Below are 72,089 nucleotides of genomic sequence, written 5' to 3'. Positions count from 1 at the left end.
CGTTTCCAAAGTAAGAATGGTTATTGTAAAAAGCCCGGTTCATTCGTAGACTCTGCGCAGTGACCTCTGCAGAACATACACTCGATAGCAGCACGCAGAGGAGGAGCACTGCAAACCGGGGCTCTCACTCTGCAGAGCTCTGGAGCCTCCGCTCCCCTTCAGAACGAGGACAGTCGCCTTACAGCCGGTGAGATAACTCATGTGCTTAACATTTAATGCATGCTTTCACGCTGCAGGGAATCAGACTTGGCATAAAAATTTGCCCACAGCAACTGTTAAAGAATTCCTTAACCAAACTTCCAAAAGAACACTTTTTTTTTTTTTTTGTATTGCATATTGTCTTTTTTTGCTTTTAAATTCTATAAGAAATATTCCCTTTTAATTTGTAAATGCTAATAGTTCTTTTCTTGGCTTCGGCAATTGAAAAAGTGTCACCAAACCCACATATATTTAGTTCTTATTAATTACAAGGAGGGAAAACGTAATTTCCTGCCTGCGTTCCCCAAGCAAACGGGAGCCCCAGGGGCAGGCGGCAGCTGGGCAGCGGCAGTGGGACGGCTGTTGGAGGAACACAGGACTCTGGCCCTTCTCTGTTGCCGAGGGAGCAGTGTTTGGTGCTGACAGGGACAAGGCAAGTTTAATAGCAAAAATCTTAGGGCTCAGATCAAAGGGATTTATTTAATTGGTTGCTCAGGAAGTTAGGATGGGGTAAATTTCCAGAAATCAAGGGAGGACCAGTTGGGAAACTTGCAGCTCTGTCAAGGAAGGAAACCCTCCGGCCCCAGAAGCTTCAGCTGTGTTTGAGTGGCTCCCCAGTTCTCTGCTGATGCTCTCCATGCTCACAAGGAGCACAGCCGCCATGACCTGCTGCAAAGGGTGGGAGGGGATGGCAGACACCGTGCAGATTTCCTTCCTTCTTTTGTTTAGAAGGCAGTTTGTGTACTTTTCGAACAGTGGGCTTCAAGACTGAAAAATAAATAAAAAATAGTTTGTTACCTATATTCCTGTTTAATCTCTTTTTCTTTCTCAGTAATGTGTGGTGTACAGTGTGAAGACTGTCTCTGAGATTAATGGTAGCCAGTATGTAACTCACTTCTGCTCACCTTGCTTCTTGCAAATGCTTACACTCACTTACATTACAAAAGCTGCAGCACTGTCAACTAAAATGATTTTGAATCCATCTGGTGGTAGCAGTGCAAATCCCTCACGTAAGCATATGTATACTGGCTTAAATATTTCTTAAACTAGTTTATCTTGATTTGGTAATATACCATTTTTAGATAAATCTATAGAAACCCTATTTTGAGGCCTTAATTCCTTTGGCATCTCTTCACCCACCACAACTGGGGCTTTCAGTCCTCTGAACTCCACAAATTCACAAATTCCCCATATGAAATTACTCTCCTTAATATTTCATCCCTTTATTACTCAAACAGTCTGTGGTACTTGGCTTCCCCAATGGGCAGGTTTTAGAATGAATCCATGTCCCTACAATGCTGACAATGAATCCCCGATGAGAATTTTAAATGCTACATTACAAAATGTATATAGATGTAAAAGCTTATAAAAGTTTCTTAAGGGTTTGGTGTAGGACTTCAGCTTGGTAATGCGGTATGGAAAGGAAGGAGGGAGGGAGGCAGGAAGGCAGGAAGGCAGGGAGGGAGGTAGGGAGGGAGACAGGGAGGGAGGGAGGGAGGGAAGCAAGGAAGGAAAGGAAGGGTGGGAGGCAGAAAGGGAGGGAGGGAGGGAGGGAGGGAGGGAGGAAGGAAGGAAGGAAGGAAGGAAGGAAGAAGGAAGGAAGGAAGGAGGAAGGAAGGAAGGAAGGAAGGAAGGAAGGAAGGGAACTCAATCTGCCTATTATAAAATACCAGTAAATTAAAAAACCTACCCAAGAGAATATTTGAAAAACATATTGTTCATTCATTGTTTTTTTGAGAATGTCACTCAGAATCACAGTTGTTTTTCTATCGGGATTTCTTCTAAATGTGATCTATTTCTTACATTATTATAACTATCCCTTTCTACAGATTTTACAGTGTTTGTTTCAGTTCGCAAAGCATTGACTATCAGGCTTCTTCACTTAAAAAGCTGTTCATACCAAGGAAATGAAAATTATCTCCATATTTTTACTGGAAATAGACATGTCTTGGGAGTGATATTCACACAAATTTGTATGGTTGAATGAAACTGCAGCACATAAAGGAAATTAACTGGCTCATTTAAAAGGAAAAATGTCCTTGTTCATTGCAGAATCAATTCATCCTATGATCTAAGAAGGGGAAATCCTTTAAAAATTATTCCAAGAAGTGGGAATATATGAAGTTAAAAGCATGCATATCTTTTCAACAAGAGCAATAAACTAGTCCACAGAAACAATCTGAGTCCTCCAAAACTGTTGAAGTTAATATAATCTAGAATGATCAGAGGGATACATGTTAGCTTTTTTATTTTTAAATTTTAAATGAGTAACAGTGTCCTGTAAAAACACAGATTCCTTTAGAATTCAGACTTGGGTACTAGGAAATCTGTGCACCTGCTTCTGATCTTCACCTCTGCTCATCTTGCACTGTGTATCAACATCTTCAGAAAGGAGCAGGCTCTATGCCTCACTTGTCCTGGACATGTTGAGATGCTCAACAGAGAGTGGGGAAGCCAGAATTCCTATGTAGGGATATATTGACAAGAAATCAAGGGCTCAGAACCCCACCACATTTAAACTGGTCCCGGAACAACTTGCTGCTTTCAACCTCTGCATGTGTGGTGGCAAGAGGGGTTGTTCAGTTGAAAGCATATTTCCACACCTGCCAGATCCATGTCTGACTGTGGCATTGGAGGACAGGCCGCCCAGGTATCCTGCAGGAGAAGGGAGCTAGAAATGACATCCCCTTGTCTCCTTTCCCCTTGGCCACAGATGGGCCCATGGAGATGCTCCAAAATGGCCACAAGGCTTTAGCTGAGCAGACAGGCCCTGGGGCAGAGCGAGGCCAGGCCAGATGGGGGCACAAGGAAGGGGCACACGTCCTCCAGTGGGGCAGCCTCCGTCAGCCAGGATTTACAAGAGCCAGCCTATGCTTGACTTTTTTTCCCATGGAGTTGCTGAAGTCCCTTTGGAATATTAAGAGCCACATCGTGGTGCTATACATATTAATGTGCAAGGTTTTTTTTTCTATTGTCTGTACCTTTCAGTCTAAGTCTGAATGACAGCCTTATCTTGATATCCAAACCTTAGGATGGTCTGATTTTAAATAGTCCACTCTTCTTCATTATTATTATTATTATTATTTTTAATGCATTACAAAATATCCAGTTTTAGTGAGTTTCACATTAGACCATGTATAGTCGATGAATTCTACCTGTTATATTGGCTATTTATATTTCATAGATGCAAAAGTCAGAATGTATTTGATTGGTGCAAAAGCCAGAAAATGTATTTCAGATAGATCGATTTGTCAAAAGATCTAAGGCTTTTAATTTGAGTTTTTACTATCTCTCATTTTAACCTGAAGTCAACAAGCTAGTTAACATTTTTTTTGCATAATATATTAAGCCACTGAACTGTATAAAAACAGTCTATTTTTGTGCATGATTTGTTTTTGTTTTCATATAACCCTACTGTGCAAACCATTCATCTATAGAGGGTCTATTGCCAAAGTAGTTTTCTTACTTGATAGTCAAATCAAATAAATAAGACCAAACCCATATGTAAGAGAAAAAAAATCCTGCCAGTTTTTTCCTCTTCCCTAGTAGCCATATTTGTAGCCATATTTACTTTAAGTAGCCTTGGGCAAAAAGTTATGTGCCTCATTAATCTAAATCAACCTTGCAGGATTTTATGGCAATTGTTGTTGCTGTTGCCACATTATGTATGCTTTTTCCTTTTGTTCTTCAATATAGTGCTTATGAAGCTAAGGAACAATTGTCACTTCCTATTATGTGAACTAAATGTACAAGAATTGATGGGGCTTTCTACCTAATGTTGTTAGCCTGAACCTGGTTTGTTTATTTAATGAACAAAATGTCACAGTGTATCTGCATCCTCCTGACATCTGAAACAGTGGCAGCTGCTGGTGGCAGATTTCCTGAAACTGGGGTGCAGAATTAACCAATTCAATTTGCATGTTATCCAAAAAAGGAGGGAGGAGGGAAAAAAGAGGGAGCGGGAGAGACAAGACTCTCTTTTGAAAACATTCTTTAAAAAAGCTCGTATTTTGTGCACAGATGTCTCGAGTACCATTGTGTTGCAGGGGGCAGGGAGGAGCCAGCCTAATCCTGACACATAACCTGCTCCAGCACCAGTAGATTTAGAGGAGTTCATTGAGATTCAGGGTTTAAGCATGATTCCATTACCAGATAGGTGCTGGAGTGGTAAATAAAAACTAGTGGCTTCCGGAGCATTTTAAAAACTGGGAGTCGGTCTCACGTCCCTCCTTACAAAGGGCTCTTTTGAAGAAGAAATACTGATTCTGTGTTGATGATTCCCTTATTTTGCAGCCGTGCCACCTAAAGAAGAGGTGCACTCTCTCCCTTCTCTAAGTTAGACTTTCTAGGCGTAAACAAATGGTGTTAATGAACTCTTTTAGAAAGCGACAAAATCAGTAGGATTTACTGAAGACATTCACACACCACGATTGCTAATCCCAATAATAATTGCTAGATCACAACGCCCAGAAGCTGCAGTTGCATTTGTAGTTGCGGATCGTTGGCCACGGGTGATGTGTACCAGGCACAGGGCGTCCTCGAACAAAGGTGAACCCTCCTTGAGATCCATCCAGCTTTAGTGCTCAGCGGGAACATGATGCCGAGGCCCCGCGGGCTGCAGCTGAATGACAAGCACAGGCTGGTGCTGGTTCCTCGCACAGGGTGCTGCGTGCAGACCCCAGTGCGGCCGATGCCGCAACCACGCTTCATATGCAAAGAGAGGAAAACACAATCTTTGTGTATATTACATGACAGTGCAGGGATCTGAACTACGCGGTAAAAGGCCCGGTTATGAGTATGTCTGGCAATTAAAAATAATTGGGAAGCAGGTTTGCCACTAACTCTTCCAAGAATGCCAGTTATGATATAATGATGTTTCATTAGACATGCTGAAAGCTGTGAGCTCCGTATGGCAATGGCAATTAGGAAGGATCATAAAGAAAAAAAAAAAAAGAAGAAGAAGAAGAAACATTAAAAATATCCCAGCTAAGATTAGCATAGCATTTAATGGCCACTTCATTAGCTAATTGATTTCTTATTAGTTACAGGGAAAAGCCCAGTTAGGGGCTCTGCACAGCTAATTAACAGCATTTACACAATTAGTCAGTTGCTCATTTTGTAACCAAACATTCTTGGAATCAACTGCGGCTGTGATGCTCTGGGCCATTTGATTAATTTTATTTTATTTTTTGCTAATATTGGCTTAACCTTCAAATAAAAAATTCGCTCCCCAGGGCCCCACCATATTTAATCACAACATTATACAAACAGAAAAAGGCTACGTCACACCATCTCAGGACATGAATCGGTTCCTCTCTTTTATTTGCAAGTTGTTTTATTGGCCCCATGAAGTCAATAGCATTCAATAAGCAGAATCGTCTGTCTTCTCCCCTGACAGCTGAGTTTTTGCCCATCAAACATTATTATTATTTTGCAATTGGCAAATGGAACAATGAAGGTTTGACCACAACATATTTTTTTGCTTATGTATTGGGAGAAATATGCAGGAGTTCTGGCTAAGATATTTATTTCTAATGCAGTCGCTTCCTACTGCAAAAGAAATGCCCTCAGTAGAAAACTTGCCATTCAACAAAACGCATGTTTTCACATTGGTTTATATCTGGAATTAAGGGTGAATGGGGAAAATTGCATGATGTTATAAAGGTCAGGAAGGGACAGACTGGATTCATGTGGCACTTTGTTAGCAACTCTAAGAAAATTGATGACCAAGAACGTAATAAATAACAATAACAGCATTTAATAAAACAAACAAAAAGAAACTTGTCTGTTCATTTCCAGTTGATGGCGGCACTCCATAATCGCATAGCACCCAATTATTATTCTGGCAAGAAATGATGTCCCTTTTGCTCTCCAGACTCTCATGCGCCAAAAAGAGCCAAACTCTGATCTCACTGCGGGCAGTAATGATTTCCCCCCAATGCAGCGGCTCTCATGTCAGACGGGAGCCGCTTAGCATTGATGCAGATAGGCTGTTAGCGCTGAGAGGCAGCGCTGCATATGTGAGCAGAAGGTCAACGTTTTCACTTGCCAGTTTTCATTGGCACACTGGGATTCTGTATGAAATTATCATAAGCTAATTAAATAAAACCACAATCTCGTGATGATCGATCAGGTCAGAGATTATGCCAAGTTGTCAATATATTAATTACTGTGCTTTGTTTTTCTTTCATTTTGCTCCTCCTATTTTTTTTTTTTTTTCCCTCCTTAATGTTTCCTCGCAATAAGTGCAAAATGGGAAATTATTTTAATTTACCATTGCTGTTTTAATTGTGGCTAATGGAAAAATACTGTCTCAGACAAACATAATGGTAATTATTCCACTTCTACCTTTTTTTTTTCTTTTTTAATTGAGAATTTATTCCATAAGTGTATTTGCAAACAGTGAACCATAATGTATAATAATTTCAGTGCTTTATTATTTTTTTACTGTATTCATAGACAATATGTTTTCCCTCCTCCTACACTTTTTTCTTCTATTGATAATGCATGTCTGGCTTAGTTGATTCAAAGGATTATGAATATCAAGAAAACCTCCAAATTACCTCAGTTTAAAGTGACATATTGGCAATTTGGGACTTTATTTTATTTCTTCTGTCAAGAAAACCTAACATATCTGGAAGCACTTTCTAAATTCTGAGCAACAGCTACAATGTTCACACTGGGCTTCTTTCTGCCTCTATTAAGAGCAGCAGAAAAACAAAGCAAAAAAAAAAAAAACAACAAAGGACACTGCACTCAGATTTATGAGGTTTCACCAGATTGCAGATTACTGAATCAGAGGAAAAGAGGCACTTAGGTGTCTGTGAGGGTTTGATCCCAAACTATAAACAGTGTTGAGGGGAAAGGAAGAACAGGGCACTGAGTGTCCAGACTCCAGCTCTTACTCTCCATTCTCTGCTGGAGATGGGTTTCTACTGGGTTCATTCGGTTGATGCACAGTGCCAGTTTCCCAGCTGACATCAACTTTTTCTTGCTTTTCCTTTGCAGGCATAAACGCAACCTACTTTACTCCTCATTTCTACTTCAGTCTGTGAATGGTCCAAGGTATTGTCTCAAAGTCTACCTGTTAGAAAAAAAAGACAAAACAAGAACAATTTCTGACATCCTTTTCCGCCACCAGTATATACACCCTACAGAGAGCTTCCTGCTCTCTTCCAGCTGCAATGCAACACCTGAATGATGAGACTATTTTGTAAATACATGGGAAATTCACTGCTCCTATTCTAGACGTCTCCTGAAAGTGACGAATATATTTTCTCTACATGTGATTGTTTACAAACCAGACTGTTCCATGATGTCTGCCAGGCTTTGTTCTTTCAGCCACCAGCCCTCCCCTGGCACTGTCAGTGCAGTGTAATCAGCTTTTCAGAATTTTAGTCTCATGCAGGAAGTTGTGAGCTATGTCATCCAACTGTTTCTTGGTTTGTTGCTTTCCTAGCTTTGAAATTCTCAGCCCCTTGGGAATAAACCTAATTTTTTCAGCCAATTTCAAAAAAAAAAAAATCTGTAAAATCCTTGTATCTCCACCTGATTTCTCCCCACCCTTTATTATCCAAATGTTTGCCTCATTTTCCAGGTGCATTTCTGTTACCTGGGCTGATTCTTTCATCCTGAGGGGCCATGACTATGGGAAAACACAGAAGCAGACAATGAACAGAGGTCTCTTGGCTGGTGCTCCTCAAGTAACATGTGCAGCTCAGCCCCACTGCCCATGTGTAGAGCTGGCAGTGGGCTTTGGTGTTTGAATAGCACAAACAGTAAGGAATATGGCAATCTTAGGGCACAATAGAGAATCTGGAAAATTGAAATTATATTTTGCCTATGTTCTATAAAGTTTTAAAAAGACCCACTGCCTCATTTTCTCTATCTTTAAAATGATTATGTTTAAACCCTGAGTAAATCACCTTGAAAAAAGAGACAGGTGTTACAGCATCGCTGTGGGTTTCCATGTGAGGGGCTTTGAGCCCTGTTAGCTATAGGTGCTCTGCCTTTAATGCTGGGGACTGGGGGTTGGTTCTGCAACTGTGCTGAGTAAGAGTGGCATGGAGAATGGTCCTGTTGGAAGAAAGAATGAGCCACGCTGCAGACCCCACTGCAACTATCAGACCAGGGGAACTGGTACTCATCCCAAGAATTAATGAAAGGACAGCACTAATAAAGAACATGAAATCTCAATTGCGGGATAAAAGAGTAGATGGACAAGAAATGCAGAAACTATTTCTGGACCACATAAAATATACAGATTCAACAAATGATGCATTAAAACTGACAGCACAAATATATGCTGACTTCTCTTCCAATGCCTCTCTTACCAAACTGTCTCTCCCTGTAACACTTTCCTTCACTCTACTGATATAATCAATGTATAAAAAAAATAACAAAACAGAAAGGGAAAAAAGAATAGGGGATTAAACTCTTCTTAGCAGAAAAGTCAGTGGTGACCAGCAATGCCAAGCAATTCTCAGAGCGATGCAAAATTGGTGGTATGGGAGGATGCTGAGCAGATAAATAGCAGAAAGAAAACAAATAAAACAGGAACAATGATCTTAAGGTATGGACTGACTGTCATGTAGGTGAACAGATAGGCAGGAAAACACTACGATAAGGAAGGTCTTGGACTTGCTTTGCTCCATATATATCTACCAAAAAAAAGCCTGCAAAAGCAGTGGAATTTCAACAATTTCTCTTTAACATGATGAATCGCAAAGCTTATGGGACACACACAAACCCTCCCATAAATTTTAGGGGAGCTTGAGCTAGAGGGCAGTCTCATAGATTTGGCAGCACCTGGTTTGGGATTCCTGCACATCATGCTACCACAGATCCCTGCTGAGGAGCCAGGGACCTTGCAAGTGAACAAACACATAAAGAGCATGCTTAGGAAGGGATAAACCTCTGTATTTGAACAGTACAAACGTTAGGGAATGCTCTCTCTTCTGCTTTCTGGGGTCTACAATAAGAAGACTTGTTCCCAGAGGTCCTAGCTGAGCCCTGACTACCCTCCACACTTTCATCTTAATGACATTCCTTTTCAGTGGTTAGGACATTAAGTCCTGGCCTTATGCTCTTATGAAAATGGAGGTTGCAAAACAGCACTTTTTTTTTCAAAAAAGAGCCAGATTTCAAGAAAGGCCCAAACTGGATTGGTTGGATGTCACTGGGGGAGAGTCTGCAGCTCTCACCTTTCAGCCCTACTGCCTGTGCCATGCCTGCCACTATTGATCCAGGGCTCTGTGGTGTCCCACCAGCTGGCAACAGTTCCATAGGTCATGAGTGGATGAAAGATGCACCCAAGGCTAGCTGTTGGGGAGGCAAACAGAACTGCCAGAGCTTCAAGGGAATATTTGCCTCTCTTGTGGTAAGGAGAGGAAAGGCAGGCTACCCAGTCTCAGAAGTAATTGCAGTACATAAAAACTAGTTTTCTGATGTACAGGCTGCTCAAAGTACTCTGAGAAGTATTAAACTAAACAACAGCAAGCTTATTGGTGAAGGAGAGAGAAAACAGAAAAATCAAGATACCCAAAACAAAATTAATTAAGGTGCCAGGGACCTGAAGAAAAATCTTTTTGTCTTCAAGGACTGCAAGGAGCCCAGTAATAAGCAAAAAGAAATGGATTTGATCAGTGATGAGCACACACACACTTCCACTGGGTATTATAAGACACTGGATGGAAAATTGGCTGATCTGATCTCAGAACTAGATGTTAGAGATTGTTTTGACTCAGATCGACTGCATTGGTTCATAGAAAGCGTATAAATTTCACAACAGTACTATTACTATTACTATTAAAGTATCACAATGGTACTAAACTACTTAAAGTTTCTAGGAGTCCAATTTTACTATGTTGGAACAATGAAGACATAATTCAGCTTAGAAGAGCTGAAGTGGCAAAATATGAAAGACTGAATTATTTTATAATATCTCTAAGTTATCCAAGAGCGACAAACTTTAAGTCAAGAAAGAAAGCTTAAAAACAACTAGTTTTTTTATGGGAAGAGAAATATGCATAATAATTAAAAACTGGTATATAATACATGGAAAAAAGAAATGTGGATAATAGTGTGGATAAATTATGAAATGTAGAAAACTGCTGAGGGTAGAAAAAGGATAGAAAGGAAAAGATATAGCCAAAAAGGAATCCCTGTAAAAGTGCTACTTCTGCAATTAGACACGTTAGAACTGCCATTAAGAATTTGAAATATTCAATAAACCTTTCTGCACCATGGCTGGAGGAAACGGGGAAGAAAAGCCGATAGGGTATTAAAGTTATGTAATAATGATAAAATACAAGGACTGTTCCAAAGGTAATGTCTCCTATTTTATGATGTTTGCCCACAACATGTGAGGCAGACTGTGGTGATATGGCTCTTGAGTTGAACATTCCCACCAATATTCCATTACATGTTATTGCTGTGTGACAGATGGCAGCAGAGGAGAAATCTGACAATGTGGTGTCTGACGAGGAAGTGTAGATGAAGCAAAGATGTGTCACTGAATTCCTCCGTGCAGAAAAAATGGCACCTATTGACATTCATTCACACTTGCTGAACGATTATGGAGATCAAACAATGGATATGAACACAGTGAAGCAGTGGATGGTCTGTTTCAGCAGTGGTGACAGTGATGTGAAAAACAAGTTCCATTCTGGACAGCCGTGCAGATTTTTACAAGCGTGGTATGTAGTGCCTTGTTCATCACTGGAGAATATACATAGCTAATGGTGGTCAGTATGTAGAAAAATAGTGTTTTATTGCTGAGAATTTCTTCTATCCAATAGTGCTGTTGTGCTCTTTGTATCAGTTGTGATTTCCATGGAAATAGATAGGAAACATTACTACTGTAGCAACCTACATATATCCCCATTCCACATTAACTGAAGACTGTCTTAAATTGCAGATACTGAAACAAGGCCTTTTCAAATTATCCTGTCTGAGAGTTTCAGCTTCTGAACTAAAAAGCTTGCTGGTTCATTAATGTTGCTTCAGTAAATCCTGAGAAACAAAAAGATTTCCTCAAAAAGCAGATACACCCATATTTAGAAAAAGTTGAAGAGATGCCCAAGTCAACGGATAGCATTCTCCAAAAAACAGCAGAAGAGTGGAGATAGGAAGAGATTAATAGCAATTTAAAGGAGGGAAATATCACTAATAATTATTTGTATAAGACAATCTAGTTGGACTAGCTCAGTATAAATTTTAATGTGATTACAGCTTTGGTTGATGGAAGTAAGAGTATTTGCAATGTAATAAATATCAATATTATTGTATATGGGACTACACATCTTGAATAACAAAGCAGAATGTTATAAAATCAATGTCACATATTAAAAAGACTGAGACTGTATTCAACGGTATGTTCAAATCTAGTTATAGATAGGAAGACTCCATCAAGAAGGCCAAACAATGACTTTTTCTCCTGTTTGTATTGTAGTAATAACTTAAGAGGCCAGGATGGAGTTCCTCACAGCTGAGGAGATTTGGAGATAGTCACTGATACAGAGAGAAAACATTTGTCAAATAAGGTTTTAGTGTGGCTGAATGCAAAATGCCCTGTTTGCAGGTCAGACTTCCACAGGGTGGTTCTTTTTGTGAAAGGAGAAAATTTGGGAAACAAGTCTTGTTGTCAGGATGAAAATCTGACAACAACCTGAGCATGAGAATGGTCAGAGTTCAGTCCCTGTCATTATTTTAAAAAATAAAAAATAAAAAAAAAAATAGAGGGAGTTGGAATATTTCCATGGTGGTTTGTGGCTTCGTCTCTTTGGTCCCGTGCTGAGATCTGGTGCCCAAACTTCAGGAAGGTTATAAAAAAAATTGTGTGAGTTCAGAGAGGAGCTCTGAGAATAATTAAAGGATAACTAATAGGAAAAGATTTAAGTAACTTCTAAGAGAGAAGGTTAACAGTGAACTGATTATAGCCCGTAAGTACCTCCACAAGGAAAAGATTTAGGTAATTCAGGGTTTTTCAGTCTGCCAGACAAAGGTGCAGTGACTAATAAGACCAATGGCTAGAAAAGGCACTGAGGCAAATTCAGACCAAAAAAGAAGGTGCGTGTTCTTAACAGCAAGGATAATTAATCATTTGGAATGATTTACACGGAATTGGGCTGGATTCTCCATTACTGGAAATTTTTAAATCAAAATGAAATTCTTTTTTTTACATAGCTATTCTGGTTCAAGCATGACTTTTAATCTTAAGACATGAATTAATATAGGGAACTTGTAGGGGTTCCGTTGTACAGAAAGTTGCAATAAAATTGCAACAATCCTTTCTGGCTCTAAAATTGGCCAGTTCAGGAATCTACATCAATAAGGGGTTTATATGTTTCTTTGTTAACACTTTGAGGTTTTCATTTTGTTTTTGTGATGAAATCTGGCTTCTTACATATTCATGGAATTTCAGGTGTCAGGACTTTAAGATCCACAGTGCAACAAAGGCAAATAGATGCATTTTCAAAAGCAGAAAAAGTCAAGATCAGTCACTGGATGAAATTCAGTTTTAAAGATGCAGCTATCCAGAGATGAAGCACTTGTTACAGCCTTTCATTTTACAATTTTATTAGTTCAAGCCCCTTAGGAATGAATATTCCTCATTGGCCTAATAAAAATTCATAGCAACAAAGTTAATAAAATGTCTCATCACCTGACAAATCTGGTGAAGAGTATTTTAAAAAATCTATTTTACAAAATAATTCCCCAAGGCTTTACAGCATAGTCAAAGAGTTAACTTTAAATACTAAGAGGTGGTGACCTGTCCCTTGGTCACCCTGTATGCCAAAGAAGACCCATCAGCCTTCAAAAGGAAGTCAGGAAAAAGCTGGGAAAATGATTGTTGATAAATGAAATGACAAGAGGAACAGTGCTCTGTGATTCAGATTCTCTGACTCCATGAACTTTCATTTCCTAAAAATCCTTTGGCTTTCAACAGCATTTACTAGTCAAAGTATTTTCTAAAAGCCCTCTCCTTTTGCACCCAAGTGCCATTATCACCAGTGGGATGCAACACTATGTTGCAGCGCAGTCATTGTTCCCTGCGTTCTCCAAGGGACACTTAGAGACCCCCGTGACTGAGGCCTTATGGAAGAGCCTCAGTCGTGATACAACCAAAAAGTTAGAGTTTGGGGCATTACAACACGCTGCCCAGGGAGGTAGTAGAGTCACTGTCCCTGCAGGTTTTCAAGAAACATGTGGATGTGGCACTGAGGGACATGGTCAGTGGGCATGGATGGAGATGAGTTGATGGGTTGATAGTTAAACTAGATGATCTTAGCGGTCTTTACCAACCTTAATGATTCTATGATTCTCTCTGATTGCCTTTCAGTTGACACTGGTTTCTTTTTGGGTGTTTTTGAAAAAGTTTTCAACTAATACTAAAGTATTTCAACTAATGTTTTGAAGCTAGAAATTATTTTTAATGCAGCCCACTTTTGAAAAATGGAGCAACATCCACATTTTTTGAACATTACTGTGGTGCTTCATACCTATATTTATGTGTACAGATACTATAGAATTGCAGGCACATTGGATCACCTAGCATATTTCCAGGCCAAATGAGCAACTGTGTGCTCCAGGGGTGGGTTATATGTGTACCAAGGATACATAAATGAGTGTGTTGCCCAGTACAAGTGGCCGCTTACATCCCGTCTTGCATGTGGGACAGTGAGGCACAGTGGACAGAAGGTTTATGACACACAGGTCTGCAAAAGACTTTCCCCCACATGTGCTTGCATTTGCTTCACATTTTGCCGGCAAGCATACTTTACTAGGGCTGTCCTGATTTTGTAGCTTGCATACAGAGAATGATCCCAGCAAATCTCAGCCTGAAGTGAAAATTTCTGCCTTGAAAAAAGCAGGGTCTGATTGAAGAATATTGACGGATTTTAGCTGTGGGATTATGAACAATTCTTCTTTTTCAGAAGATCTAGAGGATCATTTTCCTTCATTCTGTGCTGCACTGTAGTGACTCATGTATCCAGTATTCTTCATTCTTTTTTTTAATATGAAAATGATTGTGTAATTAACTTTACAACATCTGGGAGTAAAGAAAAGAAAGCCTATATCAAGAAAAAAAGATCACAAATGGGAAATAATAACGAACATGAGATCATCTTTATATCAGTGAAGACATATTATTAATGACTCAAAGAGATCATTTTCTCTAGACTTTTTGCTATCCTGTTCCTGATTTTCAAAGACATTCTGGCAATATATTAAGCATTTTCATGCACTTGATTCTAAAATAAGCTATTTTTCTCCTCAATCTCTGAGTCTTTCTTAATGTAAAAGAACAGACTTCTTCAGTTTACCTCTGTACAGAGCATCTCAGATGTAACCCCTGGATGTACTAACTGGCTTGACATAATTCTCTGGTGGTGCAGAACAAGGCCTGCTGGCTCCCCCCCACCCCGCCTTTCCAGCTCTTGCTAGGGTGGAAAGCAGGAGGATAGGAAGAGGCATTCTGGGACAGGGTGGGGCACACCTGTTCTTGGCTAGCCCTCAGCTGACACATGGTTTCTTATAGTCTGAAACCATCTGGTAAAAATTAAAACTGTCCCTCCTTGGGTGCAAGGGGGGGGGGGGATCTATGTCAAAAGGTCCAGAATTTGTGTTATTTTAAATTATACGATCTGATGGTTGACAAAGATCATCACAAGAAGAGGGAGGAATGTAGTATGTCCCAGAGTAGCATAAAGTTTTGATTTGCATCAGTCTTGGATTGCTACTTAACTCTTGAGTGGTGAAATCATGTTAAAGTTATGAAGCTCATCTCACCAAGAGTTTATACCATATGAGGACAAGTTTTGCCCATGCTACAGTCTCAGAAATGGCAATAATTTATTTTTCCAAGGAGGTGTTGAAACTTTCTCCTTATATCTCTGCAGATAGGGCCCTGCAATACTCATCAGCATGGCTTTTTCAACATATTAAAATCTAATTTGCCACAGAATTAAATACATTTGTCTGCCATGAAGAGTCCAGATCTCTGCTGACTCATGAGTCTGCTGAGTTTTGTATTATTCAGACCCTCAGTGAGCAGTCAGTGGCATTTCTGGCTACCTCTGGAAGTTCCTGGACCTCTCCAGTACTGCACACTCTGCTGCCATCCTTGCTCCCCTTGGGAGGGGTAAGGCCATGAGGGGCCATCAGAGAGCTGCAAAGAGAATGGAAGCACCTTGGTTTAGACTCCATCAGAACCCTCCATTTTGGCACCAAAATCTGTTGCTGTCTTTGCTCTGAGATATCTATGTTTTTGTCTGTCAGCAGATGTTTGTAATAAAAGCCATGGTTGCTCTTCTATCCTCTTAGAGTAACCAAAGGATGTTTTGTTTTTTCTTCCTGACTCCATTCCGTTAGAGGCAGTCCGAAAAATGAAATAGACGCTGAGATACTGCAAAAAGACTGAAAACAAGATTTTTTTTTTTTTTTTTTTTTTTTGCTTAACTGCAACGTTGTTGGGGTAACTGAGATTTGGGGGAGCAGCTTGCACCCCAGAGTAGCTGTACTGACTCTTGAGGAGAAGACAAGAGGAGAAGTTGAAGAGGCAAAACACTTGCTGCATGTGAAAAGAAGAATCTTGGGTATAAGGAGCTCCTCAGTGGAGCAGATGATGGGCTGGAGGAGAGTTTGTAGATCAAGAAAAAGGCCAGTGAAGGGTACATTATAGTGGGTGTGTGTTAGAGGCATTCCATCACAGTAAGAAAGTAGAAGTATCCTTTTTTAGAGCACAGGAGGAATCTGTGCTGAATCATTAGCCTTGGTTCTTATGAAGGAATTTCACCTTCCTTGACATCAGCGCGGTGAGATATGAGCAGTCCATGTGGTTTCTAGAGACTGCCATGAATAAATTCATGAAACGGGTACTGGGTTGGCCAACCAGGGGTGATCTGTTTGAGAGCTGTATATGATCTTCATTGACATGGAAGAACAGGTTTGGGACGTGGAAGTGAGCAGCAGCCTTGGCTGTAGTGACCATGAAATAGCAAAGCGTGAGATTTTGAACACAGTGAGGAAGGAGAATAGCAGAGGGCAGACGCTGGTCTTCAGGAGATCAGGTCAGAAACAGATAGGTGGGATCCCAGGGGAGACAGCTCTGAAGGACAAGGTTGCTCAGGAATGCTGGCAGGCCCCAAGCACAAGAGTGGTCCATTCTAGTTCTTATGAAGATAAATAAGACACTCAAGAGAGTGCTTTGATTCAGCAAATAGTTCATGAGGAGCTCCAATGGAGCATCCAAGAAGACATCATACAGTGTGGAAACAGACATGTTATGAAGGAGGCAGTTAGAGGTATTGCCCACGCGTGTAAGGATGGTGTCAGGGAAGTGAAATGTTCTAGACCTACCACTTCCAAGTGACATCAAGGATTATAGTACAGGCTTCTGCGGCTCCATTAGTAGTAAAACACTGAACAAGGGAAATGTGGATCACTGATGAATGGGAAGGGTGGATTAGTGACAGTGGACACAAACAAGGTTGACGTAAGTGCCTTCTTTGCTTCGTGCTGAATGCCACCCTTGTTCTACTATCTGTATGCCATAAAATCAAATTTTTGTGTAGTAATCTGTCAGATTCATAAATTGTGTTACTGTGAAAATGTTTATGTTTACCATTTTAAAAGACCTTGCTTATTCACAACTGTGACATCTGAAAGCAGGAGAAGAAGAGGAAAAAATATTACTAGTTTTATTTTACTCTAGTTCTCACTCTCTTGAAACAGTTAATAAGAGTGGACTCAAGTTCAAGCTGCATTTCGATATTGGCAGGAAAAAAAAGCACAAGCATGCAGAGTCTTCCCAGTGATGGCTGTGAAACTCTTCTGCTTGTGGAGATCTATTATGCACTGAAATATTTTATTGAGGGCAGAACCCTTTACACAACAACACCTCATTGTTTCTCTACTGAGATCCAACCCTGCAACCATAAGCAACTGCAAACCCACTGAATTCCTTCTGCAGAATTCTACAGGCTTTGGAGTAGACCCTAGAGCTTTAAGTAATTAAAGTTGGCTTTCCTGAAAGGTTAGATGCTCTCCTTCCCCTCTCTGAGCCTCCCACATCTCCTACGCAGATGCTGGAGGATCCTGGTTCAAGCACTCTCGGCTGGTCCTGAGGGTAGGCGTGCTCCCGGATAATGCGTGATACTCCTGCTCTGGCTGCAGTGAGTCATCTGCTCAGCATCCACATCTACACACATCTTATGGGCTTTGCGGAATGGCTGCAGAACATTCGTGCTGGCTACCCCACTGTGTCCCCCATGCACAGGAGCTTTGCAGAGGGAGAAGGAGAATCCTTCAGGTTAAGAATTCAGGAGAAAGTCAAGTAGGGGGTTGAGAAGGATTTTGCAATGGAGCAGGGAAAGTGTTCGGCAGATAAGAAAAGGCAAAAAACATTCTCAGTGCGTGAGATGGGATTAGATGCAAAAATAAGCAGGAAAGTACAAAGAGTGAGAAGGCAGCAGCCTTGCAAGCTGCTTACACTGATGTCTCAGTAATGTGTTTGCTTTTAGATCTTCCTAACGCTTCCTGAGATGTGAGGATTGAGATCACTTTCTTAGAAAATTTCCTAGGACTACAGCCCTGCGCATGAAAGTCCTATTAAAATATACAAGCTTGCTGCTCTAAGCCCATAATTTTAACAGGTTGGTTGGTTTAACAAGACCTATTTTGGAGTGCAGACCTATGCTCTGAGATATGTTTTGGATTAGTGTGATGGAAATGCGTTGGTTTTATAGGTCAATTTTCCACTGTAAATTGCTTCTCACTTTTAATGGATTTTTATCCTCCAGCAGGTTTGGTCTTTTAACAGGAATTCATTGGACATACACACAAGTGGATCAGTCTCAAAATAAAAGCTGATTCATGACGTTAGCAGTAGTAGTAGACATTATACTAAGGACTGGATCCTCTACATCAGTGAAGTGGTTATTTATGCTGTATGGCTACCTTCCCACCGATCAAGATTCCAGCCACTGTCTGGTAAAACCTTGTGGTAGTTCTGTATTATGGTCATCAAGAGAAGCCCTCGGAGGAAGAGATCTGCATCAGGAGATGGCAGTACTGCCTTTGACTGTGGCCTTTTCTTGCCTATATAACAGTAATAAGATCTCCTACATCCCTTGGAGGATGTGCACACATCCCTGTGCCAAGAGCTCTCCATCTCGTTGATCACAGAAGCTCTGGGCTGCAGGAAGTGAATGAGCAAGCTTGAGGGAACTTCACTGTACATCCTTAGACGTGGATCAGTGCATGCCTTGCTAACACTTTCTAGGCTGCAGGAGAATGGGAATCACATCACTTACTCACATAGCCTGCACGTGAGATGGATGGTCTGATTACACTGCCCAGGGTCCTGCTGCATGGTGGCATGAGCAGGGATCACAAGTGTCCAATCCTCCCCACTCGCCTTAGGCTCCTGTCTTACAGTATGGGATGGCTCGTTTTCTGGAGGATCTTCACATTTTGCCATTGGCTGCAAAAGTATAGCTTGATTTGGACCTCCAATCATAAGTAGCCTAATTTTAGTCCTTTGCTCTTGGCCTTTCACTCCACTTTTCTGCCAAACGTGGTAGCATCTGCCATACAAGGAGTGGGTTTTTGTGACTGTGGTGGAATTGCAACTGAGAGACAATATTGTACTGACAAGTGGTTCACAGACTAATCCTTTTCCTCTTAAAAACTGTAGCAATATGTATGATTTGTTATGGGTGCATTTTATGCAGATATCTTTTAATTAAATTTTTACCCCTTTATGTTGTGCTTACACCATGGCAGTAATGTTTTCCCAAGTACAGATACTCAGTGCAAGTGGAATGTTTTCCTGGACTAGTGAAATTGTTCCAAAAGCCCAGATGCAGGGGATCAACTACATTAAGACAAAGCAAGAAACCTCTCCATCCCTGGGAAAAAAAAAAAAAAAAAAGACAAAGTGCTAGTTTCTACTGATTTGGAAGCAAAACATTTCAGTTTCGCTTCAGGAAATAACATCTTGAATGTTGGCTAGTATTTATGTAGTACAAAAGAAAATAAACTTTAGAAGCAGAAAAAAATTGTTGTTATAGGTTAAATAGGGATTTCTACATTGATACAAAATGAGCTTTCTCTTCTGGCTATAAGATATTTTCCTCTTTCTTTCCTTTTGTTTTTCAGATTTGGCCACTGAACCAAAAAAAAAAAAAAAAAATCTGTCATGCTCTGAGCTCAAGTTTGTATGTTGTGAATGTTAATGGCCACAGGAAGAATAGCTCAATGTAAATAAGTTACATTTTCAAAATTAATGAGGTCTGCTAATTGAGTTTATCCAGGTAATAAAATCCATCTAATAAAATGAATCCATCAAATATAATTCTTCCAGTTCTATAAAAAATATATGTTTCTCTGCCTGTATATCATCTGTGTGGAGATAATGAATACCTTGTGACACTGGGGTCATAGGTCAAATCCCAGACCTTATTACAAATCTAGGGAAAATTACCTTTTCACTGACCTATAGTACGACCTAATAGTCTAGGAGGAGTTAAAGGCCAATTGTTCATTCAGCATCACCAAATAATATATATATAAGTGTATATATATATATTTAATAACACTGATGCAATGAAAACTTACTGCTGTAGATGTGGATTTATAGAACATCCACAGGGATTTCTCATGCAGATCTCAAGATGTCAAAAAACAACATAACAGCAACACTCTGAAGTGGATGTTTGAAATGAATGATGACAGACCTTGGTGTGTCGGGTACGGTTTTATTGTTCCTCCAGTGATTTGCGATAGACCCGAGCAGTGCATCTTTAACAACTCAAGACGACAAGCTTCTCTCACACATTTAAGGATGTGGGTTAATTGCAGCTACTTTTGCTGGCTGCAAGGAGATGAGGTGTTCAGAGTGCAGCTCCAGACAGCAGTGCCAAAAGCCCTTCCAGGAGATCCCAGCGCTCCTTTGCTGTGGGTTCCAGGTGGGGCTGGGGCAAGGCTAGGCTGCCACATTGAGCCAGGGAGATGGCCTAGGTTCTTCAGAAGCCCTTGGAAAGGGGAATCTGGGGCCATGACAGGGTTCCGCTCTGTTTTACAGCACAGCCCCTCCAAAAACCACGTCAATGGAAGTAGGAGGGAACTGGGTGACCTGCAAGGTGTGCAGGACCAAGCTACGCCCCAGAGGTTGCTCAGCTTTCTGGCTGAAGAGAATGGCTTTAATGTGAAAAGGAAGGAGTTGCCTTTTCTGCAGCTGAAAACACTGCCCAGTACCAGCTATTATGAAACCTTTCATAAGAGCCTCATGCAGTCAGAACAAGGGGAGCCTTAAATAGTCACAGCTGTTCTCCACATTCATTTGCTCTCTTCTTTAAAGGCTCAGTCCCATTCCCAGCATGCAGGTCATTCACATGTCTTTTCCAGGGAGTTTTTCTCCCAGTTCCTCTCCAGCTAGCAGACAAACACGTCTCCCATGCTTTTCTCCACAACCATGTCGAACAGCATCCCGCAATCTCAAGCCGGCCTTGATTTGCAGGTCTGCTGCCCCATAATGACTGACAAACAGGCCACAGATTACTTCCATTTTATGACTGGAGTTTAGGGAAATTGAGCATCCTAATTAAGCACAGATGTAAGGTTAAAGTGTAGAACAATCTGGACTGGTTTTCATTTAAGTCCCTTTCTGATTCATTTGGTTCTATAAGAGAGTCACAATTAGAAAAAAATATTTTGTCAATGTTGAAAGACATGTGATGTAGAACTGATTGGATTAAATCTGAGTTCATGTGAATTTTGGCAAATTCAATTAGGAGAGGCCCTTGCAAGTACTCTGTGGAAAACCTCCAATGGCTTTGCAGACTGTATTTGGATTTTCCAGTCCATAACGCTGCATGTGTTGACAGCGTGCCATTGCAGCGTAATGTGTGAGCATTACAAACAAGTTTCTTTGCTTTGCAGGAACTGTAAGGTCAGATGTGCAACGAGACTGCAAGCCCAGCTGCATCTGAGGCTTCCCAAACCATGCAGAACCCCAAGTGGGTGTGCTCTGGGGGCAAGGCAAGGACAGACCATGGTGGGCTGCATCGAACGAGACCCTAATTTCTGGCTGCAATCCCTAAGTGCCACCACTGTGAGCAAGTACTTGTACCAGGTACTAAAATGTCTTGTGAAATGGGTTTCTGGGTCTGAAGGTTGTGGGTCTGGTCCTGCTGCTTTTTAGCAGTTGTCTGATTGCTCCTGACTTTGTTTCATAGCTTTTGCATGGGGAAAATACGTGCAGAAGGTGCTGTGTCAAGCGGGACCTACTCAGGGTGTAGGGAGGTGGGAATTGGCTCAGTTTTGTCCAAACCAAACCTCACCACTCCCAGCCCTTCCTCCCCACACGGATACAAATGCCTCCCTGCTAGAGGTAACGAGCCTGAAACTGTTTTCTTTTCTGACTTTGTTCAAGATAAAATTCAGCTCCTGGCTTCCCCTGCACTAGGTAGGAATGTGCATCAATTTTAGTACTGGTAACATATGTTGTAGGCTTATATTATTTTTAATAATCCTTTGTTCTGTCTCTGCTAGCAAAGCACGATCGCCGGGGCTCCTCTGGCTTGATAACAGCCCTGCACAAACCAACAGGCACACAGGCACAACCTTGTTTGTGAAAAGCACCTTTTTTCCTTTCCTCAGAAATGCAGTGTTTTTCTATTGATGCAGAACGGATTTACTTGTCTCTGCTCTCTCTATTCTCCAGTCGTACACTGAATAGCACGGCAGAAGAAAAAAAAAAAGCAAAACTAAACAATAACAGCACATTAAAATGGACCCCTGCAATACAGTCAAAACAGAAAGCAGGGAGAAGGAGTGGTGGTAGAACCACGACATTCTCTGGCCATGTCCCATCACTCCTCGTAGAGGGGGTTTTGTCCCATGTGTCTTATCAGGGTTAAGTCCCCCTTTTGCTGTGGCTTTCTGAGTAGGCCCTGGCTGGGCCAGCTTTGCCAAAGAGCTTGAACTGATTTCAGAAGCTTTAGAAATGCTTGTTGCTTTTTGATTCAATTTACAGTGCCCCTTCTTCTTACTTTTTCTTTCGTAAAATATGAAAAGAACAAAAGTCACTTCATGTGTTTCCCCAAAAAGAAAAAGAAGCAAAGCCATCTCTAAATGAAAACCCCACAAACGCAGCAACCAGGGATGCAGTGTCCATGTGGTCTGCAGCAGCAGTGGCTGGAGATCTGGCTGCTCGGCAATACACACAACATTCAGGCACGCCTGAACCCACTTCTATTTCCTTCTTTTGTCAAATTGTTATATTTGGTGATTATGCCAGCAGCAAGAGTTGTTTACATTGACCCTTTCCACTGCTAGTCTCTTTTTCTGTGCATTTAGCAGTACTGATTCATGGCACTGCAGAAAGCGTGGCAGTTCACCATGCTGATGCATCTCAGGCTCCTGCTCTTTAATAACAATTTTTCCTCTCAGAAGAGTTTTTCGCTTGGTGGAAATTCTGGGCTGAGTCAGTGGGAATTTCGCCCTTTCCTTTCATCCTGCCAAGATTTTGTCTGTCGTCTTCAGATTGCGTCGTGAATTTTCTCCCCATTTTATTGTCTCTGGAACTCACTTCCTGCACTCCTCGAGTGCCAATGTTGACCTGTTCCAGCACCCTTCCCCTTAAATGCTGTTCTGTGGTCAAAAGTCCTTGTAGGAAAGCCCAGGAAACTTTTCTCTGGAGAACCTTAAAATAAGATGTGCAATCTTCTGCAATCTGGTATACCACAAGGCAGAAGAGGAAATTATGCTCAGATCTTTTGTACCATTCAAATTGACATAGGGATTAATCCTTCAGATTTAGATGGAAGCTGAGCCGGCTCTTCCACCTCTCTAAGTTTTGGATGCATAATTATGTCTCTGCAGGGAGGCCAGGGATAGATTCTGTATGACACAATTATTCTTCCCCTTGTCCAGCCATCACAAACAATGAGGCCAACTTTTTTGATACTTCCTTGGAAGTATGCACGCAAATCCCATTAACAAATTAAATGCTATGAAGAAAATCGTCTTGAAATCTTGCTGAAGTTGTGGAGGAGCCAAGTTGGGTCATATTGCAAACTTGAAATGAAAATGACTAAGCTAGTGATCTCTGTTTTGGAAACAAACTTTTCCTTGGAGGTGCTTTGGAGGCATGTGGGAGTGTTTATTTGTCTGGTATATGTGAATTATTCAGTACATCTTAGTGAACTGCAGATCGTTATTTTTTACTGAGGTGCTTCTCCAAATCCATTGTAGCCAAATCAGTTCAGGTCAGTATGGTTTTAGTACATTATTGTTAAAATTATGCTGTGATAGTTACCCTTTTTTTTTCTTTTTCTGTAGTGTGATTGTTGGATTCTGTAGGATTAGGAGCTGTGCAGGCACCGCTTGCCTCTCCAGTTGCCCAAAATGGCAGCAGTGCTATAGCTTCCACCAGAATTCATTTCTTACCTAGTCACCTGGGCTTTATGAACTCTGTTATATTGAGTCAGTGGAGTGTAGGACATCACTTCTGAAGCACACTCAGGTGTACTGACAATCCACTTCTCAGCACCAACTTCAGATGTACCTTTAATGCTCGGAATCACACGGGGACCGCAGATGGGCAGGCACAGATCTGCAGCACAGTGCTGTTAAGCAGCATGTGGGATCATACTCAGGTTAATAACCTCCCTCCCTTCCTCCCACTCCCCTTCCTCCTTCTGTCCCTGTAAGCTGCTATATGTTGTCGTTTAAAAATCTTCTATCTGTTCTGGCTTCCTTCACTGCACATAATGGGGCTTCTGGAAAATCCCTTTCCGAGGCACAGGATGTCTGTCCAACTCACATTGATTTTGCATGGATAGGAGGTCCATGAGCAAAATTTGTCAAGAAGGACATCATCCTAATTCTGTTTGAAACTGACAAAGGAAACATAATAACCACTGTTATTACCAGAAACACGCACATGCCAACAGACTTCAACACATTCAGTGTTAGATCCTTGTATACTGGGCTTGTTCACTTATTCATGCCCAAAATGGAGCTCCTAGCTGTGCATCTCGCAGCGTGTCGTGTGACTTGGTGCAATTCTGCTATACTAACTCCAAACTCATGAAGAAAAAAAAAAAATAAATCCAAGTGTCAAATCACTGCGTGTTGCGTACGTACATGGTAACAGCTAATGAAGTCCATGCTTATGCCAAGCAGGAAGGGGAAATCTGCAGCCTTGTTAACACTTTTGAAATGAGAGGCAGAAAAAAATCTCATCTGAAAATTGTGGGTCTACCTTCATACCAACACAAGATGGATCCTGCCCCCATGCAGCTGTGCAAAGGAGCAGGGAAAAACACTCTCTTAGAAATACCTTGGACTGAACAGTTTGGAGATGCTGCAACTCTGTCATTTCCAGGGAACTGATCAGAAATTTTCTATCTAAATTTGAACTTTTCTGAAGTGGAATGAAAATGGGGCGAAGCTCTTAGCAAATTCTTTGTGCTCACCCTCCGTTTTCCTATGGTTCTCCTTGGGCCTGACTCGCCTCCTTCTGGGATCACTGAACATCCCACTCCTGAATTTGTTGGAAGCTTATCTGATCCTCTACCCTTAAAGCACAATTTCTGAGAAATTTATGTACAGTGTTGTGAATTGATATAAAAGCAAACATTTATTATACAGAGAATGAATACTGAAAAGCAATTTTATTTTATGGAAAAATCATTCTGTCAGAGACACTATGCACATGATCTAATAAAGCTCTCAGGAACACATGAGGGAAATGCGGGGTTCTTTCACATTGGGGTGAATTTCACATGTAAGACCTCAGCTACACTGAGATCATGCTGTGAAGCAACCTATTGTATACATTTTGCATTGAAAACAAAAGGTAGAACTTCATTGAAATAATCATAAAACTATTTTTCCTATACTAACTACAGCTGTGGGGCATGTTTCTATGGAAACAGTTTTCCTTATGTGCTTCTCTATAGCTAAAGGTCTCAAATGGACCTTCTGTCTACTCATTGCCTGTATAAACTGCAGATTCTGTACAATAATCTCTAACACAGATCAGCTGAATCTCCTGATATGTGTCAGAAAACATTATCAGGAGGCAAACACCAGTTATTGCAGGTTCCCATAAATTTATAGATAATCAGGTCCTTAGTGGCAAGTTGGCATCTTCAGTGTAAGGACTGTATTGAGGAGTTCTGATTAGAGGTCATTGTCCTACCCAAAGCTGTAGCACACAGCCAGGAATTCTGCGGCTTCACCTTTGCTGTACGAAGATTTATGTTGCTTTGATTTGAATAATTTATGCTGCATAGTGCCTTTCAGATACCAGAAGCTATAAACAATTTGTTCTTTGTTGACATAAGTAAAACACTTGCAAAATTGCTGATTAAATGAACTGTACACCTTTAATACTTTTCTTACAGAAAACCATCATTGCAGGAAGAGAAGGCATAAGTAAACCTGATATTCTTTCAGTGATACCTGACAGCACAAGTTGTTGGTAGATAAAGCCACGTAGACTATGAGACAGCTGCTATTTAAAAATACAGAATAAACCTTTTTTAGGTATGCTCAAGCTGTAAGGTAGTAGTACATAGCATACAAGCTCTTTTTATGTTCTTTTTACATTCAGAGACACTGAAATGTAAAGACACACAAATGTAGTCATTTTTATATGCCTATGTACAAACAGTATTCTGTGGACAAATAATGCAGATGCAGATAAAGTATAGAGACTGTGATACCTACATGACTAGGTCTCATTCAGTCTAGTAAAAGGCAATAGCTACATCGATGGGGGCAACTCCAAAAGTAACGCTTCCTATTTTATGATGTTGGCCCACAACATCAGATGCAGATGTTGGTGGTATGGCAGTAGAGCTTAAACCTTCCCACCAACAATAACAAAATTATATTTTGTTGCCATGCAATGGATGGCAGCAGAGGGGCAGCCTGGCAAGATGGTGCCTGGCATGGAAGTGCAAGTAGAGCAAAGGTGTGTCATTTAATTCCTCCATGTGGAAAAAACAGCAGCAACTGACATTTTTGAATGCTTGCTGAATGTTTTTGGAGACCAAACAGTGGGTGTGAGCACAGTGAGGTGGTAGGTGGTGCATTTCGTTAGTGGCAATAGAGACAGTAGGTCATTTCCACCGATGCAAATTTTTACAAGTGTGGCATTCATCTCTTGTTCTGGTGAAAATGCATAGACAATGGTGGTGACTGCTGAAAACCAGTGTTTTTTAGCTGAGAATTTGCTCTGTCAAACATTTTTATTGTGCTCTTCATAGCTGTAGTTTCCATGGAAATAAATAGGAGGCATTACTTTCAGAGTGACACATGCATTTATCATCATAAGCAGAAAGATTTGTTTTCAAACTGTGGACTGTTATCAAAGAACATCATGGTCCACAGCCATGCATATTGTTGCCAGAATGAAATTGTGTTATAACTCCTAGAAAACGATGAAGTTTACAGGCAGTAAGTTGCAGCCCCAGTATAAGAAAGACTTTGGAATGGGTCTGCTCCAGAGGAGGGCCATAGAGATCATCAGAGGGCTGGAGCACTTCTCCTATGAAGACAGACTGAAGTAGTTGGGTTTGTTTAGCATGGAGAAAAGAAGAACCTGGGGAATTCTTATTGCAGCTTTCCAGTACTTGAAGGGAGATCATGTGAAGGAGTGAGATCAACATTTTACAAGGGCAGATAGTGGCAGGACAAAGGGGAATGGCTTTGAAATAAAAGAGGAGAAATTTAGGTTAGATGTTAGGAAGAAATCCTAACAGGCTGCTCAGAGAAGCTGTGGGTATCCTATCTCTGGAGGCATTCAAGGCCAGGTTGGTTGGGGCCCTGGGCAGGCTGAGCTGGTGAGGGGCAGCCCTTTCCACAGCAGGTGGCTTTACTCAGTGATCTTTAGTGTCCCTTCCAACCTAAGCCATTCTGTGATTCTATGAACCTGTGAGTTCTTGTTATTGTGCAGGTTAATAAGACTCATCCTACTCCTCTTTGGAGTTCAGCATGACCCCAGCAGAGCTGGACAGTCTGAAATGTCTGATATTTTTTGTAAGAATTTCCACTTTCTGGTTTTACTCTGTGGCACAGTGTTTTTGGACACTAATAGAAGACTTTTATATGTACTTTATGTTTTCCATATACCATAAGGTGGCTAAATCTGCGTCCTATCTATGAGTAAGTGTGCTTGGGCTAACCTTTCTAGCTGGGCATGCTGCATTTGGGTGAGGGGCAGCAGGAGGGAATGAACAAGGAGGAAATCAGGATGAACTCCATCCTGGCTCTTGCTGTTTTCTGGGAACATCTAGAAGTTGAAGACAGTGTCCTTGTTTATTACAGCCTTTGCAGCCCCGCCATGCAGTCCATATTGTCATCACCATGTATTATAAGCCATGGACTGGGAAGAAAATTTCTCACTGTAGAAAAGGATGCAGATTTCCTGAACTCACCATTATGATTGTTTATAACAGAGCAGAGTGTATTCAGAATAACCAAAGGTTGCTGTAAGCATGTTGGGATCAATCTGTGATGTCCTAGAGGACTTTCATTCTTCTTTTTTTTTTTTTTTTCCACCACTCTTACATAAATTTGATTCCATTGTTTTACTGTTGTTTGGATAGCTAGGGCTTTTATTTCCTTCAGATGAACATTTTGAAATTTGTGGAGTCTTGAAAAAACATGGGAGCACAGGGAGACCTGCAGAGTGATTCAAGGGTGGTGGATCTCACTGGATCTAACAAAGGGAAAGGTGTGGAAGGACATCCCACTGAAGAGAAATATGGTCAGAAAGACAGGAAAAAAAAAAAAAAAAAAAGAGAGAGAATTAAAAAAAAAACAAAAAAAAAAGCTTTTGTGTTCTCAGTTTACATTTTGATTCACTCCAGGCAACTGGTTTTCAACCAGTTAACATCAGCCACCCATGAATATCTCTGTCAGTCAAAATATCTGAGATCGCATTACAGGCGTGTTGAAATGTTAAATATCTGTTTATTGTTTTTTTTGGTTTTTTTGTTTTTTTAAATTATTAATTACTGACTGGTGAGATACAAGTACTTGTTGATTATGGGCAATCATTTCAAATATATAAACTTGTTTCATAGTTAGGACTCACTTCACAGTCACATTCAGGAACCTAATACTCAGCTCCAGATTTGTGCAAGAGCTATATTAAAGAGATACATCCTAACACTATAACATTTGCTACTCTGCTTTTTTTTTTTTTTTTTTCTTTTCAGTTTGTTTTCTTTCTTTTTCTTATTGTTAATATATCCAAGCTTAGTGAAACTGCATCTAAGCCCCATGCACCTGCTTGGGCTCACCTCCCTTCTCGCAATTGTCAAAGTAAATCTCTGTTAGGGTTAAATGCAAAGAAAATGAATAAGCAAGGAAAACTGCATTAAAAAGAAGGCTCTCTGGAGCCAGAAACACCTCTGCTATTTAGCTTTCTTTGCCCCTGGCAGAGGCCAGTGTTGCAGAGTAGCTCACAAATGTGAGCACCAACATCTGGGATCACCTTGCACTGTGTGCAAACTCCCTTTCCCCCAATCCACACCAACAATGTGAAGCCTGCTCAGACCTTGAGCTACTCTGATTCCCATTGCATTTTAACGCCGATGTTTTACCAGCTAGCTGTGGTTCTGTTTTCAGCTCTGAAGAGCTCCTTTGCTAAAATAATGTTTCCATCACTTGTAAACACCCCTTTCCACCATCGCTTTAGCACCAGGCATGTCAGCATACATTTAAGCTATCGACACCTGTATCTCGACTCACCCTTTGAATTATGGAAGAGCAGTAAGAGCTGCCTATCGGAATGGCAACTTCATTAATCAGCCTTTTAATTTCACTGTATATTGCTGCTAGGGATGAAGAGATGCCTGAGTTGGGTTTGGCTAAACTTAACGCTAACTGCAATGTTTACAAAGGAGAGCACCACACACACACACACACACACACACACAAAATTGGACAAAAAATAATCATATTTGCAGTTAGAGACTATGTTTTCCATTCTAAGCACATCCAGCCCTTTCCTTCTTTGTTTTGTGACATGAAGTTTTTAGGTTGTTCCTTTCACTGTTTGCATTTTGTGGGATGGAGAAATCTGAATAAACTTCCCTTTAAAACCTCTGTCCCAAATCTTGATCTTTTTGTTCCCTTCTTCATTAATTAATATGGCCTGGTGTTGCAGCCTTGTAGCAACAATGCAGCAGATCTCAGGGTGAGACCCTGCAGGATGAAGAGGTAATTCTATGTCGGAGTAGGATGGGTCTGGCTTGGTCACTCTCCCAACCTGCACTATTCCATGCCCCAAGTCACGTATGATCATGGCCAAGACAGAAATCCCAAATCCCTGTGGTGACAGCCAAGAATAGAAGGTCCAGTATTTCAGAAGCAACGATGCATCTAAATCTATTTCCCAAGAAGAAGCATTGTGCATCTCCATCATGAGCAAATCACTTGGGACCAGTCTGTTCTGGTGATGGTGATTACACTAGTGGCTTTGACATTTATCATCAGGAATTTATGGTATGTGTCCATCAGAAACACAGTAAACAGTGATTTTTAGGATGGCAGCGTAATTCAGGGATGAAGGGACCCCAGTGGGTCACCCAGTCCAACTCTAAGTATGATCCCATATGCAATTGAACCATATGCACTTATAGTTGTGTATGTCTCATAAGACTTCCTTCAGTTTTTTGAAGAACATGACTATGAAGGTTATGTAAGTATTTTCCTGGTGAATGTTGACTTGTATTAAGGAGTCTATATAATTTATTATTTGTCAAATATAATTTTAAAAAGACAAGAAAGCATTATTGACGTTCTGTAAATAATGTTGCTTGGCAAATAAATTTCAGAATTTTTGATGATTGTTTTGCAAAATTCTTTATCATTCTTTACACTGAAGATGGCTTCCAGTAGCAGACGTAAGCCTGACGTCTTCCTTTCAGCTTGGCAAATAGGAGAAACACATGAGGTCACCTGGCTTGCAGCTCAAGACTAACTTGGAAGTAGGAAAAACTGGTGACTGCTGAGCCTTGTTACTGATCAACTGTCTAATAAAATATAAAAATGAAGCAATGTTAAGAAATGTCTCTTCAACCACCCCTGCCAAAAATCTTTCTTAAAGTACAATTTAGTATTAGCAAATGTACTAATGCAATTTCTCTCCCACTGGACCTGTTTTATTTTAAAATCACTTTAGAAGTAATAGAAATTTTAAGCGTCCACAGTTTACATTTGACATTTCATCCAATCTATCTGTTATGTAAGGATGATATATTTGAATATGAAGGATCTTGAGGCACGGGAAGGTTGCCTGGTAATGCACAAATAGACCACAAAGGAAGTTTTCTTCTCCCTCACTCACATTATGATTCTCTGAAGGACGGTATCATTTTCACATCTCCTCCCTCAAGCAGCATGAAGTCTGTGTCCACAGAGCCTGGGTATTTGCCGTGGGAAAACAAAACAACAAACAGGGATGAAAACGAAACAAAACAACTCTTCTTTTTTTATGAAAAATCTTAGAAAGTAAGGGACAAAAAAAAAAAAAAAAAAGAAAACAACAACAACAACAACAAAAAACAGCCATGTTTAGTTGCTGTTAGTAGTAAGTTATTTTTAAAATTAATTGCATCTGTGTGCGTCTGGAAAAACAGTCACATGAGCTATGACGTAAAAATTTAAACAAGGAAAAATTATTCAGAAAACCCCAATGCATTTCACTCACGCATTTGTAAAAAATAGGGATTAGTCAGTTCCAAGCGTTTAAGTGAACATGCAATTGCCCAAACTGTTACTGCAGCAATCCTCAGTGCTGCTCATTTGTGCACGTGAGGCAGCTGAGGGGAGCACCCACTGCTTCTCTGTCACAGGGAGAAAGAGGTTGCCTCTGGCAGAGGCATGGCAAGAACAGCTGTGATGGAGACTCCTTAAACTGTTCCAGCTAGGTCTGCCAGGTTTAATCTGATCATACCCCCCTTTCACTGTAATACAAAAAAAACCAACAGAGTGTAATTGCTTAAACCTTCCTTCTCAAATGCACTCTCTAATTTGAGGTGCCTCACCTTTGGTGATTTGTGAGGTACACGGGACAGGATTTTTGAAGAGAATGGCACTTCACTTACAAATGTTGAAGACAACAGGACTTGACAACACACACCGCGGCTTTACATCCAGACATGTCTTAAATTAGAGAGACCATGCTAGGCTCTGCTCTCCCCTGCCACTCCAGCATAGGATCCATGCATCTGCATGGTGCAGGTGTGGGGTCTACATACTGCATGGTTCCTGTCCTTCCACTCGCCCTGAGAACTGCAGGTTTGGTGACGGGCAGGGAACATGTGGAGATGTTGTGAGATACTGCCCTGCATTTGGCTTCCAGGAAGGAGATGTGATAAGTGCTGAGGCCAAAGGAATAAAAGGGAGAGGACCCATTCAACTTATTTTCTGTGGTATGGAAAATGCCTAAGGGTCCCAGGGAACATGACACTGTCGAGCAATAGACACAACAAAAATAGAAGCAAAGCCCTGAAGTGCAAATAAGGCAAGCAAATGAAGGCAAGATGCTCTGTTACAACTCATTTTGATCTTGGGAAACCGAGGCAGGGAGAGATTAAATAGTGATTTGCTCAACAGCACATGGGAAATGCATTGCAAAGCCAGAGACCTCCTTCAGTTCTCAAAACCCAGGTGTTCCCAAACTACAGCCGGGCAACCTCCCAGCCCTCTTTCATACCCTATTCTTTTACTCCTGCCTCTCACTGATTTCTTTTATCTACATCAAGGCTTTCGTATTACAATAGCACTGGCCTCCTTATTTTTTTATTTCTCTACTAAACTTGTATAGAACATGATATATTGAGCTCCATGCCACACCTTAGATCAAAGCATGTCTTCCTTCAAAGAGAAGCAGTGGCATTCGGGGCAGGGGGAGCTGCCCCCTCCTGCCCTGATGTCCCTATCCACACTCCCCATTGAGTCACAGCAAGGACAGCCATAGCTTGGAGAAAGGCCACCGTGAACTCCGATAATGCTGACAAGCCTCGCTCCCCATGAACACAGTGAGGATTCATTAGCATAGAGAGGAACCAAAAATATATAGGATGAAGAAAATTAGGCAAATCAGAGATGCATTCAATTTTGCCTCTTCTCCCAAAGGTCCCTGGAGGAGCACAGACAGTTTAACCACTTTAACAAGCTGCAGTGTCCAGAGGCAATGTACTTAACTCTCTTTCTTCTTACACTCTGAGCTCCCTGCTCCTTGTTTTCAGCTTGTTGCCAGCTTAGCTTATGTAGGATTTTGTCCCTCTAGCCCAACACCAGCTTGTAGCATATTTCTCCAAGATCTGTTGCCCCCATTCTCTCACTTATTTGCATCAGTGGAGCTGCATCAGGCTGTCTTCTGCCTTCTCCCAGACTGGAAAGGCACTCAGGGCTCCAAAACCTTTCCTATCCCTCCATGCACTTTTTGTCATCCCACTGTGGCAAAAGCTAGGCACTCTTAGTGTGTACCTAGGAACTTCCCTGTTGCAGCCCAGCTAACCACGGAGAGCTGATAATCTACTAATTAATAACATGGAGTTAGTGAGTAACTCATGCTTTACAAATAAGTCAGCACACAGAGGTCTCAAGACCCCGGTGCATCCAAAGGAAACCCAAGAGAAACTAATTGACATCTGTGGGGGCTACAAGGTCTGTTGGCTAGCCTTGCAGCTCTCCACAGCTGCTCAGGCATACCCCAGAGGAGCTAGGAGGAGGCTGCAGGCAGCCAATTTTTAAACAAAGCCAGAAATCTCCTCATCGTTGTGGATGGGTGAAAGCTTGCGTGCGTGGATGCATGGTGAGGAGTTTAAACAGAAATGAATCTGCAGTAGCGTGATGTGGGTGCACCAAAGCCTAAGTGCTGCTCGCTTGGCAATGTTGAGGACATGATTTCCTTCTTTAAAAAAAAAAAAAAAAGAATAATCGCTCTTCCCCCTGATAGCGATTCCCATCTCCTGCCCCAAAAGGAACAGTATGACTCTGTCTGTGAAGCAGAGGCCTGCATGTCAGCCCCGGGCCTCCATTTCTTTGGGGCTAATAGAGCGGACCCAACACTTTCTGAAGGCATCATCCTTGTTGCCAAGCAGCTGAGTCGTCAAGAGCAAGCACTGGGCAAACCACTGCTGGGGCAGCTCTGAGAAAAGAGAGCAGCTGGGAAAACAAGACCCAGAGCCCTCAGTGTGGGACAAGGAGGGCAAATAGTCCACTTTGCTGCTTCTGTTGCCACCAGCATCACCCGTTCCACTGGAACAGCAGCTTCACCAGGCTTGAAGGGCAGCCCCACTGCTCCCTGGGTGCCCTAGGAATGCAGGTCCCAGCCCTACTGTCACCCCAGGCTTCTCAAGGGCCAGCACAGACCCAAGGCTCTGCGTGAAAACTGGTCTGGCAGCGAGGCTTGCCCCAAGCAGGCTGCTCACAGCCTGCAGGCCCCAGCACAAAAAGCAGCTTCTATCAGTGCTTCCAAAAGCTGGCCATAGGTGTGTCAGGCAGAGGAAAACTTTGAAATGGTCATGAAATACATGGCAGGGTTTCAGTTTTCCCTGCTGTGTATACTGGGTGCTGCAGGGCTGCATCCTGTTGGTCACTCGCAGTTCCTGGCAGCAAGGGAAGCCCTGGCTGAAATATGGGCACAATGCAAGGGAAAACCACAAGGACAGAATGTTCCCCTATTAAGGAAACTCTAGGGAAATTAGAAGTGTTCTGTGTGTATCAGAAAGAGATTTGGATGTGCCATTCAATGGCTGAGTGTACTAAATGAAGGTTATATCACTTATCCCACTGGCTTTCCCCTGTCAGAGCATGTCTTTCTGGCTGCTTCCACTCTTCCTTTTCAGTGCTGGACACAGGGCTGCACTGCAGGGAAGAACTGCCCAGCTTGGGCAAAGCCAAGGGTCCCATCTGAGTAAATGCTCCTCTCAATAGTGGCTTTTGCTCCATGGAAAGCCGGGGATGTTTGCAAGGGATCAGCAGCCACAGTGGGACTAAGAGCCAGGGAGCACCCCCAGCTGCCTCCCAGGGACCATTCCAGCACAGGGCTGGGAGTCAGCCTGCAGCAGGGAATGAGGAGCCTTTCCATGTTAACGCTCACAAGGCAGAAAGCCAGTAACCCCTTCTTCCCCCAAAGCCCCAAGGAGCAGAAGGAGAAGACAAACCCATGCCATTCTCCCCACCGACCTCTCAGAGCCTCATTTGTGGAGGGGGGCTTGAAAGCCCAGCAGGCTGCTGCTGGATAACCTGGTTGCAGCACTCATTCTCTTCTACCTAGAGCTACTGTTCTCAGGCTTCCCACCTCTCCAACTCTCACCTACGGTAATCCCGATCATAAGCACCTCTGCGCAGCCCTGCCTGCAACACGGAGCCCTGCCTGCCGCCGCTGCGAGAATGTCTCCATTGTGGCCCCGCGCAGGCACTGTATATAATCTTTCTCTGCCAATATATGTCTTCATGAGCTGCTCCCCTCCCCCTGCCGAAAATAAAACGGCTATTCTTTTCTGTTTTAAGTAGATTTCGTGCAATAAAAAACGTTTTATTGCTTCCAGTAATTGGTATTTAATTTGCAGGCCTTTACAACTTGCAAAGAACAGACTGCTTGAGCCGGAGCACTGGTATGTGTGCGCACTTTGTGGATTTTATTCCACTGGCACTCGCTTAGTTGACCGGTGTAAAATGATACAATTATGGTTTTGCAATCAGAAAGGTTGCAGATAAAGACCCAGAGAGACGTTACAGGGTCCTGGGTCCAATTTGAAGCAGCAGGCAGGGCCATATAATTTTAGGGGGCGCTGCCAGCCTCAGACATCAAAACTTGACTCCTGTTAAGTGTTTTCTATTTTACTGTCAAAATATCAAAGGCTGCTATTTAAACCCTGACTCTCTTAAAGTTGATTTTCTTTCTCCTCCCTACCCCCTTTCCCCTCCATCTTTTTTTTTTTTTTTTTGCTTTTAACTGCCCCGATAAACACGAGCCGAGGCGACCTGTGAATCACTCATGAGCAGAGGCACTGCAGCTCTTTAGGGCTTAAGCACCCGAAGGGCTCAGACCCCAACCCCTCGGATAGGGAGGCAATGAGGCAGTCCCGGCCCTCGGGGTGTCCGTCTCCTCGCCCACCCTCAGCCCACGGGCGCGGGGCCGAGAGGCGGCCGCAAATCTACCCCCCCCCCAGCGCACCGCTGCCCCCCGCCCGCCCCACGGGCACCTCAGGGCGAGAATCACTGCGGGAAGATCGACCGCGGAGCCCCGCGCCTCTCCCACGCCGAGTGCCGCCCGCCCGCGGGGCCGGAACGCACCGTCGTGGGCTGCGTCCTCCGCGTGTAGCGTGGTGTGGAAGCGGAGGTAAATCCACGGGCTTCTGCACGTAATGACCCCGCAAATGAATTATTCCTTCCCCCGAGGATCAAGCAGTTTCTGATTTAAGTTTGCTCGAACGTTTCGAGAAATTTCGTTCTGGGGAGAAGAGACAGCCGTGCCGCTGACTGAATAAATAAATAAACACCGAAAGAGTCTTCTGTAGGAAGGGAGGTAATGTGCTCAATTATTTTCTGAAAAAAGATCATAACATCTGGAAATTGATATCAAATGGTGTACAGCCCCTGAGAGACGATAAACTTCCACTGGATAATATTTCCACTAGAAATCTTAATAATCCCATAAATCTTCCCTGCGAATTGGGAAAATGTAACAGTTCATTGAAATGCTCATTGGGAAATAATTGAAAAAATGTAATAGTTCTCTGAAATATTCGAGTTTTTTTCTGCCTTTGGTGCTGTTGCTAACTCCGTGCATGTGTGTAAATAGCCCTACTTCGTTTTAAAGCCGTATGCCGAATATTCCCTGGAGCGCTGCATACCGTAAAAGCAAAATATGCCCTTTTGACTTATTAATCATTATTACAGAGCTCAGCGCTGCAGCGTCCCTCGCACAGGGCTGGGGGAGGCGAACGGCCCTTCTGCGCGCATTTTGCGTCCCTGCCATCGGCGCAAACTTTGCGGCTCAGAACTTTTTCCCTCTCTCTCTCTCTCCCTCTCTCTTTTTTTTTTTTTTTTTTTTCCTCTGGCAATTATTATTGCTATTATTATTGTTGTTGTTATTATTTTCCTGACAGACTCTTCCAATTCCTCTCGAGTTATCCCGAGCTACCGAAATCAGGGGGACCTCTCGGGTGTGTGTTTTCGCGCTGAGTTGATGTACCCCTTTGGTTACATTTCTACGAGTCGGGCTAACGAGAACGAAGCCCTCTGCGTTTCTGTCGCACTCCATTCGCATCTGCAGCCCCCCCCCCGGACGGAGCGCTCCGTACGGACCCACCGGTCGGGCCCCGACGGCAGCTCACTGCGGGCAGCCCCGGCCGCAGCCCCTCCGCCGTTCGCTTTCCGTCCGAGGTCGTTTCTCTCTCTTTCCTTTGCAAACGTTTTCCTAAAAATAAAACTTCCACAGAAATGTTTTAAGATGAGGTTCGCGAGGAAACGGTTTAATTTTCACCATATGTCGCCACAGATTAAAGAAAAAAAAAAAATCTTTCCGCTGAAGCTACCAAAACCAAAATACTCTATTAAAAAAGACTTAATATATGAATGCGTTCTCCTTAATGCGTCCTCCAGCCCCCCCCCCCCCCCTTCCCCTAATCCTGTGGGCCATTTTACGGCCCCCAAAGAATTCTTTCAGGTGGCAGCGAGGCGAAGAAGCGGCGCACTGATGACGGAAGAGCAGCCCCTGCCCCGCGTTAATGCTACCGACGGGTGGGTCCGAGGCAGCCACCCACCACCGGGACGGAGGGACCCATCTGAATGAAAATCTATTAGCCCTCCTCGCAGAGACGGGAGTCGCGGAAATCAATAAACAGCAGAATAAGGGAACATGGCCCACGTTCCTAAATAGAAAGAAGGAAGGAAGGAAAGAAAGGAAGGAAAGAAAGGAAGGAAAGAAAGGAAGGAAAGAAAGGAAGGAAGGAAGGAAGGAAGGAAGGAAGGAAGGAAGGAAGGAAGGAAGGAAGGAAGGAAGGAAGGAAGGAAGGAAGGAAGGAAGGAAGAGAAGAAGAAAGAAAGAAAGAAAGAAGAAGAAAGAAAAGAAAGAAAGAAAGAAAGAAAGAAAGAAAGAAAGAAAGAAAGAAAGAAAGAAAGGAAGAAAGAAAAAGGAAAAGAATCCCATCTATGAAATGTGCGAAGACGGCTGTAAAATCCTGATCCCCTCGATCGATACTGATAAATATTTAATGCTTTTCTTTTTTTTTCTTTTTTTTTTCTTTTTTCTTTTTTCTTTTTTTTTCCCTAAACACAAATTGAAACCCATTAACGCCGCATCCATTCTTATTATTAAAACAAATTGTCCTCGCAATGATGCGCCCTGGAAATGGAGCCCGATTGAAAGGGCAGCCTCGGAAAGATGTTTACTCGCTTTCATGTAAACCAATAAAAACCTGCGGGAGTCCGTAGAGCGGGCGGGAGGGTTTGATGTGCGATGTCCATGATTACAGCCCCGGAATTAATCACGGGAGGGAGGAGGGGGGCAGAGGGATGCGGTGGAGGAGAGGGCTCTGCTCTGTGTTCCGAGCGGCGCTTCCTGCGCAGCGCTCCTTACCGCGCGGTTCCGAGAGGGGATTTCGCTTTCGGCTTATTTGCCCCATTCCGACCGAAATCAGCTGAATGGGGGGGGGGATGGGGGGGGGGGGGGGGGGGGGGGGGGGGAAAAGGGGGGGAAGAGGGAGGGAGGGGAGGGAGGGAATCGGCTCCGCTCTACGTCACGCCGTGAGTCAATGTACAAACGTAAATTCCTCTTAGAAATATGAAATCCAACGCTTTGCTTTGGAAATGCTTAAAGCTGAGGCAACGCTGACACTCATTCAGAATGATTCCTCTCGTTTCTCTCGGAGAAAGCCCCTCACGGTCAAGGGATCCCTTTGCAGGGGGAACAAAACCCACCAATATATGGATATCAGGCGAAATAAGCGCTCTTCGGTGGCACGGGGTGCGGGGCCGCTCTCCGCCGGGCGATGCGCGCACAGTGCCGCTTTATGCTGCCCCGAGCGCTGCAGGCGCCGGGTTGAGAAAACACGGGGCAGGGACCGGGGTGCGGGGAGCTCTCGGGGTATGGGCGGCGGGGGCGGGGAGGTTGCTTTGAGGGGTGTTCGGTCCCGTGGAGCCAGAGGAAGGAGGATGGGGAAAAGGGGAAGAAAGTGGGGTGGAAATTGGGGGAGGGAAGGGATCAACGCTTAGCTCCGGGGAGGGATTGGAAGGGGGTGGAGTGTGGGAGTTGGTGGCGCGGAGCTCTTTGAGGCCGTGCTGGGAGGGAAGGATGGGGTCCGGGTGCTCCATAGGGTGCCGGGATGTCTTCCCCGCGGAGGCGAAGTGGTTTGCGACAGTGTCCCAGGAGCTCCGTGCCTGCAGGGAACGAGTTTTGGACGGCAGCTCCCTCCCTCCTTTCCTATGCCTCCTTGCTTCCTCCTCCCCCAGCCCACCTCTCCTCCCCAGTCCGTTATCAGAGCGGCACCGAGCGCCATTCCCCCTCGCATCCGCAGCCAAAGTTTGTGACAGACTCCAAAGTACCCTCACCTTCATCCGCACTCCTCTTCGTGCCCTCGCTGCCCGCACGCTGTGGGAAGGGCCGCTCCCCACCTGCGACGGGACGGGTCCGACAACCCCCGCGCCCCTTGCCTGGGCCATCGGCTGGGTCCCCAGGGGGAGGAGCTGCGATCTGTACAGCTTTTTTTTATTCTTCCCCCTCTCCCCCCCCACTTTTTTTCTCCTTTCCCTTTCCGATGCTTTGTTTCGCTTTTTGCATTGGGAGCGACCCTGAGGCGGGTGCCCTCACGCCCGTGCTCCTCGCAGCCGTCGGTGCCGTCGGGCTGCTCATTTTCCGCTCTGCCGGAGCCGGGGCGGGAGGGAGGGGGAAGAGGGACGGCTGTCCCAGGGGACAGGAGAAACGGGAGTGCCACGGGGCTTCCCTCCCTCTGCCAGATGTTTTTTTTGGGGGGTTGAGGGTGGGTTTGTCCTGGTCCTCGAGGACGGGAGCCACAGGCGTAGCAGAAAGGCGCGAGGCTGAGAACTGGGAGTGCGATCCGGGGAGGGTAAACTCTGGCAGCCGAACTGCAGTGAACATCGCCGAGCATAAGCATAAGCTCCGACGCAGGCACATGAGTGCGGCTCCGGAATCCGCTTTTTTTTTTTTTTTCTTTTTCTACCCTTTTTTTTTTTTTTTTTTTTTTTTTAAGACATTGCTCCCACGTCTCCCGTTTGCCCGTATTATTAATGCGGGGCCGTGTGATGCCTACGGAGCGTTCGCGCTGACAGCTCCGCGTGTGACGGTGCTCGGCGTCCGCGGCCCCTCCGCCAGCTCTGGGGGAAGGACGCGGCCGAGACACAGAGGCACAACAACTCGCGCTGCCGACACCCAGCGATCCATCCCTGTCCCCTCCATCATCACTTCCAATTCGCGCAGGGGGAAATTGATTTTTTAAAGCCCTTTATTAATTGCTTCCTCGATTATTTCCCCCCTCCTCCCGCGGAGGTGTTAACTCTGCTGCCGCGGGTTCCTTCGGATTCATTACGCATATTAGTGGGGCTTTAAGGCTGCGCTCATTCCCAGCGCTCTCCCCGAAAAAGGACCGAGGCGCCGCGCTCGGGCCAGAACCTCCGTAGCGGGCAGCGCGGGGCGGCGGCGTGGGGCTGCCCCGGGGCTGGGGCACGTCGGCACCGAACGGAGCTAGGGCAGAATCCCGAAAGCGAGCCGGATCTGTGCTTAAAACCGGCGGGGTAGGTGTCTTTAAAAAAAAAAAAAAAAAAAAAAATATATATATATATATAATATATATAAAATGAAAAAAAAAAAAAAAAAAAGAGAGAGAGAGAGAGAGGCAGACGATGTCGCGCTCCATTTGCCGTGTATGAACTCCCGTGCTAACACACCGCCCCGCACGCACGCAGCAGGACAGCTCCGCAGCCACACACACGCGTTTCCCGCAGCGGCACCTCCGCGCATCGCGCTGACATTGACACCACACGACGGACCGCGCCGTGTCCGCTCCCCCCCCACTCCCGCCCCTCACCTCCGTTCTCGCTCCCCCCGACCCCACGTACCGCTCTTGGCCCGCGCACCCCCAGCGCACGGCAGCGTTGTGCCCGGCCGGTTGCGGTGTTGACCATTGAATTACGCTGAATCCGGCGGCATTCCCAAAGAGCGCGACAAAAGCACCTCGGCAGCTTTTTTATTCGTTACCTTTTTTTTTATTGAACAATGTTTTTCTGTTCGTCTCGCTCCCGTGGCCGCGGGAGCGCAGCCGCCGCCGGGCTCGGTCCGGTTCCGCTCGGAGACGGGCGATCGCTTTCCCCTTCCCGCAGACGGATGGGGGGGTTTGGGGTTTCTCTCCGTCCCCCCTCCCTCCCGCTCCTCTCTCCCTCTTTTTCCCTTTCGCCTCCCTAAATCAAGGTGCGGAGATGCCAAGCGGTGATGAAACGAGAAGAAAGCCAATTGCTGGCCTGAGGTGGGGGAGATCGCTGCTGGGAGTCCGCCCGCGACCACGGAGCGGGCGGTAATTGCTGCAGACGGGGAGCGGGGGGCTGGGCGGAGGTGGCCATGTATAAATAGTGTGATCTCAAATTGAAAGGCATAAATAACAGCGGGAGTGAGCTCACCCCGCACAGCCCATCTTCCGCCGCACGCTGCGTGCGGGGATCGCGGCCGAGGCCGGGGGATCCGTGTGGATAGCAGCGCGGGCAGCCATGGAAGAACTCACGGCTTTTGTATCCAAATCTTTCGACCAGAAAAGCAAAGAGAGCGGCGGCGGCGGCGGCGGCGGCAACAAGAAGGAGACTATCACGTACCGGGAAGTTTTGGAGAGTGGGTTGGCTCGCTCCAGGGAGCTTGGGAACTCCGATTCGGCGCTGCCGGACATGACCGAGGGCAGCAATCATTGCCCCGTGCACCTTTTCAAGGACCACGTAGAAAGCGACAAAGACAAGCTGAAGGAGTTTGCCGCGGGCAGGACGGCGGAAGGTAAGAGCGGGGCTCCCCGCCCGGTCCCGGCCCTCGGAGCCCCGGCTCGGTGGGCCCGACCCCCCCTCCCCGAGCACCGCAGCGTACGTCCGCGCACCGCGCACGGCACCGTGCGGAGAGAGCCGCAACTTCGGGCCTCCCCCGACCCCTCGCACGGGGCATTTCGCCCATCGGCGCGGTTCGGTGCGGGCAAAGCGCGTCCGCGGGGTTCAGTGCTTCCGGGCAGTCGGTGCGCTGCGGTGCGGGGAGAGCCCCGCATCCCGAATGCCCACCGCTCATCACCTGAACCGGGCCGGGCCGGGGGGACGCGGCGGTCCCGCGCTTCGGGAAGGAATTGATATTAAAGGCGGTTTCCGAGCTGAAATCACGGCCACGTTCGTAGGGAGAGAATTAAAAAGGGAATGTGGGGGGGAAGGGGGAGGATAGAAAGTTGAGAAAGTGTCTCCGGGTGGTGGGACAGGTGGGCCCGCCCGGGAGCTGCCGGCAGAGGGGCAACAAAAGCGGTTTATAGGTGGGGAACAGCGAGAGGCCTTTCAGCCTCTTCCTTCTGTTTGATCTCGTTTAGTAGAACACGGGGTGAAAGGCAGTTTAATATGCAGGCCCATGGTTGGTTTCGTATTCTTCCCTTTCCCACCTTGGAAGCGATGGACTCAGCCCCACGTCCCGCATTTCGGCCACAGCCGGTCCCCGCAAAAACACTGCTGGGATCGGGAGCGGGGCTGCGCGGCACAGGGAGCCCTCAGTGGAATTACCGAGAGGGAGAGGGCTGGGAAATGAGACCGGGATACGACAGGGGGGAAAAAAAAATCTTAATAAACATACAAGTAAATAAATAAACAAACAAACAAAATAAAGAGAGAGAAAGAGAAAAAATAAAAAAGGAGAAAAAAAAGAAAATGGGAAATAAAAAACAGAAAGATAGAAAAGAGAACGAGTGAAAAAATAAATCTCCCTGCTACTGCCCCTTTTCCTCGTGTATCGAAATCCTGGCTGTGTGTTTAGCTAATCTCATCTATGGCGAGGGGCCGGGGGTGGGGATGGAAGGGAGGAGTTGGAGCGCACGGAGGTGCCTGTGACAGCTTAAATTCACGCCAGGTTGCAGTCGGATTTCAACTGATTCCTGCGTGTGACTTCAGTGTTGTTAATATTTTATAGCCAGTGCGGATGTGCTGTAGACCCGTATCTCCGAAAGGAGACACAGCTCTTGGGAGCGGCCCGTTCTCGCTATCGGCTTTTGCTGGGTCCGTATCCCGGCTCCTAACAGGGGTTCAAATACACCATGAGCAGCCGACACCTCCGGGCCGGACCCTTCCTCTAGCTGTGCGGGGAGCCCGAGGGGTTCGCGGACGGACAGAAGTGAAGGCAGAGCGCTCAGCCCGGTGCCAGTTCTGCTTCAGCACAGACACGGCTCGGGACGGTCTGTGAAGGTCAATGAAGTGACGCTGTGAAGTCGGTCGTCTGAATTTCGCTGTGCTCTAATCGTATGGGCTTGTAGATATGTACATGTATATGTATGTGAGTGTATACGGATGTGTGTACATATGTATGTGTGTATTTCTCCGTGTGTATGTATAAAACGTAGGTACTTGGCGAAGAAAAACGGCCCCGACCTGGAACAACCCGCGGGACAGGGGGGTCCCGGGCATTGCTTCTCACCTCCTCCCCCCTCTCGCCCCCCCCAACACCGCTTGCCTTCCCGTTAGTCCCGTTTATAAGGGCTTCGGGCCTCCCGGCACTGAGGAGAATAAAGAGGAAAGAGGGAAATAAAGCCTCTGTGCGGCTAAGGAGGGAATGTTTGGAGGATCTGGGGATACTTCCAGCCCTGAGCCCTCTGCTCACGCCGTGCAGGGTGGAGGGGAGAGGGGGGGAAGGAGGCAGTAAGGGGGAGACGGTCCCGGTGTCGGCCCATGGAAAGTTTCGTTACGAGGCAAACATTTCCACAGTGGCTTCACCGTGGCAGCGGCGGGGAGCTGCTTACACAGCCCAGTTTACTTCGGGAGAAAAGAGGAAAGCAGAAATCCCATTTCACTGCCGCGAGATAGCAGGGCCTCAAGAAAGCAAGGGGAATTTAAGTATATGTACAGAAGCGAATATTTTGATTTTCTGCCGGGAATCGGCCGTGTTCAGTCCGCCAGCGGCCCCCGGCCCGGCCCCGACGGCGCGGCCCGACCCGGCCCAGCGCTGCTCGGCAGCCGGCGGCCGGCGGGGTCCCCGCAGGTGGGGATCGGGGCGGGAGGAGGGAGAGCGGAGCGGTGCCGAGGGGCTCAGCGTTGTTATCTCCTCCCGCAGGGATCTACGAGTGCAAGGAGAAGCGGGAGGACGTGAAGTCGGAGGACGAGGACGGCCAGACCAAGCTGAAACAAAGGAGAAGCAGAACCAATTTCACACTAGAGCAGCTGAACGAGCTGGAAAGACTTTTTGATGAGACTCACTACCCGGATGCCTTCATGCGGGAGGAACTAAGCCAGAGGCTGGGACTGTCTGAAGCTAGGGTGCAGGTAAGAGAAAGGCTCTATGTCTGGAAGCTCGCTGCCGGCGTATCCCAACGCGGTGCCCGCTCCGTCCCGAGCGGGAGGCGGAGGAGACGAGTGCTGTACAGACACCCTACCCTGCCCGAGGGCAGCTACTCGCTCCTTTCATTGCCTAGGAACGCGATTTAATGATTTTTTAAACAATTACTATTATTATTATTGACTGGGGGAGTGGTGGTGACGATGTGTCTCTAGTAACTGCGCGATTGGTTTTATTATTATTATTATTTCATTTATCATCCTACTTTCCCTTGCAAACGCGTCATTAACTCTCTCTTAATCCTCATTTCTTCCCCCGCTTCCTTTCATGGGGACGTTAGGATAAGGAAAAAAAAAAAGCAAAAAAAAAAGCTCCGACCACAATCGCCGTGCGCGGGGCCGGGTGCTCGGGGACGGGATTAGCGGGGCGGGGGGAAGGTGCCCCTCCGCCTCACGCAGCGTATGAATGCATGGCACCCATCTGCCGAGCCCCCCCCGGACGCAGCTAAACACCAATTAGCCCCTAAGCTCTGCCAACAGGTCCGGGTGCTGCGCCTTCTGGGGCCGTCGGGGCCGTCAGCCTCAGGGGCTCTGTCCTCGGCAGCGATTGTTTTCAGCTCGGTTCGCGGCTGGGTACGAGGGAAATACTCCCCCTCCCCAAAGCTGACGGCAAGGAGGGAGTGCGTCTCCACAACAGAGGTCTCGTAATCAAACCCAGCACCCCAGGAATAATTAATGGCACCAACCTGTGGCTCCGTGAGGGACACCGCCTCGCTAAGCGAGAACTCGGTGCTCAGAGACCCGACCTCAAACCCCCCAAAAGTTCCCACCCGTACCCTCCGAACGAACGAACCACCCCGGGAGCAGGGGATGCGCGTTTATAAGGACATCGCGAAGGGTCCCAGAGGTGCCGTAGGCGTCCGTCGCTGCCCGAGCCCTGCGGGGAGCGGACCGCTGCTTCCCCCGTCCCTAAGGCCCCGCTGGGAGCCCGTGGGCAGGGGCCGCTCCTCCCGCACTCCCCTCTGTGTGACAAGCGGCCGCCTCGCTTTAACAGCCTCCTCCTGGAGTCACGTCCCGAATTCAATAGCGGAGCCGGGCGCTTTGCGTTCGCTCTTTGGCTTTTGGAGGCTCTTCGTCCCCCTCCCCCCCCCCTCAGCCCGTGTTTCCCCCGATGTGAGCGGCTGCTGAGCGTGCGGGGGATCGCGGGGTGCTGAGCGCTGCCGGCCGGCGCCCTCCCGGAAGATTGATCTCAGCGCACCGTATAAATTAATGAAAAGATTAAACTTTTGCTGAAGGGGACATCAACTCTTATGTCATCTTCCCAGATCTTCTTACTTGGGCTCTGTAATATCTTTCCGAGGCCTTGATGTACTGTTTCTATAAAAATAAATTACTTGTAATTGAATTCTGCACTCTTTCTTTCAAGTACTTTATTACTGAGCAGCACCTTAACAGGATGTGCAGAGTTGCAGGGAAATTGGTGCTTCGAGTGTTCGCAGAGCTTCAAACAGCACCAAAAAAAAAAAAAAAAAAAAAAAAAAAAAAAAAAAAGGAAAAAAGAAAAAAAAAGAAAAAATAGAGAGAGAGGGAGGGAGAAAAAAAAGGCAATGGTTCAGGCAATGATAAAGACAATATATATATATATTTATTAAAAGAATGTTCTCATGAATGAAAATAACGCTAGAAAGGAAAGAAATATCAAGAGAGATAAGAGGAGAGATGGATAATTAGTTAAGAAATAAACAGAGCGTGGTATCCATCAGGAGATGGAAGTGGTAAAAAAGCAGAAAGGGAGGGGAAAGGGAAAGACTTTTGTAATATTTTCAGAACTGTTCCCTAATTCCTCTCCGAAGCGCCTGTCCCTTGCTGTTAAAGGATATAGTTTCAATTTAGTGTGGAAATTTGCTGTAAATAAATTGGAGCTCCTATGGTAGCTAGTCCTTATTAACCTTTTATTTTTAGTGTTGTACTGGAAACTCATATCAGCCAGCTGTCAGGGTTATAATTGAAAGTTATGAGACCGTAGTGAGGAGCAGGCAGTAATTCAATTACAACAAATATCTTTGGGTTTATGGTGCAGGGCTAAATTAAATGTCATTATTCACTGTCTCTAATGGAAATCAAAAGGAAATCAGATTAGAGCATTTGTGAAAGAAATCACTGAGTGATCCTTAATGAAGAAATAACTGTCTAAAACAGTGTACTGCGCTTTACTTAGCATATTCATGACTAATTGGAATTGATCGCGAATCACACCGAGCCTGATTTATTATCGCTTAACGCGGCGGCTAATTCATCACTTTTATACCTCATAACCTTATTTTTTCATAGCTAAAGGGAAAGGGCACTTCGTTTTCCAGATTTAAATACAATTTCTGGTTGAAAGATGTTCCGATTTGCAGAAGAAGTTGTTTAAACGCTGCTTAAATTCCTCCTGACAATTTATACTTCTTTGGCGAGGCAGCGAGAGCGGGGGGGGGGAGAGGGGGGAGGGCCGGGGCGGAGGTGGGGGGTAACACACGCAAGGAGATTTCCTGCAAGGATTTACAACTGTAAAAAACGCATTATTGTCGCGACCGTGCGGTGATACTTTGCGTTCTTGTATGTAAACCTCGGTAAAAAATGGAGCAGCGCTGCGCGTCGCTGGGATTTGCGCGTTTGCGGAGCGAGCGCAGCCCCGTGCCCTGCGCGGAGCCGGGAGAGCTGCGAGGCGGCTTCACCAGGAATGGGAATGAGAACGGAACAGGGAATTGGGAACGGGAGCGGGCAGAGCCCCTCCGTCCGCCCGCCCCCTCTCTAGGTAGGAGAAACGGTGCTGGAAAGGAGAGAGGGCCGATTCCTGCTTAAGAAAATCACTGAGGTACCCGAGGTAATTAATGCCTTTGGAAGCCTTTCTTTGCACTAATTACTCCGTTGTAAATGACCATCATTAAGGCAATTGAAGAAAGCTTGGAGGCAAAATTTGATGTAGGAAGTGCAGTTAGTATTAATTAACCGTATGATCTCTTGGCAAGTGCGAGAACATCAAAGGTTGGAGGTGTTTACTTAGCGACAAGATTTTATCAGCGGTGAAAGTCAATGTTTGTCCACAATCGGCAGATTTTGTGTGAGGATGGGGCTCTGCGGTGCTTTCTGCTCTGTGTCTCTGACGGTGCCAATGGGGAGAGCCGCCATCCCGAGCTCCTCAGAGGGGCACGGTGATGGGCGAAGGGATGGGCGTCAGGAGTGCCCTCGAAAGGAGGCTGTTGGAGGCAGGGAGGACTGCTTGCTTACGGGCATCTCTCGGTCAGGGCACAGCACTGCTCTGTACCCTGTGTGGGAGACATCGCAGTGTCTGCTCAGAAGTCCACAGAAGCGCGTTTTCTTTCCTCCCCACGTTTGGGAGTGACTCGGCCCTTTGTTCCCGTTCTGTATCTCGCTTGTCCTCGGAGGTCCCCAGCCTTCCCAGCTCCGGGGGAACGGTCTGTCCCGTCGCTCAAGTGGGCTTTGGCTGCTCCGGACTGCTGAGGTGTGATGAGGAAGGCAGCCGGACCGCGGGGGGTCACGGCGAACTGTGCCAGCGCGGGGCCCCGCTGCAGCCGGGTGGCACGGCGACAGTAACGGGGCGCTCGCTGCAAGCGGCGGCTGCAGGCCCCCCGCGCTGTCAGGGGGCTTCCGGGCTCACCTCCTGCTGGGAGACCCCCTCCCCCTTCCCCCCTCCAAAAAAAGTGAGGTACCCCCGGGCCCTTCATAGCGCCGAGAGTCTCGGGGCCGGGCTCTGCCCCCAGGGACGGAGCTGAGCGGAGCTGCTCTGAGCCTCTCCCTCCGGCCTCAGCCCCGCAGTTAATCCGCTTTCTTAGCAGCTGCCTCGTCTACCCCCAATTTCTTTTCTTTTTTTTTTTTTTGTTTGTTTGCATTTTCTTTTCGCAGGTCTGGTTCCAGAACAGGAGAGCCAAGTGCCGAAAGCAGGAGAACCAGATGCACAAAGGTGGGCAGGGGCCAGCCGGGGGGACGCTGGGGGGCGTGCAGGGTCCCTTCGACGCTCACCGGCCCCGTCTGTGCCCGCAGGTGTGATCTTGGGCACCGCCAGCCACTTAGACGCCTGCAGAGTAGCCCCGTACGTCAATATGGGAGCCCTGAGGATGCCTTTCCAACAGGTAGCAGCCCCGCTCTCACTGCCTGTCCCCCTAACTCTAGCCGCGCTCCCAAGCCCCGTGTACGAGGGGAGGGCACGTATGACACACGCAGCTCAGCGCACAAACCCCCCAGCCCCCTCCAGGAGCCGAGCGCTTCCACTATTTCGCTCAATGGATGGCGAATCGATTCTTCGGGCCCGGAGGGACCCACGGCCACCTCCTGCTTCTCGCAGGCACGTGGAGGCTGACAGATTAATTGTATTGATTTTGAAAAGCCATATTTGAAGCCATATAATTAAATACATAAATAAACTACTTCTCACCACCCCCCCGCCCCCCACTCACACTCCTACACCCTTCCTCGGAGCTGAAATCCCTGTGCCAACGCCGCGCGTTCTCGCACGTCGGAAGGGTTCCGAGGCAATCACCGTCCTATGTGTGTAGGGTTACAAAGGGGCTTCCCTGAGAAAAGAGAAAAGGTCCAACTCAGCTTTCAGTACTGGGGTTAACACGACGAGGGGATTGGGGGGGGAAGGGTTGGACACGCACACACACGCGGTGCTGACGCCGTGTCTCCATGCCACCCAGGTCCAGGCTCAGCTGCAGCTGGAGGGCGTGGCCCACGCGCACCCGCACCTGCACCCGCACCTGGCGGCCCACGCGCCCTACCTGATGTTCCCACCGCCGCCCTTCGGGTTGCCCATCGCCTCCCTGGCGGAATCCGCCTCCGCCGCCGCCGTGGTGGCCGCAGCCGCCAAGAGCAACAGCAAGAACTCCAGCATCGCCGACCTGCGGCTGAAGGCCCGCAAGCACGCCGAGGCCCTGGGGCTCTGACACGCTCCGGCTTCTCGGCCTCACGCCTCTCCTTTCCGGCTAGCACCGCGGTCCAGGAGCTCCGCAAGGCAGCCCCGTTCCCGTCAGCAGCGCCTCGGCCGCGGGGAGAGCTGTGCTGCGGGCCGCCCTGCCGCCCCGCTCTCCGGTTTTCCGGTTTTTATTTTCTTTTCTCTCTCTCTCTCTCTTTTTTTTTTTTTTTTTCTTTCCTTCGTTTTTATTTTCGATGTCTTTCCCCCTTTCCCTTCCCCACCCCACTCTCCAGCTCTTCCCGGCAGCTCCGTCCCGCCGTTTTCCCAGAGAGGACTTTCGCGGCCCCGCATCCCTCTCCGGCCACGCACCGCCCCCGGCACCCCACGCAACCCAGAGACTCCGCGGAGGAGAAAGTAGGTGGGAGGAGAGGCAGACAGACAGACAGAGAGGGGGACAGAGGAAAATGGGAGAGGAAACCGTCTCTGAGTCACGTTAAGCCGTGAACGTGGGGGACGCTTCGGATTTGTTGAGCCTGGCAAAAGTCGATCGCTCCGTCAGCATCCCCTCACCTGCTGCTGTCCCGTCAGTTTTGCTACTTTGTGCATGTGTCTAACTAAACACGTTTGGAAGATCAGAAGTATATTAGAACGAAACGAAACAAATAATAATAAATAATAAATCCTTGGGGCTGGTCTCCATTAAAGATGACATTTCTTTGTTGCCAACAGTATTATTTCACTGCCATGAATCTCTTCCATCACTGAGGAGCTGCTGCTGCAGAACTGGTTTGAATTTAGATGTGGAATTTCGGATTTGAGGCAAGGCAGTTTCTTTTTTTTTTCTTTTCTTTCCTATTAAAAAAAAAAAAAAGCAGCAATAAAAAAAAAGTGCATCTCAAATGGCTATGTCCTTTGAAAGGAAAAAAAAAAAACACCACCACAACAAAAAACAAACAAAAAAGCAGAGAGAGACTAGAATTTACCAATCTTAATGATAACCTGGAAGATGGGAACAATAGGAAATGCACCTGTTTTGCCAGAGTTACCTGAACTCAAAGAGATGTGTTGTGCCATAGAAACAGGTCATTTTTTCTAACTTTTTTTTTCTTTTTTTTTTTTTTTTTCTCTGAAGGTCTGGATTGCTTAATTGAAATGTTGCTGTTTTACAGGATGTAGAAAGAATGACTTACACGATAAAGACGGACATACGGTTTTAAGGCATAATACTGATGCAGCATTAATTTTAGTGAAATGCAATTAAGTGCAGTAAAGTGCAATACTGTAAATATTATAGATTAAAAAAAAATAGCCGTACTTATTCTGTTAATAACCGATTCTGCAAGAACCATAACTTAAGTCCTTTATGCTCAGACTGGTGCATTGCAGCTCTTGCCAAAATGACGGTCTGAGTCTCCTATGAATGGATAAAGTTATATGTATCGCATTTGGGAAAAGGTAGATGCCATGATTTCTAGTTGAGTTAATGTGCCATATTTCTGGGAATTAAGCTGAAAAGTCTGTATGATGTTTTTGCAATCAGTCTTAAGTAAAGAAAAAAAAAAACAAACCCACAGAAGTGTTTTGTAGAGGTGGACAAGTTCAATATTTGGCCATTAAAAAAATTTGCCTGTGATTTAGATACCAAACCTTAAGCTAAGGCTTAAACAAACTAACTAATATAAATCCAGAAATGATGGAGAGTACAAAAATCCTTTAAATTATGTTACCAAAGCGTCTGGGTTTACTGGCCTCCTCTCTCCCTTTCTTCCACATTTCTACTTTTTATGCTATTTTCTTCTGCTAGGTTTATTACATCTTTTCTTTCTTTTTCTTTTTTTTTTTCCTTTTTTTGATGGGGAGGAGAGAGAAAGGTACAAATACTGGTCTTGTCTGCATCTAACAAGATAGCTATTTGTCGCTTTTGTTATCAAGGCCTGCATTGATGAATGGTTGTCGTCTCAACAGTACTGTTATTAAGCCTGCTTTTTAGATCTCGTTTAGCATTCCATTACTAGTTTGGGCTTTTGCTAATATTTATCACATCCAAATAATACTGTAGGACGAAAAAAAACCATGCTGTAGATAAATTTTAGACACTTGTCTTTTTTTTTTTCTCCTTCAAGTTTTGATATTTTCTAGCAAACAAAATTTCTGAAGTGTCAAGTTTGTGCCATTTCCCTTCAATTTATTATGTGAGAAGTAGTCATACTTTGGATTAGCTGGAGCTGAGAAATGTTACCTGCCTTTTCTACCTCTGTGAAAGCCCAGTACCTTTTTGAAACAAGACCAATATATTAAGATAGCGTTACTCCTTGCTGAGAAATATGGACAAAAATCTCAGGCAATTAACGTTTTCTTATTGAAAGAAAACATTTCCTAGGAAGAAAAACATTATTCACGATGATATATGAGTTTCTGGCTAAAAAGGGAAATATTCAGAGTGGTTCCAGCATTTCTAACGCGCATATTTAAAATAAAGCTTATATAGAGATGTTTCAGTATATAAGAAGCAACTTGTTATATTGGATGCCCATGGCTACCAAAGGAGAATTTGATGCAAAGTGCAGAAGACCAAAAACTTTCGATTTGGTGAACTACTTGTTATCTCTGCCAGTGATTTAATTATTTCCCTTTCAAGTCCTCTTTTGAGAGTTTATGTGATTTTTTTTCAGTCCTGTGCTGGACTTTCACAAAGGAGTGATTTTTCATCCCTAAGCAGTTCTACAGAATAAACTGATTTGAAGTGATAGGATTGGGATCTGAATTTTCTTGGACGTTTTCTAAGTGAGGCTGTCCAATGCTACCAATCTCACAATGGTACAGGATGCATGTGCTGTATGCATTCCTCACACATTGGCAGGAGTGACTGTTCTGCTTTTACTATGTTTTACTATAAATACGTACACAGCAGAAATTTGTGTAGTCTTCTCAGAAATTTTAATGCATAGATTCCTTCTTGTATTAAAAAAATGCTGGTACTGTGCATGCAGTTCCCTGCTCACAAAAAATAAGGGGGGTAATGACTTGTCGTACATTTTAACAGGATGAAAAATTCTTGGTTTTTCTGAGTAGCTAAGACTTGTTAACGAATGTCTCAAGGACAGCCTTGGTTTCCACTGCAGAAGGGAGAAAGGTGGCAAGAGTACCTCCTTGTTTTGAAGGAGGTACAGTAGATCCACTTGGGTTAAGAGGCAGGATGTTGCTGAGAATCTACCAACTGGTACTTTGGCACTTTGTGCCACTCTTGCATTGCATTTAATGTGAAACAAAGTGAAAAGGGTGCATTGTAGCCAAAACTCGTTTCTGATTTCCTTATTTCTAGAAGGGGTCAGTTGCATCAGTGGTGGTATAAAAACGTTGCTGTGGATGACCTCTTCTTGTCATCCATACATCGCTAGGAAGAAACGAGAAGTCCCAGCTGGGTTACCATGTACAGGGCTGTACTTCTCATTAAATGTAAATCACTGTGGCTCCATTTACCATGTGGAGCTCCAGTGATCCATACAAGATTAGAATCTGAAGTGTCTACTCCATCTCTGTTAACACGTGGTCTTCTCTTTGCGTTTCTTTTACTATTTTTTCTTGAGGAGGTTGAAGAAAAGATTGTCAAGGTCCTGAGGTGCTTATTAAAAGTATTGTAACTGTATTAGATTCTCAGGCATGCCAAGTTTCATTTATGGTCTGTCATCATCCGGAGCGATCTTTGTGTTATCCTTCATGAGAAGTGTAACATTTCCAAGATCATCAAAACAGCAGATACTAGGCAGAATTCTTGTGGAGACCTTCATTTAATGCGTGTAGATTGCTAAAGAATCTTCTTCAAAAGTTTGGTCTGGTATTTTGAGACATAACTTGAATGGCTGCCAAATGAATGATGTTGCTTATAAACAAGTCTATAGGTCTATAGAAAAGACTTTTTGCAGTACGTGGGCCTCTTTATAATGAAAAAAAGCCTCTGATCTTTTAAAACGATTGAATAGGCTGAAGTACTTCATCCATTTTTATCAAAATAGCAAGGTGACTCCATGGTTCATTTTTACTGACTTGAAAATGTGTGAAAAAATTTATACTGGATTGTTTTTTTTTTTTTTGCTTAGTAGGGTCATATAGATGTAGTGACATTTTGGTTAATATCATAATACTTAGCATTTACATAATGTTTATTTGCAAAGCACTGTATAAATGTTTATCATTTAATCCTCTCCCATTATTGAAGTAGGTAAGAGTTATTATCCCCATTGTTGTAGAAATTAGGGCATATAAATCAAGAGTCAGGTTCCATCCTCCAACCGACAGCACTGCATATTTTTGTTTTTGTAGCATAGCAGCATCTGGATCATCCTCTGACAAGAAACCTGTGGCGTTAGACACCTTTCGATCAGTAACTAGCAGAGGCCCAGCTCCAAGAAATTTGAACTCCATACCTGGCTTTGTCAGAAGTCTTAAAGGGAACATCAAACATGATTCAGAGTGGCAGCATGCACTTGTGTGCTGTCTCCACAGAACGTGAAGATGCTGCCTGATCCGCTGACCTTGGATGTCAATGGGATTTTTGTTTATGACTCAGTGGGGTCAAGTTGTGGCAGTGCTAAGGCTAGAACTGAAAATCTGAGTTCCCAACAGCATGCCCAGATTGCTAGAAAGCCCCACATTTCCAGCTTCTCCCACAATATATTTTTCGCACAGACCAAGTGTGCTGATGTCAGTTCTTTGCATGCTTTATCTGCTATGTCTTTTAATCTGATGTTTGCTGTAAAATGATAAGACAGATTTTGGATTGGCATAACACTGACACATTGAGACATTTGACTCAAATAAAGTAGACACGTAGTCCTACAGAAATCCAGGTCCTCAATGGAAACACAGGTTCCAATTTTTTTTTGTGCATGACAAAAAATATGCATGTTTTCTCTTCTTTCAAATGTGCTAGGCAAAACACATCATTTATTTTCTCACTTTTTTTTTTTTCATTTGTTTTTCTTTTTTCTTTCTCTTCCTCTCTTTCCTCTCTTTCCTCTTTTTCCTCTCTTTCTTTCTTTTTTTTTTTTTTTTACTTTTTTGTGCTCTTACTTTGGAGATGGCAGGCTTTTTTTCCCCCTGCATTTTGAGGAAAATTTTCAAACTATGGAAAAAGAAGATTACATGCCTTTCTTAGGAATGTGTTGATTTTTGTAATATCTAACATCTAACAATTCAGGTGCATCCTTCCACTTACTAATGGTACTCTATATAAAGCGCACATAGCTGATGTGGTTGGATTTTTCTTGTTCTTGATTAACAAGGTTTATTGAAGTGTCCCTCTGCTCATCTGTAAACAGCCTACCAACCTCATTATGGCTTCCCCCCCCCCTCCATCATGTGGCAGAATTCCTATGGTTAGCAAGTTTCAAAACAACCACGGTAATCATTGCAAGTGCTTCTCGTTCAGTCACTTGAAAACCTCTTCTTGTTGTGGTACGATGCTGTAGACCTGGAGTAGGCCTGGTATTGGAAACAATGAAAAGAAATGCAGTGTGCTACAGCGTGTGATTTCTTCTCCTTAGGAGAATAGAGCCTTCCACTTTCTGTAAGATAACATCTCTAAGTCACATCTCTTTAAAAGGTGCACCATTGGTCCTATCGATGTAACCCAGTGGCTATTACTACACTGGTTATTTTTGTTCATTCGGCTTTCTAGTTAGATCAAGTGAAAGGCCATAGGCTTGGGCATTCTTCAAAAAGTGTATGTCACCAGATATCCCTCAAATTTTATCTGTTAGATTTGTTGCTAACAGTCGGTGCCTAATTTTAGTAAATTAGCCTAGAAACTTTCTGATTTCTGACAAACAATTGAAACTTGATGCAGTTCATACACCTTATGTCAAAAATTGATATTTAACTAAAATCAGTTGAGGAATGTAGAAAATATCAGATTTTGAAGCTGAAGATATTTATTGAAAGGCAATACTTTCATGAATCTAGGCTTATGATATGTATTAATTACATTAAAGACAGGCAAATATCTCTGTTTCTTTGTATTAATGTATGTGGATGTTTTATTTATTGTTTTGTTTAAAAATTTCTAAATGTGTATTATTTTAATTATGTTGAGTGTAAATTTGACGATGCTTTGCCTTTATTTTTATATTTTTAAAACTTGTTGCTTTTGCAAAACTATGAGCAGCCAGTACTATTTGCAGTACCATTGCATTGTTTTGATAATGTACACATAGTGTGTCTGAGTTTACAGACATTTCAGGGATTGCTAAAGTGAAAAAAAATCTCCGAAACCGACTTGTCTTACAGATTTGTACCCCTCTGCCATTGTGGAAGAGAAAAAAAAAAAAAAAGAACAAACACACAACTTTTTTTTATTTTTATTTTTAGGTTTCGGTTATGCCAGCATGCTCCTACATGAATTCACCAAACATGTTGAGTTCCAGTTTTAAAGTGTATTATGTTGAATCACATGATATGAATGTACATCTTGTAAAAGTGAGATATGAATAAACTTATAAATATTTGTAATCACGTGTTAAAGAATACCCAAAACAACTACTACCAAAGGGACTATAAATAATAAGGCATTTTCCCTTGTTAAAACAAAACTTTTCCGTCTGTATTTAACACTTTTTTTTTTTTTTTTTAATATCTCATTTTTCTCATTGCAAGAATGAATGCAATGCGTCTTACTCTGTAGTTGCTCTACTTACAGATCTCTCACTGGCTTCTGTGTTAGTTTTAGAAAGCAAGATGTAGTTTAGAGATGACTAATCAGAATCTACTCTTGCACTCCATCTATGAGTACTTTTTTTTTTTTAAGATTGCTGATTTTTTCTTAGCATCAAGAGAAATAAAGGACTCTGCATACTGGACCATTTTACGGGTTGTATTTGATGGTTCTGGTCTGTTGACTGTTTAAATCAAGGGGCAAGGCAGTAGTTCAGGCACTTATATGTCAAGCAATTAAGGATTTTTTCCATGTTCCTGCTTGTCGTTTTGCTAGATCTAATTTCCTGCTATAGTTTTGCTCTCTCCAATAGCAAACCAGCATTTTGATGTTGAAAGGGATTCCTGAATCTTCTTGTTTCCATGTACATATTGTTTCATTCACGCCAAAGGAAACTGGGTCAGTAGGAATCTTTCTGTTCAGCTGCAGCCTGTGAACCAGGTTCTAAGCTTCAAAATTAGTTGCAAGAGTCAGGGTTGACCTGCCTTGTTTGATACACATTGCATTTAAAATTCATCAGTCTTGCATGATGAGCAGCTCCATGTCATAGCCCTTCCCCCATATCCTTCTGGCATGTCTTGACTGGAACTAACTGTATAAACTGAAGCTGGAACATGCACGTAGCTTTTCTATCCTTGTATTTGCTGCAAGTATTTGCATCTATTGGAGGATTGACCTGGAACATAGCTGGAAAGCAATTGGTACAGTACTCCCACATCATGATTATTGTTTCTCTCTAAGCCAACACCACAAACTGACATCCTGTTTTTCCTGTCATTAGCTATGTAACAGACAGGCTATTATAAGAAAATTAATCCTTCCTTTCTCTCTCTTAAATATACATGGGCAGTAAGAGCTTGTCTGTAGCATGTACTGTAAGAGCAATCAGAAAAAAATATAAAGTGGTAACAGAGTGTGCTGAAAGATTAGCTTCAACAGAAGACTAATAGCAACCTACAAATATCTTTTTTTTTTTTTTGGTCTACTCATAGTCAGTTCAGATGTTGAAAAAAGAGCTTCTTTTTGAAAAAGCGTGCTTTCCAGTAGCTGCTTGTTCAACTGCTTTCTGATTTCATTGACAGTTTTGAATGTGGTTTCACCTTTTCTTTGGGCATGAGAATTCATTTTTAATTAAAAAACAACAACAAAAACTCACAACCAAACCAACATAAAAAAATCCCACATCTTTGGCCCTCTTGCCATCAGCATTTTTGGCTACTGCATCTTATTCCCTCTGTAGGAGCAGAATTGATTTGGATAAGAATAAAACAAGTAAGAAAATAAATGTTTTATGAATTGTCAGTAAAATTTTCTTGTTTCTTAAATAGCTTTTATTTTAGACTGTTGTTTTTTGAGCTACAGAGGTGAAATTATGAGGAGCTGCACAGGAAACAGAACTGAGTATCTGCTGGCACAAATACCTGTGAACTGTGGAAATTTTACGAGTATGAGTGGTTCAGTCCTATACTGCTTGCATAAAGAAAAGTCCAGTTTAAGAGAGACCTATATACTCAAGTCTGCAGAGGAAGCTTCAAAAAAGTAGATCTAAACTCATAGATTGCACTACAAAACAGAAGGAAATTTATTTCATTTCTCCAAATACTCAGACTTTGTTAACAATGTGATTAAGAGTAGTGATCCTAGTCTTGCATTAAATTGCTGGTTTATAATTGCTACCAAGAGGTTCAAAAAAGGATCTTAATGCCTCAGTCTGAAATTAGATTTCAGAGGAATTTAAATGCTTGGTTCCAAAACTTAACACATGACTCTTGGCTACTTCTCCAACTGTGTTGAAGCCTGTGGGATGCAGGTAGTCTTGTTTAACACTTTAAATATCTCCATGAGCATGATGTTCTGCTTTTGTGTGTGCCTGGCACCTGACAGATCTCTATGGCTGGGAGGCTTGCTCCTCCTTTAGCCTGACTGAATTACAGAAACTGGGCATCTGTTCCATCTTGCTTAACTTCAGATGTTTACAGTGCAGACATCTAGAGCAAGACTTGTCAGTGGAAGCATATAGTCACTTCAAGCAAATAGGTGAGTGTAGTAAGGATGTATTAAGGATGTACCTTAAACTAGCTCGGCTGTAGCAATCTACTTGCTCTGTGGCTACATATCTATCTGGACAGACCAACTCCATAGCAGGTATCTTCCACATGCTTCCTTCTTGTGCTCCACTACAGAAGTGACAGTGTTCACTTTGGTTTCTTTAGAGGACATTTCCTTATACATAATGACTGTGGCTACTAGATTCACATGGGATTCTACAATTTGGGTTTTCCTGGCTTTCACTGTCTGATAGGTGGGGTAGCTGAAAAAGTAGAGCTCTTGGTTCTGGAGAAGTACTTTATAGAACAAGCTAGGTAGGGATTTGTTGGGGAGTTGACTGTAGCATGTGACGTTCTGATTACATAGCAGGCAAATGTTCCTTCTGCTCTGATTTCAGTTCTAACTGGTTTCCTTACTGTACTTTTTTCTGATATGACAGTCAACCAAAGCACTACCTGTTTTTTCTACACATACTTGGGAAAAAAGAACCGTCTTATAGTTTCCTGTAGGTGTAGCTCAATATGAGAAGATTTGAATATTTCCTAAATTTATTAGTCCTATACAGAAAATTTTCTAGATTTTACTAAGTTTTCAATTTTCCTTCTCTTCCTGATTGTAAAAAGACCTCTTTAGGAGAGTGACATAGATGTACACATACATGTAAGCATTAAAAAACAAATTCATCAAAACTTGACAGAATTTCAGTTGCCACATATACAGTCTTCGGGTCTTTAGTGAAGCAATCTCATGTGGTTCCATCTGATGTTATCTGGTAAATTCTTACTTCAAGACATGTATCTTAGTTGATCCATGAGGTAAACTGAGTTTAAGGACTGAACTAGGACAGTGAAGAGAATGAAATCATTTCCTAGGGGTGTTCCTCACTTGCTTGAGGTACCAATAAGTGTCTATATGTAGATGAGATAAAACTACAAGAAGAGCAAGTTTGTCATTAGCACAGTTACAGACTTCCAAGCTGATACTAAGTATGTTGAAGGTAGTAAAACATTTCCAGAATGAAATATATGCATCTTGTATTTTGGGCGTTAAAGTCACAAGATCAGGAGGCTCATGTACTGAAATACACAGCTCTGACTGTCACAACTTTAATAAGCAGAAGCTGTGTAGATTTGAGACCTTCAGGAAGTGAACAACATTATGCAGTGGTGTAATTTGTGCAGTCACTTATTGCCTTACATTAGGCAGGTCATTGTGTCTTTCTGCTTCAGTCTATAAAATGGGTTTAAAGACACTCTCCTAGTGTGTGCATAGGAATCACACTCTCCTAGTGTGTACACAGGGAGATTGTGGCCATAAATTCATTAATCTTTAGAGTGTACTGATATGCTAGATTTGCGAGCATCAGCACAGAACCCATGAGGCAACAAGTAACTCTGTATTCAATGCAATGTTCAGAAGATATGCAGTAAATAAAGCATGAGGATAAAGAGAAATATTGAACAGCTGGTGTATTCACTGAACACTGTGCAATGAATAAAGCTGGGGTCCCGTGGATTAAAAAAAAAAAGAAAAAAAAATGAAAAGACTTATCGTATAATTAAAGTATGTATCATAATATGTATACACATGGGAGTAGAATTCAATTGCAGAGTAAATCCCAGTAATGGCACTTCCTGACTTTTGGGTGTATAATGAATTAATGAACGCTTAGTTTTTCAGCCTTAAGAATCTTTTCCTTCAACATTTACATATATAATTGCCTACTTATTCTTTTACAAATTAAAAAAAAAAACATATTGCACACACTATAGAACCATTAGGTCTGAGACACCGGACTCTGCTGAAGTTCTAGAGATGTATGTTAATAGGAAAAGAAGGATGGTTATGATATCATAAATTTTCACAAGACTTGGGCAAATGAGAGCTATTGAATTTATTGGCAAAGAATGTACAAAAGATTTAATTTTATGATATGAAGTATGGTCAAAGAAAAAGAGTTTGGGTCCTCGTGATGAGAGATCAGAAAAAGTAAGTTTCTTATCTAACATAAGCTTTCAGTGCAATGTGAGTCTTTGCTCAACAGTAAAGGATGTGAAAGACTCCCAGAAATTAACTGTGGTGAACAAATTGTGCATTCACTGCAGGACGAATGATATTTGAACTTGGGAAAAAGAGTCTCAGTTCACTTTTTTTTCATTCCATCCAGATGGATCCTGGTGCATCCTATGTGAAGTGTTCTCCATTGTCAATTACGATGTGGCAGTGGTGCTGCTACATACATAATTGTTCAGAATGTAAAAGCTGTAGCATGTAAACTGAAGTTAAGTTAGCTCAAAGGAAGAGGAACAGCTGGGAAATGCAGTATCTGATCAAGTCTGAAGTGATTTCATTAGGAGATACACAGGCCTTAACCTGGCATAGGGGGTGAGATGAATGAATGTGTTATCACTGGTTGACGAATGAGGTCTTTCTTCAAGAGCTAATTTAATTCAGTGTATACCATGATTGCCAAGGACTATGAACACATACATGGATATTTGTGGTTGTACTGACTTTTCTGTGTATCTGAGCCTCAGGACTCAAGACAAAATGTTTGCAAGAGGTGCCAGCCATCCTTAATACAGAAGTTTTGCTACTGCTACTCCTGTAGCTACTAACTTTGTTAATAAAGGGAAAGCTGTAGCATGAGTAAAATGTTGAACTAATTTTTTGTGCAGTACAATTACTATTTCTGGATCTCATGTGGTTTTCTTTAGTGTTTGAGACTTGCACAGTTGCAGGGACACATAGGTTTTTTTTTGGTCAGTGATGGGGAGATATTTGCTATAGATTGCAGTGGCTTTAGAAAGTCCAGCCTGGAATCGACAGGGTTTGTACTAGGGTGATATGCTCAAGAGAACCCTTTAGCTTAACAGAGACACATAATTAACTTATCCGTATCTTAGAATTGTTTCTCACTTAATCCTCATTGCTAAATAATTGTGTAGTTTAGTTTAGAAATGAAGCATACGTAGGCCTTAAATAACATCTAATATATTTTATTTGAGGAGAGTTCAGTTTTTTTATTCACAAAAAAAGCATAAGTAAGAGATTTTTTCACAATGAATACTTTCTGAGCCAATGATACAATAGATGATACCATGAGGTCTGGTGTCACTTTGATGAACAAGAAGATAATAAGGAGTAATAAAGGAAGACAAAGAGATGGTAAGTTCAAATCACTTGTCACTTTTGGTCTTACGTGCTAAATCCCATCAAAACTACATGTATGTTAAAAACTGAGAAAATCATGTTCTCAGACCTATTACTGCAAACATTTCTATCTGGGCCTCATTCACTTTATGTTGCTCCCTATGACTGGTTGCTGTTACAGGAAGGCACATTGATGAGTGACAGTTTCTCTCAGATTTAAAAAATTAGGTTAATTTATCTTCTTTCTTAGTTACTCAGTATTCCTTTATTCCTTTTATCTGAATGTTTTCTCCATCCTGTCTTCCCCTTTAACTGAAGTCAACAGTGGTCTTTCTATAAACAGGCAAAAATCAGATTGCATAAGTTTTCACAGAGTTTGTGGAAAAAAACAGTCATAGAGGTTGGTCCTGTCAGACCAATGCTGAATTTTGAAAGAGCAGCAGCAGCCACTGTGTTATCATGCAGCATAGTATAGCCATGCCACCAGCTAGACTAGTCTCAACTGCTCACTGCAGTTGTAATCTGTGAAGTTTGTAGGGCCTAGGAAATTTTATCCTCTTGATCTGTCACTTTATGCAGTGTAAAGGAAGAGTACTTTTAGCTAGGACCTGTAAACTATTGGAGAATGTCATAATGTTTTACAAGTAGAACTGCATCTTATATTGACTCAAATGTTGGAATATTTATTTGGGAGCTGCCCTTCTGAGGCAAGCAGTAGCTGATTGCTTGTGTTCTGATGTTATTGAATATGTCACTTCATGTATTTAAAGTCATGAGTGTCTCAATACTTACCATCCTGAAAGACTATGTCTGGAGTGGTCCAAAATAGTTCTAACCTTTGTCCCTTAAGATATGCTCTAGGGCACATCTGTTTGCTTGTTCTCTTGGGAGTTGATATGGCCTACTTTTCTCTGTGTTGACTATGCTTTGAGGAAGGGTTATTAAAAAAAAAAAAAAGCAAGTATTTAGAATATTCACACATTTTATCCAACATTATGAGGGCTGATAACTGCTTACACACTTCGGTGTGGTTCTGCTGAGGGTACAGGACAAATGCTGTTTTATATCCTACATGCCCCTGACCATCACTTTGGGTATGAGTTATAGGACTTTATCTTTGTCTGTATCTCTAATCTTAGTTGGCAGTGGGCCTAGATGAAACCTGTGTGATCCTTTCTCTGTCTTCTCATTTGTACATGCATTTGTGATTTCCTTTCTGGGATGTCATTTTATTGTAGTCATTACTTACATGCTTTGCATGTATTAGAGGTGACAGAAAAACAATCTTTGAATATTTAGTTTACACCCTACTAACAGAAGTTTGGTATGTTTTCCTTGCAATAGCGTGTATCCTTCAGGTCTGTTGGATGAGGCTATCTTGGCATGAACAGGACAAGATTAAGCCTCATGAACAGTCTCTTCCTCCAACTGAGTGTTATTTTTGGAAACTGTAAATGAGAAATCTGAAGAGTACACAAACTCTTCTTGCTGCACAAGCACAAGGTTAAAAAGGATTGTCCGACTCATCAAATGAAATTACCTGACTCCACTCATCCATGCAATAGAGGTTTCTCTTCCAAGACTCAGGAAAGCACAAGGCTAGAATCCAAGGGATACACCAAGCAGGCACTGGGGAACTTGCTTTTTATTTAAAACCTTCCCCCTCCTCCCACATCTTGTTAAACTCCTCCTATTCATGTTTAGATATTCACAGGAGTCTCTAAAAGGTTACTCTTTCTTTAGAAAGTCTGTACATGTACATGCCACCTTGTGTTTATAAACTTTGAGAATTACCATCTTTCATACCACTTACATGTTTGTGTTTTGACATAATGCATTTTTTCCTCTTAATAAAATTATTATTGAAATAGATTGCGTTACCTACATTGCATATGGCTGAAAAAGATGACAGAGTTTAGCTTTTTTTATATGGACATAGGAATGAGAAAGAAGTAATGTTTATTTCAGAAAGTGACTGTAGCTATAGCAACAGATACATGCTGTATTTCATCTGGGAAACACAAGCAGCCATGTTAGAAAAGAAGGGGTTATTTCAATAATGGCTTTTCAATTATTCATTGCACGAATTTTACAAGCCAAATTACAAAATACTCTCATGGTCTGACTAATGAAAATTAAGTTAATTTTGATACTCAACAGTGATTATTGCTGCAAATAAACACTCTTCTCAGGTTATGATTAAAAAAACTGACAAGAAATATTTCCCAGAGAGCCACTAACAACAACAAAAAAAGAAAGTTTAACATTTCTCAAGTGTAAATAGGATGCAAAATTTTTATAGCTATCCTCGTTACCGTTTGATATCCGTGGTATCTAAATCAGAAAAACAAAGATTTCTAACTATATGTCCACAGGCAGAACGGGTTATAACTGAATATTTATTTAACTGGTACTTAAATGCTTACCTAATTCGTAAACATTTGTGTTAGGGTATGTGGTTCCTAAAGGCGCATTAGCAGACTTACTAATTTAGGTTGTTTCTTTTTAATAATTCAAACTAATGTCGTCTTTCCAAAGCCTTAGGTGTTGTCCCTGGCTGCTGCTTTGCTTGTACTTTATCCATCTGAAGCTGTAAGTCTTTTACCCTCCTGAATACTGCTGTCTCTGAAAATGCAATGAAGAAACATGAGAAAGCACTTTATGTCTTTGTTTATAGCAGTTACAGAGAGCCAAAGCTGTGTGCTAATGATCTCGATAGTGACTAATGAGTACAGAAGTTTTCAAGCAAGAAGATGTTGAAAGGGACAAAACAGCAGAAGCAAGAGAGAAAGTCTTTGAACACTAAATCAGAGTGCTGGCATTACAAACTGGCAGCAGCAACCTCAAATTTCCAGGTGAAGTTCACACGCATGCAAATATCAGTATAGGACATACAAAGCGATCTACACTTTTAAACAATATTTTAATAGCTGCTAATTTTCTAATTAACAATTAGAGGAAATTAATCAGGAATTAAAGGGAGGTATAAGTTCTGTACCATTTATGAAAGGGTTAATTTTATCATTTAAAGAAGCATGCAAAGAAAAGCATGTGTAAAGTGAATGCAGATCTGGCTCACATACACACTTTGGCAGCAATTCCCAGACTAAATCCTTGACTGGCTACTTTCTTTCCACATGCACATTTTGTGACGTTTGACTCAAAATTTACACGCAAAATTGGTCCGTGCAGAAGGGAAGACTGCACTCATGTTCCTGAGTGCCTACTTTAGACTAGGGAGCCTTCCTCTTTGTTGTCCCCTCCGGTAAATGGAAGTCCATGATATATTTTGGAGTTGCTTCATGGAGAGTTAGATGAAATGAGGCTTTTTTTCTTTATGTAAGTGCTCAAGCAGCCTGTAAAAACCTGAAGTCACTAAGAATGTAATTTCTTACCTTATGAAGGACTACACAAAACTGATCCTTCAAGCATCTTGTCCCCAGTGAGCGTGTTATAATAAAGAGTGTTTTCATTCTGAAGAGATTCACCATTGTAGGGGAAGGATTTAATGTATTCATTTTTTTTTTCTGAAGACATATTTTTACCTCCCCTTTCCCGCCAAAAACCCAGAGTTAAATATTTGCTTACATTTGTGAGCATGGTATTTTTTTTTCTATGATGCTTGTAGGCCAGATTTAGATTTTGTTTAAATGTTTTGTTATGAGAGAAAATTACATTTATGTTTTAAATTTACTATTTCAAAAATAAACACAACAGACTGAATTTTCCATTCTGACCTACACAGCAGCTCTCAACTCCAATAGTCTGTTCTTCATACATGAGGGCAACTCCCATTGATGTGTGGATCTGAGAGGAGAATTTTGCCCTAAGGGCTCAATTTTGCTCTGAGATTGACATATGCATATCATCAAAAATAGAATAATCTATGCATTTGAGGAGCTATCAGCAGCTCCTTTGCAATGCTGTTGCTGTTGGAGATTTCTGACATATCACTAAGATGTGTGGTAGGCTGAGAAGTATCTTAGGTCTAATATTTGTGCTAATTCCCCCCTCTCCCCTCCCCCCCCCCCCAAAAAAAATGATGAGGTTTAAACAAAAGGGTCATCTTTCTTTGTTAGTGTAATTGGTCATATTATGCTATCTCAGGAAAATTTCATAGAATCACAGAATGACTTTGGTTGGAAGGGACCTTAAAGATCATCAAGATCCAACCCCTTGCCATGGGCAGAGTTGTCAAGCACCAGATCAGGCTCTGGGTGAGTGACAACCTGACCTTGACCGCCTCCAGGAATGGGGCATCCACAGCTTCTCTGGAGAACTTGTGCCAGTGCCTCATCATCCTCTGAGTAAAGAATTTTTTCCTAACATCTAACACAAATCTCCTCTCTTTTACGTTAAAGCCATTCTCCCTTGTCCTATCATTTTCTACCCATGTAAAAAGTCAGTTCTGTTTCCTATAAACCCCTGGAAGGCCTCAATGAGGTCTCCTTGGAGCCTTCTCTTCTTCAAGCTAAACAAGTCCAACCTTTATTCATAAGAGTGGTGCTCCAGCCCTTTGATCAACTTTGTGGCCCTCTTCCGGATCTGCTCCAACAGCTCTGCAACCCTCTTGTGAGGGTTGTTAGGAATTCCAACCTATTTCTCCCACAACTTTCTTTCCCATCTGTGCCAGCGGTGAAGCTTGTTTCTTCTACAACTTGTTTCTGCTGACTTCTAACATCTAACAAGCAAATTCTCAGTCCAAACAGTAACACAGGACTAGCATGGCAACAACTCTTGAACTGCTTGACGGCTGTTGGATGCTCAAGACTCAAAGACTTACCATCCATTAGCTAAGACAGGTCTTTACTACAGGAAATTTTTTTCTTAGATTGTCCAAAAGAATGCAAAATTAAGTCTACCTATTGTACTAATAAATATCTGTATCAGCAGATAGGAGACAGTATCATATAAAAGTAGGTTTTCATTCTGGTTTGTAACTCTTCTTATGCTACGACCTGCCCCCCTTTTGGAGTCTGCAGCAGGAAAGGGATTCCTCTTCTTGCCATGGAATAGGAAGAATGGCAGTGGTTCCTCTCCCTTTTTTTCCTCCCCTTTTCTGTCATATTGAAAAAAAAACCCACTACATGAAAATGGCAGAAATAGCAAATGTCTTCCTCTGCAAACTTGTTGTTCTAGAGGAAGACGCTGAGGAGCAGTTCTCAACACTGCTCACTGGCCCCTGCACTCTTGCTACCTGACACAGTTCTATGGGTGTCAAAACAGTTCTTTAGAGCAATTCGTTAAAGCACCCTTAATATAAAAGGGATGATTTGTAACTATCAGGAACAGCGCTCATGCAGTTATTCTATTAGCTCTTAAACAAAGGTCAGACGACAAAACTTTGGGAAAATATACCTTAGGTGAACAGTAATGTGCTTCAGCCTCAGGTAATGGTTAAGTTTTGGAGTGCGATACAGCTTGACTTCCATACAAATGTTGACTATACAGGTTTCAGTTAGCTCAGTGACGAAGATTCCCACTGAAGTGGATGGATGTCTAGTTAATTCAATCAATGGAGTTTAGAGCAGGTACTTAGAGGCTTACTCATTTCTGCATTTGAGATGTTCTTACCCTATCTCCTGTGAGAGGCAGCCAGCAATTCACAGAATACACAAGAGCATTCAAAATGGCAGCTGACTAAACCATGGGTTTCCTAGTTGGGTAGATGGACACTTTGTTCTTCTGTAGCCATCTATGTGATTAATGCTTAAGTTTAAGTATCTGAGTCTTGAACAATTCCCCGCTCCACAGTTACTGTGCCATGACTAATTTCTAGAATTTGGTCATGATGACTGTAATACGTGATGTAGGATTAATTAAAAAACAAAAAACAAAAAACAAAAAACAAAAAACACAAAAAACAAAACAACAGTATTCTTTTTGATTTTGTAATTAATGTTTATCAAAGGCATAGAGAGCTTAAAAATACAGCAAAAAATTACCTTGTAAATAGGGATAATAATTTATACTTGTTTGGAATTTTATAATACTCTGTGTTTTAGGATATTTTTTCTTTTAAGAAGTATAAATATTTGCATACAATGCAGTAAAGTTATTCCAAATGTCATGAAAATATATTTCCAGCTGTGAGATATATCTGTGCTCAGGGACCTGCTCTCTTACTATATCACCTCACCCTCCTTATAGCTACTTTAAGTGCTTCTCAGTTGCTGCTTGGAGCTTCAAGATATCTTCTACAGACTCTCACTGTAAACTTTAGCCAGGACCTACTGCTCGAAACCTTTCAACTTCAGAATGCTTCACAAACATTTAAAACTAATCACAACAACACTCTTTAGTAGGAAATATAGCACATTTTACAGGAGGGGAAATCGAGACAAAGAGATAAAATGGCATCCCGGGAGAACATAGAAATCCTTAATCTGCTTCAGGCCAGTAAGCTTGCTGCCAGGCAATATGGAAATGCAGAAGAGCAACAAAGAAATGTGTGGGGCTCTCATAATGTGTGACTATCAGAGTTACCTCTTATGGTATGCCTGTTGTAGATATAGTTGGTGACTTAGCTACAGAAACCTCCCATGTTGCACAGATGGACAGGTGTGATTGTAGGGCACTGATAAACACTGGCTGATTGTCATACTCTTCACATCAGCTCGCTGCAATGAAAAGCGTGTGTCTGAAGGTCATACACAAACCAGTAATTCTTAGGAAAAAAAATGTCTCAAGATAACAGATCAGCATATGTGTGGCTGAAATATGATTTGATTCCTGGAAATGGCATAAAAGGCAGTCTGCACTTGTTTCTATAGCAGAGGATGTCTTAAATCTTTCATACTAGTAGATGTAACCCTCTGAAGATGGAAATCCCACCTCCTCAAGCTGGTGAGGCCAATAATGAAACATCAATCATGCTCCTGATAGATACAAAAAAATATTGGTATTAAAAATAAAAGTCTATTAAAAAAATAGACTTCTCTGCATTCATAGCAATTAACTTCATACACGAGAAAGAAAAAAACATTGAGACGTAAGTTCAGAATCTCTCTGAAGGAGCAGAAACCTGCACTGAGAAAATCCAGCAGGCTGAGAAAAAGCCCTAAAGCAAAATAAAGCACAAAAATCCAGAGTCTTTCCTTACAATTTATGCGAAGCAGCTGAGTGCATCTATAGCGGCACTCCAGAAATCACTTTTCATTAAATCATACTTTTCCTGTGTTTAGTTTTTTCCATATGTCATAAAAGAATATTGCCTTACCATGCCGGTCAGATGGGCCAAATAGCTTCTTCTAGTGGCAGAGGAGACTGCAGGCTGCATCCAATCCCTCATCATACAGGATCGTACAGGAGCACTGCCGATGGCAGGGGTTGACAGTACTGGATTTACCAATAGGAATAATAGGCCAATGCTTCCCAGAATTGTTAGATTGGCTGAGCCTGTGCTGGACTCCATATAGGCCTCAAAGGAACATCTACACGCTTTAGAGGGACCCAGGAAAGAAGGCAACTCAGGGCAGTCTACCACAGCCAAAAAAATGCCTGTTGCTTATAAGCCTCTTCGTGCCTGAGGACCATTCCCTGTTCACTTAGATGGAATTAAAGACAAACAAGGCTGAACATTTTGTCTATCGAGGCTATTGAACTGGGTGTTCCATAAACCCAGGGATCAGCTGGGGTTTTCTGAAGTGCTTGTGGAGGAGAGAGACACAGCTACTGAAACATTTTTTTTTTCAGATCAGGTTGCCAGCTGTGGACCATCAAGATGTTTACTAGAGAAAAGCTGTTGTCTTGCATGCTGCTTTAGGGCTGGACTGTGGCTCTCTACTGACTGTGGTATGAATGTGACATGAAGAGACGTTTTGGTCAATGGAAGTAAAATTCAGTCTATGCGGCTCAGGACATACTGCGAAGGGGTGGTCTATGGCCCCAGCTTCATTATGGATGACTTGACTTCCCTGTCTGCTGATAACACATCTGATCATGATATTCAGAAAAAATACCTTGACGGCAGAACAGAGACCTAAGACTAATTTTTCAGGATTGTTTTGGTACTGGAAGCTAATTATCTCTCCTTATTACGTAATGTATTTTGAATTTTAGTATATCTTGATCTGAGGACAAGAGAGACTTGTCCTTGTCAGCTTTACTCTTCTGATAGAAAATCTGATTTCCAAACCTTAAAGATAGTAAAACTTGCAATACTGATATCCATTTATCTTATTTGCCAAGATTAGCGTAATTCTATTTCTTCTTTCAGAACTCTTTTCAATAAGCTTTTTTCCCACCCTTCCTTCTCTTTCTCTCAATTTCCCTCTCTCTTGGGGCTCCACCATGTCAATGTTCTACTTCATTCACATTTTACATGGCTGGTCAAAGTAATGTGCTTAGGGTTATGAAATGTTGATGGATGGCCAAACTAAACTGTAATACCATAGACCTCCTAATCTATTGTATTTAATTAGAAATTTCCCAAGATCCCTCAATCCTTTAAAATCTTTATTGAGTGAAAGCTATAGGGAAGCACAGTAGCCTATTTTCTATAAGAACACTGGCAAGTATAGGGACAGAGCTTGGTATTGATCATAACCACCCATTAAATTGGGCTCTTCTGAAGAAGAATTTTCAATGACCTACAGCCTGTGCTGCATGGGCAGTTATCTCTATATGTGAATGCGATCACAGTACTTTTGTCTAGTAAGTGTTTTCTATTTATTACAACTGCCAACTTTTACAATCAGTAATAATTTTTAGCTTGTACTTATTTTTAGAAGAATGGCCCAGAACAATATTGTTCAGGGTACTTTATTGTAGAATGAGAAGGTTCAAGTGATACCGTATCATTATTTCCAAAATTGCTGAAGTGTTATTCTCGTGGAAAGCTAGTAATAAGAATGGTGATAGTATGACTGAGATCCCCTCTTCCCTCTCCACAGCAGGCTGTAACAAGGCTTTCCATACCATGTACTTCAATATCTAGTCTTTAAAAAAAATCTCTTAAAGCCAAACTCTGAGAAATCTTTCAGAGTGAAAAAAATTGAAAAATCTGCAAATTTCCCTTTTGGTGTCCCTAGCCTTTAGCTCCAAACTTGTCAGAAGCTTTCCTGGTAACCAAGATGCGAATACAAATGATTCTCTCATTTACTATACAGTAGATTAAAAAACCTCTGTAATAATCCAATTTTCACTATCAGATTTTATTTCATTTGGTCAGTTGGCAGTAAGAATGATCAGGTGTCATCTCAGTTTAATGACAAATCTGTTTTGAAAAACTGATATTTGGAAATTATTTTCAGTCGTTTTTACAATGCATGTGATCAGCCAATACAATCTTCAAATTAAAACAATAATAACTGTGGGCAAGTTTTTATTACTTCAAAAAGTACTAAGTATATGGTTACATTTTCAGCTGATGTAACCACAATGCACTTTCAGTGATGTCAGTAAAACCACTCTCTTGTTTTTTTACAGGACACAATGAGCTATGAAGGTCCAACTTGAAGGAATCATCTTTCTCACTGCCTTGGGAGAATCTTGCCAAATTCAGAAGGGAAAAAACTATTAATATTTTAAGTCATGAGGGTTTAAAGTGATGGATTTGTTCAGGGTTAGGATGAAAAATTTAATTTCTTGTTTTGGATTAAGAAAAGTGCTTCCAGAGCCCTGAGTCTGAGTAAAGATTGGCCTTTTGTTGGTCTGTGAAAGTACTGCTCCTCTTGGAATCTGAAGATCTGCAGGGATTATGATGAGAACATGGAATTTGGAGGGGGATAGTTTAACTATGTCAAGTAGTTTATTCCCCGGCAAAAGTTCAATATTCCATAAACAGATGATAGACCAGCCCTATGTGAAAATCCTACTGAATTTACGCAGTGGGAAGACCAAAGCTGTAGTAGCATTTATTTTAAAAAACATAAAGTGTGAGTGAACACAGAAGATGAAAACTTTTCTACAAATTCTTATACCATTTTATAGTATTTTGCTGGTGGATTGTAAGGATTTCGGTCAAAACCAGTTGTGTTGAGAATGTGGAAAAAATGATTAGATTATGAGGTTATTAATTCATTGGGCCTTTCCATAAAGGTGATATTACCATGGTGTAATTTCAGATTCAGCTTTAGCTTGTTAAGTGCCTTATATTCCTACATGACTTAATAAAATCCGAGAGTACATCCTCTTGGCAGTAGCTCGTGGGCTGGTGATACATCTTTCTCAGTTACCCTGATACTGTTAATATATACAGACAGATTTGTTTATGTAGGTGGGAGACAAATAGATTATAATTTGCATCATTACTTACTGGATCAGCTCTTGCAGCAGCCTTAGACCTTTTATGAATTTGCAGATATGCTTGTGTATGATGTTTATATGGAAGGTATTTCAATATTTTAAATAATTTTCTCTTTATATATATATTTTTTCTGCCTCTGCTACATTGTGCTGAGTTTTTTTCCAGATTGTGCCCTTCTGTCTGGACCCATCTAGATGACTACTTGTGCAACCAACTGTATGGAACCTGCTATAGCAGGGGGTTGGACTCAATGATCTCTAGAGGTCCCATCCAACCCTCACAATTCTGTGATTCTGTGTGATTCTGTGTCTTTTGGCAATTTTAACCACCTGGAATCTGGAAGACTGTTCTTATTTATAATGGATTTCCAGATAGGTGATGACCTGCTTGGGCCAAGTGGGTAGTTTGAGCCTTGCTCATCACAACCAGAGACCCGTAATACTGAGAATGGGTATGCTAGAGCATGAAGCAGCAAGCCTGGTGTTACCATGAAGTTTCTGGTAAAGATGTAGTCAAGGATGAACAGAGGGAAATTATGTTTTCTCACTTCAATTTATCTGTTGTGACATTTGCCTGCTTCTCTTATATACAAAAGGTGTGAGTTTATTTGCTTTTTAAAATTTATTACTGTACCACTGATCTTGGAACAGATGTGCTAAGTCCTGGGCATCTTGAGAGCAGCACATTTACTGGCTGTATGCAGACCATCTGCACTCTGCATGTGTAACAAATCCAGTCTTTTCAAGAACTGCTGGATTTGCTGAACATGTGCTACATGACTTTCACACCTAGGAAATGATGAGAGGAATTGCTCCAGTCCTGGAGCAATTGGCAAGATTGGTAAGAAGAGGAGAAGCATCTTCCATTGTAGGGAAACTAACTTTAGGAAAGAAAGAGTGCTTTCCCATTTGGGAAACTTACTCTGTGCACTTTGGACAGAAGACAAATTCAGTGTCTGTGAGAAACCTTAGTATATGAGAGAGAAATCTGTTCAACATTTAATATGGCTTCAGGCTCTGTAATCCCCTGAGGCAGCAAAGCAACCTCAGTGCCTTAGAAACTCCTTCAAGATGTCATCCTTGTCAGCATGGCACTTGCGAACCACTGTGCTGGCAAGCCACAGGGCAGGGATTATATCTCCGGTCTGTAAAGGTGAGGGGTTCCAGATAGTTGATCTAGTTGAAGACTGTGGAGTTGGTATAGCTATGCACAGTGGTGGAAAATGGGCAGGACACCAGGTCAACTTCCTGTGCACAAATTAA

General features: G+C 43.0%; 1 protein-coding gene across 3 annotated transcripts; it reads left to right on the top strand.

Annotated features, from left to right (window-relative positions):
* The first annotated feature begins 38,994 nt into the window (after positions 1-38,994).
* SHOX (SHOX homeobox) lies at positions 38,995-55,174 on the top strand. Of its 3 annotated transcripts, none has more exons than XM_085213269.1 (6): positions 38,995-39,999; positions 41,008-41,239; positions 43,529-43,737; positions 47,659-47,716; positions 47,797-47,885; positions 48,453-55,174. In XM_085213269.1, the coding sequence occupies exons 2-6, from the start codon at positions 41,137-41,139 to the stop codon at positions 48,696-48,698; spliced, it is 705 nt and encodes a 234-aa protein (XP_085069395.1). In that variant the 5' UTR covers positions 38,995-39,999; positions 41,008-41,136; the 3' UTR covers positions 48,699-55,174. The 3 variants fall into 3 exon arrangements, with proteins under 3 accessions (XP_085069395.1, XP_085069387.1, XP_085069382.1); XM_085213261.1 differs by lacking the exon at positions 38,995-39,999 and adding an exon at positions 40,109-40,775; XM_085213256.1 differs by lacking the exon at positions 38,995-39,999 and having other exon boundaries at positions 40,790-41,239.
* Positions 55,175-72,089: the final 16,915 nt, after the last annotated feature.

Source organism: Meleagris gallopavo, chromosome 1, assembly GCF_905368555.1.
Source record: "Meleagris gallopavo chromosome 1, MGAL_WU_HG_1.1, whole genome shotgun sequence".
Classification (NCBI taxonomy): Eukaryota; Metazoa; Chordata; class Aves; order Galliformes; family Phasianidae; genus Meleagris; species Meleagris gallopavo.
Note: the sequence above shows the minus strand (reverse complement) of the source record. Positions and strands in the feature narration are given on the sequence as shown.

Excerpts from the sequence above, each read along its gene's own strand:
- SHOX (XM_085213256.1), top strand. The coding sequence starts at position 40,966 with ATGGAAGAACTCACGGCTTTTGTATCCAAATCTTTCGACCAGAAAAGC. Across the intron at positions 43,738-47,658 it reads TGTCTGAAGCTAGGGTGCAG|GTCTGGTTCCAGAACAGGAG; the intron begins GTAAGAGAAAGG and ends TTCTTTTCGCAG. Across the intron at positions 47,886-48,452 it reads TGAGGATGCCTTTCCAACAG|GTCCAGGCTCAGCTGCAGCT; the intron begins GTAGCAGCCCCG and ends CATGCCACCCAG.